The sequence below is a fragment of the Hakea prostrata genome, chromosome 2 (assembly GCF_041222555.1).
Source record: "Hakea prostrata isolate BN-2017 chromosome 2, UWA_Hpros_2, whole genome shotgun sequence".
Lineage (NCBI taxonomy): Eukaryota > Viridiplantae > Streptophyta > Magnoliopsida > Proteales > Proteaceae > Hakea > Hakea prostrata.
Genome location: NC_142601.1, coordinates 13,192,517 through 13,244,159, shown reverse-complemented (window position 1 = coordinate 13,244,159; position 51,643 = coordinate 13,192,517). Strand labels below are relative to the sequence as shown.

General features: G+C 36.4%; 3 protein-coding genes across 3 annotated transcripts; 1 reads left to right on the top strand and 2 right to left on the bottom strand.

Moving 5' to 3' along the window:
- The first annotated feature begins 7,028 nt into the window (after window positions 1–7,028).
- Window positions 7,029–26,086, top strand: SIGF (RNApolymerase sigma-subunit F). Its single transcript, XM_089144314.1, has 9 exons — window positions 7,029–7,442; window positions 17,777–17,928; window positions 18,283–18,410; window positions 18,551–18,766; window positions 19,319–19,592; window positions 19,705–19,935; window positions 23,913–24,053; window positions 24,312–24,509; window positions 25,374–26,086. Exons 1-9 carry the CDS (start codon window positions 7,352–7,354, stop codon window positions 25,659–25,661), a joined length of 1,719 nt encoding a protein of 572 aa, XP_089000440.1. The 5' UTR covers window positions 7,029–7,351; the 3' UTR covers window positions 25,662–26,086.
- Window positions 26,087–26,197: 111 nt separating this feature from the next.
- On the bottom strand, window positions 26,198–32,385 carry WCRKC2 (WCRKC thioredoxin 2). Its single transcript, XM_089144315.1, has 5 exons — window positions 31,973–32,385; window positions 31,354–31,428; window positions 30,449–30,515; window positions 26,935–26,952; window positions 26,198–26,776 (listed from the first exon to the last, which is right to left on the bottom strand). The coding sequence occupies exons 1-5, from the start codon at window positions 32,308–32,310 to the stop codon at window positions 26,672–26,674; spliced, it is 603 nt and encodes a 200-aa protein (XP_089000441.1). The 5' UTR covers window positions 32,311–32,385; the 3' UTR covers window positions 26,198–26,671.
- A 4,069-nt stretch (window positions 32,386–36,454) lies between these two features.
- Window positions 36,455–46,852, bottom strand: LOC149023838 (amino acid transporter AVT1C-like). Its single transcript, XM_089144312.1, has 14 exons — window positions 46,769–46,852; window positions 46,383–46,444; window positions 46,038–46,246; window positions 44,598–44,938; window positions 41,955–42,169; window positions 41,458–41,481; window positions 41,093–41,273; window positions 40,518–40,737; window positions 40,174–40,309; window positions 39,131–39,150; window positions 38,820–38,965; window positions 38,501–38,544; window positions 38,315–38,377; window positions 36,455–36,985 (listed from the first exon to the last, which is right to left on the bottom strand). The coding sequence occupies exons 3-14, from the start codon at window positions 46,217–46,219 to the stop codon at window positions 36,890–36,892; spliced, it is 1,668 nt and encodes a 555-aa protein (XP_089000438.1). The 5' UTR covers window positions 46,220–46,246; window positions 46,383–46,444; window positions 46,769–46,852; the 3' UTR covers window positions 36,455–36,889.
- Between the last annotated feature and the right edge of the window lie 4,791 nt (window positions 46,853–51,643).

The window sequence follows — 51,643 nt, the reverse complement described above, 5'->3', positions numbered from 1 at the left end:
TAAAAAAAGACATTTACCATGTTTGTCAATCTCCTCCACCATCTCATTGCCAAAGTTGAATTTCCTCTCATTTATCATCAAGAATAAATAATTAAAAAAAAATCAGTAACACCTCTATCCATATTTACCAAAGGATTTGCAGAATTTTCTTTAAATCTACTTACATAATACACAATATGCTACAACTACCATTCAAAATATTAGTTTATCAACACTTAGAGTTTTTAGTTTAAATCTTTCAATCGACCACAAGTCATTTTATAGTTACTTTCCTATCAATGTAACCACATTTGCATGCACATGACAAAAGGATGAGGTGAATAAGAAAAAGAAACATAAAAAGATATGTTAATTCAAATTATGTGATCTAATGCAATAATTTTATTTTTATCCTTTTTTTATAGGATAATTTTGGCATTTGTATAATAGTGATTAGTGAAACTACATATCGAATCCTATATTTTATAAAATTACTATTGACATCCTCACTTCAAACTCAGATGTTAGTGTGCAAAGATTATTTTACCCATCTTTTAATTAAAAAAAAAAATCATTCATTAAAATAAGATGTGTAAAATTACCACTTTGTCTTCATTGTTGAACTATGGATAAACTATTATCTCTGATGTTGACTTCAATTTGAGAGAAAGTCGTGAGAAGTGAAGACCCATTTTACCCACCACGTGTTTCTACTTTGAAAAACTCCAAAAAATACTTCTAATTGATTCTGAAAGCAAAACACTTTTTAAGGCATTTCATATAACTTTTTTTTTTTTTTTTTGAAAACACTGTTAGTAGGATTTTAGCAGAGTTCTTTTATTTAGAATGTCAAATTGAATCCATAAATATCCCTCTTTGAACTCTTTCACATAAACCTAGCTTATGCCCAATTTTTGCTTTGAGAGATTTGTTGTTGTAAACATTAAAAGTATATGCTAGCCAACTAGTAATGTTCTACTATTCACACAATTTATGTTCTCAATTTTGTAAACATCTTTCATATGATGAGTCGCATTGTAAGTTATGCATGTTTATGAAAAGAAAAATTATGTATGATTTTCTAATGTTATGTAAATATTTTCAGATTGTTAAAAGCTAGAGCAACAAGACTTCTACAGAAATGAAAAAACGAATCCCAATACCAAGGTTTGCTTTGAAGGTTTATTACTAAGTTAAATGTTGGAGGAAACAAAAATGGTAAGTTTTTGCCATGTTAACTATTCCTAATAAAATATTTGATTAATAATATTTTTATATTTGGGAGGTTTCTAACCAACATAATTATTACTATATAGTATATAGCTAAATCATTTTGAAGTTTTCTCATTTTTGGGTAAAATCAATTACATGTTTTTAAGTGGAAAAAAATTCACAATTATAGAAATGATCTCGTCCAAAAAGATTTTGGTTATATTATGTAGAAATCATTATCAACATGGTACCATTATAATTTAAGGCTGATTTCGTTTAATTTTCAGGTTGATTTTATGGATAGCCCCTATATTAGTTAAGCATAACTTTTAGTGAAGGACTGCAGTTTAACAAACACAAAACTCGAATTTTCCTAAGATTGTAAATTATCGAGGCAAATGTCAATTCATTATATTGTATACAACTACCTCACTTCCACTGTCTCTAAATGTAATCATCCTAGTTTGGAGGTTCTTTTTTCGACAATCATCGTAGTTTGAAAGTTTTATCCTAGTTCGGAGGTTCTTTGTTGCATCATCAATTCAATTTGAAAGAAGTAATTTTTTAATGAATAGTATGCAATAGACTCCATTTTTACTTCTAAAAAAACAAAGTATTTATTTGGAGAAGAATCACTATAAGTCAAGTCGATGCAAAGAGTTTTACAAAGTTAGTATTGTTATCGTATTTATTGGCAACCCTTGCACGAAGCTATTCTGATATAGAACACAACTTTTGATTATTCGGTTACCCTTTCATGTCGTTTAAAATTATTCAAATTGCCACGCACCTGAAGACTTAATATAACAAGCCTAGATGGAGGTTTTTTCACCTTCAGTTGGAATCGTGGAAGGTAACTCTGGAAACCATTGTCTGAAATGTGATTACTTTCACTTCATACTTCAAATTAATGCTTTTTCCTTTTCTTTTTGTGGTCGATTTAATCAAATTAATGCAATGAATGTTAATTGGTTTTTTCTATATAATAGTATTTTTTTATATTTATTTTGTTATATTTTGGGGATAAGATTATTTTGTTTAAGGTTAATTGAACGCTATTTTGTGATTATTAAAACAGGCAAGGAATCAAGATGGCTATCATACTGGCATTGATTTAGTTTTACGAGATCATAATAGATTTGTCATATTCTTGTCTCCCCCGTTTCTTTTGCATACATCCTCATGGTAGAGGAGAGACGCAATGGAAATTTGAGAAGGTGTGTTGGAAATAATGCTAAAGAGGTTTATAAAATTTGTAGTAGAGAATAATAACAAATAAGTGATTTCCCTTCACAAGAATTTTTGTCGATCTTCACCTTGTAGTGGTGGTAAAATTTGTAATTGAAGACATAATCTATCAATTTCTTAAATGATTGTATATACCATTTCGTTACATGGGTTGCTAACTCTAGCCTCGCCAAGAGGGCTTTGCTCATTACAAATAAGACGGTTGGCCTTGTACAAATCATGGCTTTATCCCAAATCAATGGTTCAACCTAGTCAATGACCTTCAATCGAGGAATTCGAGTCAACTGACGGGCTTGACCTATGTCATTAGGAGAGTGTGATGATGGAATAGGATGATTGGAGCATGTTCAAACATCAAACAAAATGAAATAGGATGATTTTTTTGTGTGTTTTTTTGAGACTTTGGATTTACTAAATAACGAATTATTATAATTGTTACCATTAAATAAGGGTAATAAGAGTAATATCATGAGAAATATTGTTAAATGAGTTTGATGTACAATGTGGGTGAGGTGCATATATTATAATTTTTTGAACACATTATTATTATTATTATTATTATATATATATATAATTCATTTTTTTTTGTCTGGGGTTTATTTGGGCCAGCTTGGGCACACCTCGATTACATCCTCAGAGGGAGCTTTGTCGTTCGCAAGGGACGAACCCATGACCTCTCATTTCATATTGACCTTATACACACTTGATACTAGTCTGCATAAGAAGTATTTCCACCACATCACAAATATAGCACATGGAATCCCATCAATTTGGAGGAGATGAGGTGGATCCTTGGGCAAATCATAACCCATTTGACAAGGGAGTTGGGATCCTCTAGCACTTAGAGTAAAATTTTGTACTCTCTTTACATCTCTCTACTATGTTAAGGAAAGGGCCCACCTTTGAATTTTGACTAGATTGAATGAGAGATGGGAATGACCAATCGGCACCTCAGTAATATGTAGTGAAAAAGTGTGAGCGAAGAATAGACTTCGCACAAGATTTTTCAAAATAAAATCCATGATGGCCCGATAGGATGGAAAAAATTCCTCTACTATACATAGTAGCGCAACACTACATGGTGACCCCGAAACAATGCCAAAATTGATGGTTAAGGTTTGGATAGTTAATTTTAAGTATGAAAACCCTAATGTTACATCTGTTTAACATGTACCTCGACAGAGGTGAAGACCCAATTAGTCATCAATTTCATCTTTCGATAAAGCCCCCTACTTCTATGAAAAATAAAATTGCTTTCTTCTTCTCTTAAAGGATGTCTGATGTTCCATGGTTCTGAAACCCTCTTATCTCCACCGAGGTTAGTAAAAGGTTTTTCTTTTTTCTTTGATTGGGATTGTTATTGAAGACTTTACACAGGACACTTGTAAGACTATTGTGATCATGAATTTGTCAGAGTTGAAACGCACATGTGATACTTTTTTTAAGGTATTTAAATGTCTCGAATTGTGCAACACGGGTTTCAAGTGTGTTTTCATCTCCAAGATCAGTCAATCCCTAACGTTTAAGGTTGCACTGCAAAAATATTACTTCACTATTAGACAAAAAGACAATAGGGAGAGAGGAGGAAGATTAATTGAACATAAAGGAGCTCATTTATGGGTTTACATAGAGCCTCAAAAGCTATGTGTGAAAAAGGATATGGGTTTATATAGAGCTCATTTATGGGTTTATAAAGTACCTCTTCAAGTCACTTTTCCATGGGAAGGTACCTCTCTAATGGCACTTCCATATTTTAACTAAACAATAGGCTTTTCGGACCAAGGCCTATGATCCATGTCCTCAAGTCCCAAGTCATATATAGAAATATTAATATTAATAATATTAATGTATAAACTCTATGGCTCAATCGAACTAGGTTTTGAGTTTGGTTTAAGTCGCATTGAGGTTCGCATCGCACTATGTTGATACAGTCATTGACCCCAAAGATAAATAACATACATTATTTCTATAAATAAACCAAATAAACATTTTCAAGACGGACTTCTCTTTGTATAGATATTTGTCTTTGTCGATGGTGTTATTCATTAGTTTCTTTTTTTGGGGTGAGAATGTATTTTTTAATTTAATCTGAAACTTTTTTCAGAGAAAGCCAAAACAAGAATCCCTCTAATTCATCACAAAATGAAGAATGCATATTTATGATTCTAAGGAACAGCCACAATACGGAAAAACCGATGCACAACGCGGATGATCTCTCTTCATTTTGCATAACATAAGACAATGGAAGAACATAACTAACATTGTTTGCCTTGCGTGTTGTATCTTCACTAATTTCTAATCAAGCAAACCCTATTACCATACATTTCTTAGAGTTCTTGATGAATGGATCCAGTTGCCCATATTATAGTCACGATCAAGGGCGGAGACCCAGGATTCAATATTGGGGGCCGAAAAATGAAAGCCAGATAACCTTCTTGTTGGGGAAACACTAATATTGTTTTATCACACATATTGTGTGGGTGTGGGCTATTATATGACCCATTGAAGATCTCACTTCTAAATTATTTTATTATATTAAGGAATATGTCCACATATATTTTATGGGGCCCACACATAATTAAAAAAAAGATAAATTATTGATAATGACATTTTTCCCCTACAAAATATAGGTAAATTAAAAAAAAAAATACAATATATATATACACATGACTTCAACCCTAAAAAGTTAGATGCAAGCTAAAATTTTCTTTAATAGGAAATGTACACTAATTTTTTCTTTTAGGTAAGAGATGCAAACCAATGGTAGTTAATTACTTTATTAACTATAGACATTTTATTCACAAATCACAATACAATATAATACAATACAAAAAAAAGGGGGGAAGGAAGAAGAAAAAAGAAGAAGAAAGAAAGAAAGAAAGAGAAAAAAAGATAAAGAACCATTGTGGAGTTTTTTTTTTTTTCCCTCTTAGGGGGATGAAAGGAAGGAGAGAAGAGAGAGGAGATAGGAGAGAATAAATAGGGATTGAGGATAAATAAGAGAATTAATATTATTTTTTTAAAATCCGGGGGGGGGGGCATGGCCTCTCCCGGCCCCTCTATAGGTCCGCCCCTGGTCATGATGGTGCTCTTGCTCCTCTTCCTCATACTACTATTGTTGTTGCTCTATCTTTGTTTTTGGAAAACATCATTTGCTGTGCACAGTAATGTACATATATACTAAGTGGATGATTGAGAAAACAAAGCAATTTCAAAGCTATTGAGGATTTATTTTTTTTAATTTAAAATTAAATTTTTAATCCCAACCTTCTATTCGGTATGAAAGGTGCACTACTATGCACAATAGTTAACTTTTTTTCCCTCTACTTGTGCAACGGGAGAGTCTACAAATTGATTGTCATTCGTTAAAGTATTGGGTTTCGGACGAGTATGGATCCATCATCAAAATCAATATTAAAGGGACTTAACCAAGGTTTGAAATGTCACTCACATTCCCGTGTTGGTGGCAGCCAACACCATTGACATAGGAAAATGTCACGATATTTTGAGCGACTTTTGGAGTGGTGTCAATAAAAAATTGACCCTCAGTTTTGGAGGAGAGATATTTAGGGTCATTTTGGCTTGAAATTTTGTTGTGTATCCTACTTTGAGACCAATAAACACATTGAGAGAGTTATTTTGACTTTAAATATCACTTAAACTACTTGATTGGCACATATTCGATTGTATGTGGGCAAAATTGAAATTTTAAAAAACTCATATAAATCAATATAAATATGCAAACAAAACACAAATATACAATTAGTGAAGAGAAATATTAAAGTCTACAATTCATTATATAATTACAATATACAATGCTACTATAGAGAAATACAATAATGTAGGCAAGTACATAGAGTCATTTTATTGAGTATGATCCATGCTTTACATTCTATTGTTGACGGACATGAGGATCCCGTTCCCTGGTGAGTAGGTGGGAAGACTGCCCCGTGGGGGTGTGGGGGCAACACCCTGAAGCTTGCAGAGGTCCTACATGCCTAGGTGGAGAGAGAGGTGTTGGAAAGCTTTGGAGAGGAGAGAGAAAATGGGCAAAATTCGTGTTAAAATTTGGTTGAGAAATCGATGACACCCCCTGTATATCGCCAACACTAGCAATATATCGCCGAAAAAACCCTATGTTGACCAAGGGTATCGGCCCCCCCCCCCCGCCCCTTGGCAATGAGACTTTTTTGTCAAGGCGCTTAAGGGGTGGGATATCTGCCGGTAGAGTGAACCCAACCTCCCCGTAGGTTGCAACCACCTACCCCCGGGTATCGTGAGGTTGCCCACACCGGACACGGCAATCCGACATTTGGTACACTCTTGAGACTTTTGACCCTTGTAATCTGGGGCTTTTGATCTAGCCCTACATTTTGCATCTTCCACGTGTCACCTTCTGCTGGCACACTGCTATGCCCAGATAGAATCAATCAGAATCAGGACACTCAGCCTATGAAAACTCCGAAACAAGGTATTTGTGGGGTTAGCTTGCGAACCGGCCACGTAAGATCGAAATGGTTCTACGATCCGGTTCACGGTTTATAAACGCCGCACCCAACTAGTTATCGTTCTTGTTGCCAATCCTTCCGCATTTTATCTTTATGGTCTTATCCACGGTGCGTCGTTTATGGGGTCTAGATCCTTGACACCAATGAAACCTTGCGTTGAGGAAGTCTGGGCGGTGGACTCATGGTTGAAACTTGAAACACTTGCACAACTTCACAAGGCCACCTAGAGAAGGGTGAACAAACAAATCTCATTTATGCTCTCAATCAGTAGAAATGGGTTTCAATTTGAAGTTTTAAGGCGTAAAAGAGCTTAATCTGCAGCACAGCAACAAACCTAGAGGCGTCTGCGAAATTAGTAACTGAACTAAACATCCAATTCTTAAGCTTCAATCGTTTTTCTGGCAATGGAGGCCTCAAGAAACTTTCTTTCCACATCTCCGTCGTTTCTTCTTCCAAGAGCACATATCAGGAGTTATTCTACTTCTTGTTCTTCAGGTATGTATCATATGATATCGAAGTTTTTTTTAACCTTCTGTTTATTTAGGTAGATATAAGAGAGGAAGCCAAGTATGTTAAGTGAAAGATAAAGATTAGAGTGAGGATTTGAAGCGGGACTGATGACTCATAAGCAGTACATGAGTGTAACAATTGAGCTCAGAGAAATTTATATTCACTGGAAATTCAGGAAAGCCAAAAAACATGAATGCATTCATGCATGTTCGGAAATCCAGGGATAATTCTGGAGGGTAATGAATGGACTGGTTCAAGTCTGAACGGGTTCGACTGTTCTTATAGATAAGAACTCTGACTTTTTGAGCAGGCACGACACAGTTCGTTTGATGAAAATCCCTGATAAGCCCACATTTGTGGTATTATTAAAGATAGAAACCACAGCTGAAAAGCTTCATGAAAGAGAATAAGGGAAATTAGGTGGCATCTGCTGTCCAGAGGAGTGATGGCAGTGTCTGATTGATATATATATGGAAATCAAGGTTTGAAAACTCATTCTTGAATAGTCATCTTGCATCTTGAGATCCCAGTGAGATAGTGCATTTTTTTTTAATGTTTCAAAATGCTGTTTTTGTGGGCAAATGGCATTGGTTGGTTTTGGAATTTTGATAAGGCTTGTTTTAAGCTTAATAAACATATTCAGTCTTCAAATTGGGAAAAAAGTCACCCAATTCAGTGATATGGATTTGCACCTTGGTTGGCAGTAAAGGCTAAAACCTGAATTAGTTAAGTAGTATTTCCTATTCTGCACATTGTTTGAATGATACAACAAAAATCCGTGTCCCAATTAAATGGTGTCACCTGCACAGGTACTTGCCTTCCTATCAATCTATTTGACGTCATGCTAGATACAAGGCCTAAGCCATGCATATCATTTCTCACCACTTCTCTTAAGGTTATCTTAGGTCTGCCCTTACTTCATTTAACTCCTTCAATCGGGATTAAATGTCTTCTCCATACAGGGGTTTTAAAGGTCCTCGTTGAACACATTATTTGAAAGATACGAGAAGAGTCATAATTGGCAAGTAGGTTGTGTAATAATGAGTAAGAGTCATAAATTAGAGCTTTAAGTCTCTCCTACAATCTAAGTGAATGATAACTATGTAAGTCAAAGTGCCAAGGGTACCATTCTATGCATACAGGGAACATAAGTCATACATGATACATGACAGGTAGAAGGGTGAATGGACTAGATCCCCTGGTTGAGTACGATTAGGACTTCTAAGTTCTAGTTTGTTTCTGTTTTCCTTTTCCTATTCTGTTGACTTCTATGTTCTACCTATATATAAAACAGAGAGGTTATTGGAGGTTTCACTAGTTAATAGTGAAGCTCCACGGCAAGTAAGGCTTTGTTCCTTCTTCTCTTTTCTTGTTTTCTTTTGTGTTCTAAATTATAATTTGACATGGTATCAGAGCTGGTTCAGTAAGTGTGTTGTAAGGACCTTTATTGCTGTTCTCCTCCCTCAGATTTCTTCTCCTTTACAAAAAGAAGCTGCTGCCACAATTTAGAGGATCCATCCACTCCTCGGGTGCAGCACTTTTTCTGCTGTTTTGGTGAATTTGTCAGTTTAGTTCATGATCTGAATTAGTGAACTAGGATTTTCTGCATTGGAGACAGCTTCTGGTCTCGTTAAGAGTTATACTTTTCTGTTGAATTAGAAAGGTTTGTTTAAGGGATTCAATATCATTTCGTGTGGGAATTCTTTTCTGGGAACCATTTTATGCATTTTTCGTGGGAGACAGAAGTTGTTTCTTTTCTGTTGTTAGGGCAGCCTGTAATTGCCTTTTTTTTGGTTCTGTTTTGGGACACATTCTGTTAAGTGGTATTTTGTTTTAGGGACTTATAGGTGCTGCTTGCCTATTTTTCTTCTTTTATGGTTCCATTTTGGGCTATGTCTTTGGGGGTATCTAGGGACTGCTTCTTCTACTTTCTGCTGCTTGGGTTCTAGTTATATTTTCTGCTGTTTGGGGAATAAAATAGCTGCTGTCCATTTTGTTTTTTGGGGAACAAGTTTTTGGGTTAGTGCTGTGCACCATTTTGTTGGGTTTGAAGAGTCCCTAGGCCCTATTCTGGTGATTTTTAAGAACCAGTAATTGTGTGACTACCTGCCGGCTGTTTCATGTTAATCCCTTTTGTGTGATTAATTGATTTTCTCAATGTACGAATCCTCATCTGATGATCCTATGACTGCTATCACTGAAGTGGTTTCCTCATCTTTGTATCGTTTGACTGAAAAGAAGTTAGAAGGAGCTCCTAAATTTTGTCAATGGAAAACTGTTGCGAAAGTTGTTCTCACTGGACGTAGATAGCAGTCCCACTTGACTAAGTCAGCCTCTAAGGGTGATAAAAATTGAAAATTACTGGCGCATGTGTTCTAAGAAAGATATTTAATGCTGTGGTAGACCACATGGTGGATCTTGTAACTCATTGGAATGCAGTGAAAGATTTACACAACAACAAGAAGCAGCCTTGACCCAACTAAATGGGGTCGGCAAGATGGATTCTTGCTTTCCATTTTGCTCTATTTGAAGCCATACTAGATATAAGGCCTAAGCTATGAATATCCTTTTTCACCACTTCTCTTAAGGTCATTTTAGGTTTGCCCCTAGCTCATCTAATTCCTTCAATCTAAATTAAATAATTTCTCCGCACAAGGGCATTTACAGGCCTTCGTTGAACATGATTGTGCCACCTCAAACGATTTTCTTGTAGATTATCACTTATCAGAGCTACTCCTAGACTAGCTCTAATATGATCATTCCTTATCTTATCCTTCTTAATTTTGCCATTCATCCATCTTAGCATCCTCATTTCCACTATATTGAGTTTATCTATATGATGTTTCTTAATAGCCCAACATTCTATAGGAATACTTAAATATGTTATATTCTATTAAAATTAATCTGTCCAGAATGTATGAGTTACTAGAGGAGTTCTATCGGGTTGATAGGAAGGATAGACCTCCAACCTAGTACTTTGTTGATTTAAAAAAAAAAAATGTATGAAGAATTGATCTCTTTTGATGTAAAAACAGTGCAACAACAATAGAAACTTCATGTAGTGATGGACCTTGGAAAGGAATTCAATTAAGTCCATTCACAAATTCTTCAAGGACATCGAGGTCCTACATTGGCAGACACTTTCTCAAGGATTCTTTGGGTAGCAAGGAGAATCCTCATGATACTTCATCAGAGGATATATCAGCCCTTGCCACATTTAACCCTACTCGTGGTTCTTCTAGAGGGCAAGGACAAAATCGTGGGGGTAATTCTGGTAAAAACGCTGGTTCATAAGCCTCTTCAATTATTCAGGCAAGCCAAAATTTGGCATCATCGTGGACGTCTTGGACACGTTCAATGTTTTTGCTAGAAACTTCATGGCAAACCTTCACAAATACAAACAATTAATATTACTTCATCGGAGATTGTCCCTCTCCCCAAATAGCTTAAGCCAAAGACCGTGAAGATGTCTGAAGCATACTACTTTTAGTCCACACAATTTTAGGTAGCTCAATCATAGTCATGCACTACGACCTCTATTTAAACAAGTAATGTCACTGCATGTCTCTCATCCACATCTTTCCTGGATCATTGATTCAGGAGCATTTGACCGTACAACAGGCGGTTTAAGTATGTTTTCTTCTTTTAATCCATCTTTATCCATTGTCACTCTTACGAGCACAAGTGTTGTCCCCTTACCCTTCCTTGCATTATCCTCTCTTCTATATTTACTTAATTTCCCTTTTAATTTGTTATCTATTCGCCAATTCCCCACCATTTTTCATTGTTTTGTAACCCTCTTTCCTTGATTTTGTTTATTTTAGGATTCTACGATGAAGAAGACAATTGTAGGGCTGGGAATTTGGGGGATTTTACCTATTTGAGCAATCCACCTCTATGGCTTGTTTAATCATCTCCAAGCCTCAACAAATTTGTTGCTGTTTGGTTCATCTGTCCTTGGATAATTTAGAATCGTTAGACCCTCATTTTCATTCACTTTCAAGTTTACCATGTGAGTCCTATTAGTTTGGGAAGCTCTATTGTGTGAGATATCCACCTCATCGTAGTTAAAGGTCTAACCAGTCCTTCCTGTTAGTCCACTCAGACGTTTGGGCCCATGTCTGGTTTTGTTCACTTATGTTTTCAATATTCTGCTTTGTAGATTTGTAGATGATTATTCAAGAGTTACCTGGCTTTATTTAATGAAAAAACTGTTCTGAGTTATTTGATATTTTTTATGGATTAGTGATGCGGAAACCCCAAGAGACGAAGGCAGTGCTTGGTATAGTTTTCGTTCTTTATTTTATTTTTCTCAAATAAGTAGTTTTGCTAGTGTTTGGTACAACTTATGCAACCTATTTTTATTTATGAAGGCTTGAAGAAATACAAAAATCAAAACGAGGTTGAAACCTGTTTTGAAAATTTTCTTTGAAAATCAGTTACATTTGTTTTTTGTGGTGGTTTTTAAAATGCATGTGCTTGTAACTTCTATAAGCGAGGTCAAAACAGTAAATTCCTGATCTTTTATAACTTTGTCTTTCAACCCTTCTAAGCGCAATTCAGATCTACCGTGCTTTTGCATCTTTTTTGCTCTTCAGTCACCTATAATTGGGTATCTGCTTACAATTAAGAACCACATCAGACCCCATCTTTACTTCATTAAAGAAAGAACACCACAGCTTTGTTCCCTGTTAGCGGTCCTTGTGGATAAAAAGGAGCAGATTTCTTGTGTTCTACTCTAAATCTGATCTGGAACTCAGGAACTTTTTTCCCACAAGGGCTTATGCTAGCAATCCTTTGTACACAATCTTATTTCGTTGACCTTCACCTGCGTTGCTCGTCACCAAATCTTATTCTTAAGCCATTGCAAGAAGCATCCCCAAAACTTATTCTTAAGCCACTGCAAGAAGCACCCGACTGTGGCTTTCTCTGCATTGAAAGAAGAGTTTGGACTTTGATCCTGTCAACCTCTATGATCTCATTACAAGAGATAATATTATGTTGCCCAAATAAATTCTGGTTTTGCCTTCCGCAAATTATGGTCCAACGACTAAAATTGGTTTTGGATTTGACAGGTTAAGCAATAAATACAAAGTGATCTGAGTTTTTGAAATTTCTGGAATTATTGGGTTTGATGGCGAAGATAAAAAGAGAGTTATTGTGAGATAATTAGTGAGGGTGAAAGTTCATATATTGTGAGAAGTTTTGGTTTATTGATCAATGTCCTCACCCTAGAGGGGTAGAGAAAGTCAATCTTTAATTCTCATGGATGGATCTCTTGCTATAATTGGTACTGTTGCTAGGATGAGTCTGTAAGCATATGGTTACTTGAGGGAAGCAAGAGTAGGGGGTTCTCATTTACTTTAACTACTTATTATATGTCAGGAGTAACTGAATATTTTGAAGACTATTTCTCAGTTATGAATAAGTTTGATCCTGTTATATTCTGTGCAAGAGTTCTCTCAGTTATTCCTTAGTTTGATAATGACACAATCTTGGTAGAAGTATTTAAGAACCCCAGAACCAGAGAAGAGTGTACAAACCATATATAAAATGCAGCAATTGCCCTGGCCTACACTTACAAATTGGCCTTTGACCTTCTTGCCAATGGATCTAATTGGTGGCAGTCTTTGTGGGGAAAGCTTGCAGCTGTCTTCAGAATGTTAGCGATAAATTCAATCCTTAGGGAAGTTCACTAGAGTATAATTTCTATCTATATTGAACCCTCCTGGATAAACTCCACTTGCCCTCTCACTCCTCCCAAAAGTAAGCAAGGTACGAAGCAAGTGTTGAATGAAGTTTAAATCTTGCAATATGGTGCTGCAAAGTGCTAGGATGATGAAATCGTTGTTATATATGTATGCCATTGCTCGCTTTGCAGCAGAACTCTGCACACAATTTGACCCACTATTCATGATAGGAGAGCATTTACATACTTTGTTTTTCCAATACAAGTTTTGGAACCTATAAAAGATCATTTTTATAGAAAGACATACCAAACATATTTTTTAGTGCAAATCTATTTCACCTATTAGTTACCAAACAATTTTTGTATTTGATCCAAAATAAAATTTTGCATTGATTTTTTAAAAATAGGTAAAAATTAAAAAATGAAAACCATGTCAAAGAGAGCCAAAGTCTTGTAGATTCTCAAAACTAATTGGATAAAAGAAAAAAAGAACACTGAGGATCCTTGACTTAGTGTTTGAGGTACAAAAGAGGAACCAAGATAACAATGAACAAAACTTGACCTGATGTTTTGGTAGCAAACACAAACCAAGTATATCAAGAAATGAATGTGACAGCCGACAAGACCTTATAAGTTTAATAGAGTCCAAAGAACTCAAAGGAAACTTCCAGCCTCACCAGGTCTGTAGTTTATTATCATTAAAAAACTGTCTTCTAAATGATGAAAGATGTATTTATAACTACAAGACGCCCTAGTCCTCTCCTAAGAGAATTTTGTTAGGCCCATTAAACACCTAGTAAACTTGTTTAAAATATGCTTTCCAAGCCCAAAGGACATTAAAACATAAAATTTTGCCCAAAATAACAAGCCTGGGCGCCATCCTAAATAAGTTTCATCAAATTAACTAGATGGGCTTGACTAATGCCCACGCCTTCTTCATCCTCAGCCGTTGATGCAAATATCTTCTTTGTCAATCCATGGAAGGCTTCTTGAAGTCTCCTAGTCCTAGCTCTTGTTATCGGCCCACTTGGCACCTGGAAATTCTTTACAGAGTCATCATTGTTGTTGGCCTGGATCACAGCAACTAGTTGCTGAAATAGGTACCCAATTTGGGGTTATGGTTAAGGTTCTTTCCGAGGATAATGTTTAAGAGTATTATCTGTTCCCTTTCAGACTTTTATGATTTCTAATGGATTCTCCACTAGTCCACTTGTGCCAACACTCCTCAACCGAATGTTGTGGCCAAGAGGAAGAATCACCATTTAATGGAGGTTACTTTCTCTTTATTGTTTGAAATGCAAGTATCCTAGACCTTTTGGGCTGATGCAGTGTTGACTGCTTGTTAACTTATCAACTGTGTGCCTTCATCTGTCTTGCAAGGCTGTATCCCCCATTCTATGCTACTTCCCTCTCATCCTCTTTCCGTGTTGCCTCCTTAAGTCTTCGGTTGTGTTTGTTTTATCTGTGATCATCATCTTGGTGTATCTAAATTATATCGTAGGTTCCTTAAATGTCTTTTTGTTGGATATTCTTGTACTCTGAAAGGATTCCATTACTCTTTTGAGTTATAGGAGTATTTTATCATCACGGACATGGCTTTCTTTGAGTGTACTCCCCTTTGCACTAACCCCCGAACATTTCTAACTTGGTGATGATTATCTTGTTTGTATCTCTTCTACTACTATGTCATAGGTTCCTTCTCCACCTCTGTTTCTGTACGTTCAATCTGTTGTCACCATCGTTCATCATAGGTGTCCAAAGGCAGTTACCATCCTTGCATCTTCGGCCTCCCTGCTGGCCTCTCCTTCTTCACTTGGTTTGATAATCACCTCTCCATCAGCATTTGATCTTGATGTTCTCATTGCCCCTTGGCAACCGTACTTGGAGTTGTTTTCAGCATCCGATCTGTAACTTCGTTTCTTACATTAACCTTTCTTCTCACTTTCATGCTTGTTTGTCTACGATTGAAGATCATCCTCCCCCATAAGTCTATTTCTGAGGCATTATCTAATCTTGGATGCCTTGCTGCTATGCATGATGAGTTATTTACCGTTGAAGAAAACCTACTTGGGATTGGGTCCCTTTGCTGGTAGGGAAGATGGCCATTGGTTATCGTTGGCTGACTGTCAAAGTAAATCTTCATGGATTTCTTGCTAGTTTGAAGGCTAGGTTTGTCGCAAAGGGGTATATACTCATCTACGTTACTGATTTTTTAGACACCTTCTCCTTGGTGGCTAAGCTCACATCTATTCACATTTTGGTTTCTTTGACTGGTACTTTTCATTAGCCATAATTTTAGCTTGATGTGAAGAATGCTTCCCTTCATAGTGATCTCTAGAAGGAAGTGTATATGGAGCGACCTGCTGGTTTTGTTATTTAAGGGAGAGTGGTTTTGGTTTGTGAACTTAAGAAGTCTTTATATAGACTGAAACAATCACTTAGGGCATAGTTTGGCTGCTTCACTTATGTGGTAACTAGCTTTGGGTTGATTAGGAGTGACAATGACCATTTGGTATTCTTTTGCCATTCTAGTGCTAGGAAACTATTTCTTGTAGTCTACGTTGATGATGTTGTCATTACTGGAGATGACTAAGTGGGTATTTATAAGTCGAAGACTCATCTACAACAATAGTTTCAGACTAAAGACTTGGGATGATTCAATTACTTTTTCAGGTATAGAAGTTGCACAGTCCAAGAAAGGTGTCTTCTTATCACAAGGTAAGTTGTTATTGTCTGAAATAGGGATTCTTGGATCTAAAGCCTCTTGAGACTTGTATGGATCCAAACTTGAAACTTTTGATAGATGATGGAGATATTCTTGATGATCCTAAGAAATATCATAGATTGGTTTGCAAACTAAATTCTTTGGTGGAGACTAGACCTGACATTACATTTTCTGTCAGTGTCATAAGCCAATTCATGTCTACACTGAGGACATCTCATTGGGATGCAATTATAAGGATCTTGAGGTATCTCAAGAGTGCTCCTGGACGTGGTTTATTCTGTACGGATCATTGGTTGCAAATGAATAGAAGGTTTCTTAGATGTCGATTGGGCAGCATCTCCGGTTGATAGAAGGTTTACCACAGGATATTGCACTTTTGTATGAGGAAACTATCATGGAAAATCAAAAAGCAAACTGTGGTTTCTTGATCAAGTGCAGAGTTAGAATATTAGGCAATGGCACCAATATGGATTAGTTTTGTTGATGATTCTCTCATGTCATTGTCATGTGATAACCAAGTGGCCATTCATGTAGCATCAAAAACAGTGTTTGATGAATGCATAGAGCATATTGAAGTTGACTGTCACTTTTTCCATGAAAAGCTACAACAAGGATTGATATCTCATCACCATGTCAGTACATGGGAGCAACTAGCAGATCTGCTCACCGAGGCATTGGGGAGTGCAAGGATTACATGCATTTTTAACAAGCTCATGGATAACATATGTGCTATAGCTTGAGGGATAGTGTTAGAAGGGTAAATTGGGCAAGAAATAGTCAACTGGGAATCAGAGCCTGACGCTAATTCTAGATAGGACTGGATCCCCTGTTGAGTACGATTAAGGACTTCCAAGTCCAAGTTTGTTTCTTCTTCTTCTTCTTCTTCTTTGTTTTGTTGTGGGATGAATAAAATATCATTACCAAAACCCAGGAGAAGGGGAGAGAGAAAGAATGTACAAAGAGGGAGAGAGAGGGGGGGGGGCTGGGGAGGGGAAGAACATGGTCTTTAGCTACTATACCGAGGAACCTATAAATAAAACAAGAGGTTATTGGAGGCTTTACAAGTTAACAGGGAAGCTCCACAGCAAATTGAGCTTGTTCCCTCTTCTTCTCTCTTCTTTTCTCTTGTGTTCTAAATTATAATTGACACTGTCTAACATAAGTTAGAGACACTTTGGTCTTCCATCCCAATTCTCTTAAATCTCATCCCATCCATAGTTCCACATGACAGTTACTACCAAAGACTACTAAGTGAGTGCTTAGTTGCTACCCTAGTCTTCCAAGTCTGAGCTCCTAAGACCAACAGTACAATATGTGAGTGCATGTTGACGACTGTGGTTGAAACTTGAAATATTTGAGGTTTTGCCAAGATTCTCAAAATTTTCAAATGTTGCATTGTTTTATTTCACATGCTATCTAATCTACCAGCTCAAGTTTCTCAAGTTATTTGAGATCTTATGGAAATTTTGAATTATGGTGAAAATGTGATGCAGTTTTGTCTGAAAGACTGGAATATTTAAGATATAGGTTGCTTCTTAGATCTTGTGATTCCTGTCATGATGGGAGGTAGTGGATTGGTTCCTGGTACTGCTCCTCGAGTTTCTTATTGTGAAGGCACACCTTAACCTTCCTATATTCAATCCGTACCATCTGCTTGTTTGGCTGCTATTATTTACTACTAGAATCATAAGTATGATGATTTTGTTGGAAGTTTTCCTCCTTCCTGACAAGTGCTGGATTTGATTTTTTTTTTGATCCATGGCCATCCTAGTTTTGATTGACAAGACTCTGGATAAACATTTTTTTCTCTCTTATCATTGGATTGTTTCTCTGTTATTTGATTTTATTGGATCAATTCCTATTTTCCTGAACATCATCTGTTTTTTTATTTCCCCCCCCCCTTAGTTCCAATTCTTTGTGACCAAGCTACTCCTGCAGTCACTACGATGCCAACTACGTTCATGTCTTGTTACTTACCTATGACAGTGCTATTACAAGAGCAGCGTGATGACTTTAGGTCTTCTCTCCTCATGGCTAGGGAGGAGAAGACATCCAAGGTGAGTATTTGTGCATATATTATTCTCTGCTCCTCTTCATTTATTTATTTTGATCAGCAGATCAAGTCATCTGAAATTTTTGGGATGACATTGATGGTCATGTTGGTATTTGGTAATGATCCTTGAATGGGCTGTGGAGGAAAGTTATGCTGTTATGCTTGAATGGGTTGTGGAGGAAAGTTATGTTTCATAGACTATTTTCTCTGCATTTTTTTTTTTTCGGGGGGGGGGGGGGGGGGGAGTTATCTGGAGGCAAGTATTTATATTTTTTCTTTGTCCTGTTTTCTGAAATTTAATTCAAACATCTTTCTCTCTGATTTTTATTTATGATTATATAATTGTTTACTTGTAAAGGTTACATTGGACAGGAGGCTGCAAGGTAATAGGTCATTGTTCCATGAAGAGGAGAAAAGCTCTGTATCCGACCATGGACTGCAAGCCTTTGAAAGTCAGTTGCTCTATGGTCCTGATTTATGGTATTTGTAAGATCATCTCTTTTTCCAACTTACATGAGTCAAATCTTAGTGGCTTTGCCAACAAAAGTTTCCAATTTAATGCCAGTTTTATTCTTTTCCCTTATCTTTCTTCTTACTACTTGTCTATGGGCCACCAACAAATGCAGATTGCCATCCTTGTATAAAGGGGGAAAGCCATTCTTATCCCTGCCTATGCAGTCAGTCACAAGATTCAGAACAAATGCAGGTGCGGTTGTGGATGTCAAGCCATGTGATGTACTTGCACTCGCAAAAGAAGCACTTCTTGCCTCGAAACAAGCAGCCTCTATGGCCCAAGATTGTCGATTATTAGGACCTGATCTCAACGATTGCCTTTTTACTGGGTTGGTTTCCTGTGAATAGCATTTCACCATTCCAGCTTTCACCTTTTAAGGCTCTTTTTGGTATCAATTCTCATTCTCTATTATATGCCTATTTGAAAGAAAAGAGCACAAGAATTCATTATTGGTCAAGAATGAAAATTTGTTTGGTGAATTTTGTCGAAAATAAATTATGGAATGAAAAATAAGTTTGGTGTTAAAATAAATTTTTTTTAGTAAATAATAGTGAGCAAGTGATCAAAGTGGGGAAAAAAATATGATTTTTATAAAAAAAATATGTATTGACTATTTTACCCTCATCTTAACCATAAAATTTTAAGTAAACTTGTGCATAAATGAAGAGAATGAAATTCTCACCATAATTCATAATAGACAAAAAGTTCATTATGTATTTTGGAAGTTTTTCTATTATTTTAAATAAAAATAAAACTGATAATAGATGCCAAACAACTTAAAATAATGAAAAAACCTCATAATTGAGGATGATAATTGATACCAAAAAGAGCCTAAGTGTGCTTTACTTTTCGTTTTTGACCAATATCTAAAACTCTGCAGTTCGGGGTCCATAAAGACGGCTGATATGATTCCAGTTGAGGAGGAAGTGATGGTGAAATCAACTCGGCTGTTGGAGAGACGATCAAAGAAGCGGAAGGTTCTGAAACCAAAATATTTTGACTCTGCTGTTCCTAATTTGACAAAAGCAGATAAACATAAAAAGATGCGTGAAGGTCTTGATTCAAATGATCCCCTTCAACTGTTTTTGTCGAGCCCTGAGAAGATACAACTTTTGACTGTAAAGGAAGAAGCTGAACTGTTTGTTCAAGTACAGGCATGCCCTCAGTTCCTATCTTAATTTGAAATGAGACATGGCTCCATTCCAAACTAGACATATTGTTATTCTTGCTTTTCTGTTCAATTAATATGTATATATTTTTTAACAGGAGTTGTTCAGATTAGAAGAAGTGAAGCAAAGGCTTCAATCTCAGTTTGAGCGTGAACCAACTTTGCTTGAATGGGCTGAAGCTGTTGGGATGAGTTGCCAGGTTTTGCAGTCACACATTGTTGCAGGTAACAGGAGCCGAGAAAAGATGATCTTTGCCAATCTGCGTATGGTGGTGCATGTAGCTAAAAAATACCAAGGACGCGGTTTGAGCCTTCAAGATTTGCTGCAGGTCAGTAGTGATGCTTGTACACTGTATGCAGAAACCAAATATTTGATAATTGCATTTTTCTATTTGGATCTTCATCCTAAGACCCTTTTCTTTATTTATTTATTTATTTTTTAAAATTTAATTTATAATCTAAAGAGTTACGTATTTGACAATGAAATTTCCAAACAGTCTCTTTATTTTTCCTTCTTTTTTTCTTGGGTGTTTCTATTGGCTTGTTTGGTGGTTGATTAGATGATGGAATGGATCACTGATTTTGTTAGATAATGTTATCACATGAAGGGGTTGTATGGTAACGCTTCCAGCACACTTATTCTGTGCCATTTGCCCATTTTGGCATAGAAATAGCCTAAATCTTGTATGGTAATCCAGCTTAAAAAATGTGTGCTGGTTCAACAAAAGTGTGCTTAACTGGCTTTTTGGCACACATTTTGGCTATGCCCAAGTGGCTACAATTTGAAGCTTCTTGTGCTGAGAAGCACTTCTCATCAAGAAGGCGGGACACACTTGTTGAAACGACGCAAGGTAAGGGCATCAGTGTCATTTCACTTTATTTCATTCTAAAGACCTAAAAAGTCATATTCTCAAGAAATTGCTCAAAACCTTGTAGATTCTCTTTCTGAAACTCGCACGAAGCTCTCTCCATTCTCTCTCAGTCTCACACAAAACTCTCTCTCAAATCTCTTGCTCGAGACTCTCTCCAATCTCGTTGAACTCTTGCTCAACATTCTCTCAGATCTCACACGCAAGTCGCTCAAAAGTTGAACGAATCTCTCTGCTTCTTCCACTTCTTTGTCTCCGTTCACCAGCTACTTTATTGAATTCATTGCAGCGATCTTGGGTATCACTCCATCAGCTCTTCTTCTCAATTGTTTGCGGAAATTAGTATCGAGGTATTTGTTTCCTCTGTTCCTAATCCTATTCTCATATGCAATTTTGCAAATTTTTTTTTTTTTTGGGTTTTGGATAACGGAACCTTGCTACATTATGTTGGGGTTTTGCATAGTGATTTTGTGTGTTTCTTGAGGAATCCAGGCACTGGTGGTGTTGAATATTGCGTTCTTTTGTAAGATTTTGTGTGGTTCTTTCTGATTCATGATATTGGTGTCACAAGAAAAGCCTCTTTATTGGTTTATGGGGCTGCAAAGGGAATATTATGTAAACCTAAAGCGATTAACCTGCACTCTCTTCCTATTCATTCTTTACCCATATTTCTTTCTCTATGTATCTGTAACTATATCATGTAGAAAATATAAATGGTAAACAGTTTAGACCATACGGGTTGGATCTCTCATTGTGCTTAGTTAAGATGCAACAAGTCACAATTCTACTTTATACATTCCATAGAAGATTCTATGCCCATTTTGCCAGAGAAAGATGCCCATTCGGTGCTCAATCACACAAGATTTCAGTACTCAATTTGCCCAAATGGGCACAGAAGCATAAAAAGCTGATTACAGAATCATTGCCACACAATCCCGAATTTTCTGCATGGTGGCTGAAAGGGCACTACCTTAGCCTGCATGAATTGACATAACCTGCTTTTGAAGCCCAAACCAAGGACTTACTAGTTTCTGGTTTGGCAAGGGCTGGTTGTTTATTTTGTCTTTATCTAGGATGCAATATTTATTTGGATTGGGTATATTACATGGGAATTTCTTGGATTTGTTCCTTTTCTTAAATAAGGTTTATTTGGTAGTTTCCTTTTTTGAGCTTCTTCCATTCAGATAGGATTCTATTTCTATGCAAGAGGCTTCCTCTCTTCCCTGTATTTGCATTGTAATAGGGCAGAAAGTAGTGAATTGAATAACTGAAATTGATAGCTTGTGCAAGAAATTGATTGTGCATGTGCGTCCCCTCTCCTTTCCCTGCAACTTTGGTTTTTCCTCAGTTCCCCTCTTAATTAGCACTTGAGCATTAGCCTCATAATTTAAAGAGTTGATCATAAGCAAACAACTGTAGATAGCACCTTACCAAGTGGAAAAATGAAAATCCTCATTCTTTTCTGATTTTTCTAGTTAATATTTGTAAACCTTAAAACTATTGTGAGTAAGAAATAGTGAATTAGTGGGCCCAACAGCTTAAATTGATACATAAACCAAACAGATTGTCGTCAAAGGTTCTGCATAATTATAGTGTCAATGTGTCATTATGTGAGTTAACAGTATTTTGGATACACTGTTAATTTTGTATTGTTCTGAAAGTGTAATTATAATTCTCTACCTTTACTTTAGCTGGTATAGAACTGTAAGACACGGTATGCAGTTTTTGCTGATATCCAGAGTCCCTAGCACCCATTTGTTTGATAGAATAACGTGGGGTGGGAAAAAGTAAAATTTTCCAATAAATACCAAAATATGGGTTTGTTTGTTTAGATGGGTTGGGGTGGAGGAGAGAGTCCTCCATGATTCAAGGGAGTTGTTTGTTTATGTGGCAAAGCAACTTTTCCCTTGTCTCTTTCAAAAGTCCTACACTTTTAGGTGGGGCTATGTAGGAAAGGGAGGGGAATGAAAACAAAACATCGTTTTATTTGTCATGGGACCCACATTTTCAACGTTTCCACAAAATGCTTCCCTTTCCTTTCCTTTCCTATTCCCACTACCAGTGGGTCCCACGTTTCTAACGTTCCCACTCCTTTTTCTCTTGCAAAGAAATGGTCTGTAAGGCATGGTCTTGGTTTTCTCCTTCAGGGCAGCATGTTGGAACTGCACTGTGATGGATTCCTAGCAAGTGATAGGGCCTCCTTGGTGAACTTGTAATGCTGAATGCATTCTAGTTCTGGCCAACTCGGGTGTGTGTCATGGTCTTTCCGTCCTCAATATGGAGCTGTTTTCTATTCAAAAGGGGATCCGTATTTGTATTGATAATAGTCTCTTGAAGTTAATCATTCAGATCTGATTCTCTTATGGCAGTGGATAAGATCACTGGTCCTTGGAATGCAGTGGTATTCTAAACTTATGTGTTGGGTTATGGGTTAAGGAGTTTATTCATGTCTGGATAGCATAGAATGAATCAACCTGCAGATTGTTTTATTGGTCTAGCCTCTACTTCACTGGATAACATGCTGCAGCCTGAAGACTTTGATGGATCTGGAGATTTTTTCATGGTATGATATGAACAAAAAAGTTCACCATTGAAGTTCAAAATTAGTAGAGATCTTCTTGGTTCTTGCCCCTACAGCTCTTAACAGGGTCTGCTTGCTTAGGTACCTCTCCCCTTTATTCTGGCCTAACTAGAAAAAGGTTCTTAGAGGTGGCATCTTCCCTGTACATTTTCTTTACCTGTCCAAGAAAAGAAAAAAGAAAATTACATTTTGCCCCTTCATTATAAATGGAACATTGCAGTGCTCTCTTCGGACACAAGTTATTTCCTAAATCTTGTTCCCATTAGAAAGATGGAGTTGGGGATGCTGTATGCCACTTCACATGATGGAATTGCTGTAGGACACCCTGTAGGAGTACTCATCTTCATGAAGATCTTATGCAGAAGTGGGCCTTGTATCTGGAAACTGGTAGGACATTGATAAAAACCCAGTGTTCTTAGTAGAGAAGCATGAAAGGCCTACGTAAGGATGATTATGATGGGGTTATTATTATTATTATTATTTTTTAAAATTCTGTTCTATCTGCTTCAAAATTAAATGGGACTTGAAGCTGTCTTTTGGTTAATCTATTTCTAGAGAGATTTTTTTTCCCTTCCCCCTGGTCCTTGTGCAGCCTGCCCAATTTGCTTGCACTTGAGTAATAAAAATACTTTCTTGGACATAAAATTCTTTTCTTTGTATCCTTCTTTGATTATTCGTGTATTTAATCCACTCAGAGTAAAGTTGGGGAGGTGGGGAATTTTTCATTTATCTTACCAAATTGAACATTAATAGGCGACCTTGTCTGTCCAACGTAATTTTGCGTCTTGCATTATCTCTACGTATAAAACAGAATTGGTGATTTTGTAACTCACTAGTAGTTTCCTGCTATTTGTAGGAGGGAAGCATGGGTCTCATGAAGAGTCTTGAGAAGTTTAAACCCCAGGCTGGTTGCAGATTCTCTACATATGCTTACTGGTGGATACGACAATCGATTACAAAAGCCATATTCCAGAATTCCAGGACAATCCGGATACCTGTAATGATTCTCACTGTTGTTATTGTTGCCTTCTTTTTTTTTCTTTTTTTGTTGGGGGTGGGGGGAGAAGGTGGCTTTTTCCTTGCTTATGATCTCTCTCAATGAATGCTGAAACTGTATTTTTCTTCACTCAAGACTGAATACAAACTGGATCAATTCCTACCAGATCCAACAAATTCCTCATCTGCATGTTCCATAACCAATCAGAACCCTAATCCCTTTATAAAGAATGACCATGTCCAAATATATGATTTGCAGGAGAATGTATATAACCTCCTGAACCAGGTAAAGAAAGCCAAGAATGTCTGCATACGTGAAGGCTATAACCCAACAAATGAGCAGCTTGCAAAGTGCGTTGGAATGACTGTGCAGAAGTTGGAAATACTGTTACTTTCTACAAGAAGGCCTCTCTCATTGCAGCAAAAGGTTTGGGCAGACCAAGATACTACTTTTCAGGTGATAATTCTCATACCCATTCCTGCTGCTGGCTAAGAATATATTTTGGAAGACAATTACCACATCTTTTTTTCTGTCATGTTTTTTTTTTTTGAATTTATAAAATCTCATTGTTAATTGATTGTTAAAAAGAAAAGACAATTCCAAGATATGAGATTAGAGTTTGTTGAATAAAGTTGATCTAGGGACATGGAATGAGGTTTCAGCGAGATCTCCGAGACATCTTAGTGTTTTTTGAAGGTCTGAGACAAGCAGGAAAGAGTTAAAGAAACAACATTAACTCAAGATCTCGGTATTATGTCGGTATCTTGGTATTTGACGTTAATTGTATGCTTTCTACTACTAGCGTGTGGGTAGGATCTATTTAATGCAGAACCTGAGAAGGCCTGCTGAGGTGGGCTGCACTGAGAGAGAATTAGGATAATAAGAAGAGCAATGGCAAAAGGAAAACTGAATTCACAACTCACACTGGAGCTTCTCTACTAATTCTTCATTAATCAAATTTCATAATAAATAGGCAATAGCCTTGTTTCGGAAAGGGAAAAAATTCCCTAAAATAAAAACTGGCTGACATAGGAAACTACCTTACTAAGCTAATGCTGAGAAAAGGAAACAACTAACAAGATCTTCTGATGTAATCTACCCAAGCAGAACTACTTAATGTGCCTGCATAGAATTAAATATATATTTTTAATCTGCCTGGAGGACTTCTTTGGGAAGACTCTAAATTTGAGCACTGTGGTTCATTCTTGATTGTGCCATTGATAGATGTTTACGATGAGGTTGAGATTCATAGATGAATGATTCCTTACAAGCATGAAATATGTGCAAAGAATCCTCATTGCCAATTATTTATGATTTCAGGAGGTCACTGCAGATCCTAAGGTTGAAACTCCAGATCTTTGTGTTGCGAAGCAGCTGATGCGGCAGCACGTGCGTAACCTCCTCAGCATTCTCCCTAAGAGGGAGAGGCGGGTAATCAAGATGCGATATGGAATTGACAATGAAACACAGAAATCACTGTCAGAAATTGGGGCCATCTTCAATTTGTCAAAGGAGAGGGTCCGACAACTGGAGAATCGAGCCCTGGACAAACTCAAGAAGTGCCTCTCAAGCCAAGGGCTAGGAGCTTATGCTGATTTGCTTGTTTAAGGGATAGAAGTATTCATAGGAATGCCATTCATTTCCAATTTTCTTTTGGGACGAGTTGAGAACTGTCAAATTAATGGAATGATTATTCCATTTTTGAGATTGGGAAGCGAATTGCATCTCCCTCAGGTCACTATTCTAAGGAGCTCTGTAATATATAAACAGTTGTACATATTAGTGACCACTCTAATCTGTAGTGCCACAGGTTTACCCTTTCACCGATACAAAATCTAGCTCTCGGACAAACCATTGGTTCCATCGCCACAAGAATGCTGCTCCGATTTGGAATTTGTTTGCTCTTATTCTGTTGGATCCATGATGAGCAAGAGTGCTTCTAGTATTTTTCCATTTTCTTTCCCTTTTTAGCAAATTGTCCCTGCTTTAGTGAAGAGGGTGTTGTCAGACTCAAACCCTTGACCACTAGATCAAATTAACTATTACACCGAGGTCTGTGTTCAATATCATCTTTGGTCAAAGTGGTATTAAACTGAAATAAAAATATTTATTTACAATTTCACTAAAGGCAGAATATTAGGTGGCCTTGGCTTACATTGTAGCTCATGGGCATGATACTTCTCACACCTTTATCTCTTCCTAAAAGAGGATAGGCAAGGTGAGAACCCATTGAAGGTAACCCAGACGGTTTAGCAAGGTAGAACCCAATGAAGAGATGTCTATCAGGAAGATGTTTCAGTACTTTTAAGCATCTGGCTCACATGGGTTGCAGCATGAGTGCTAGCAAGAGACTATTGCTGGTAGTGTATAAGGATTTAAGGACCATCACCACTGACTGGCTTTGCGAGTGGTGGTGTTGAAAAACACAATAACTAATCATGAAAAGCAAATAAGGTACGTACTCCTTCATGTAATAGTGCTTTGTTCTCTCTCGGAGTGAAAGAGATTAATGTCAAAACAGACATTCTTTTCTTGGGCAGAACTCAAAACAGATATATATATACACTCAAAATATGACTGACACACGAAATATGAAAGTAAACTCCTGAAACAACAGATTACACAGAACCACCAGCTTCGATCATTTCACGAATCTCCTTAACTACCAAGTATGCTTTGTGGCCTCCGATCACCTCATCTTGTTTCTTTGCATCTTTCCACAACTGTTGCAAGAGAGTTGTCAGTTTCATCACTATGCCAAGAATAAGTTCTTTTTTTCCCCTCTTTTATTAAAAAAAATTGGGTTAGGTTTTTTTTTCCTTTTTTTTTTTTTTTTGGGGGGGGGGGGGGGATCTATTGAGTAAATAAAAAGCAGTCTCACCTGTACGGTTGGCATCTTCTGCACCCCACAGTCAAGTTCATGAAAAATATGAAAATTATCAGTAAAGATTCAGAACTGAAAGGGGCATGTGATGCAGAACTTGTAAGAATATTTGTTTCGGCAAGATAGATAGGAAAGCATATGAAGGCCAAGAAAAAGGGTTTCAAAGTTCTACAGTAACCCATACACATAATCTTTTTGGTAACTTCAAAATTAAAAATGTTCACCCTGTTTTGTCATTTTGAATCAAAGGAAAAAGGGGACAAGAAAGGATAATGCATATTACTTTGACGAAGGAAAAGGATAATGGTGAGTCCACCCGTTAGGGACATTGATCTTTGCATCACAAAGGAGGAAACATTGTCAGCCATACATGCAGCACCACTAGCATTGCCATTTTGGCCCCATACCTTGGTGTGTGCGCAATTTGGACAACAGATTTAGGAACCATACAATTTCTGTGAAAGTCAGTGACAAACAGTTACCCCAACTGCATGTCATTTTTGTCCCCCAGTCCCTTTTTCCCTCCATCATGGGATTCACATGTGAGTCTGAAGGAATCCTAGCTTAAGTAGGATTTATTCCAAGTCTGAGTGGATGGGTAATGGGTCTGCTGAGATATTTTCCTAACGATCTGACAATTCTAAAGCAGACATAGTTCTCCTTTTTCTCTAGGTGTTCTTTTTTGGGTGGTGTCTACAAACGGCAGGGATGTAGTCAAAGCAAGCTGATGACATGCCTGGGCCTGTTGGCCAAAGCTATAGACTAGTTGAATACATCAGTATAGGCAGTACAGGCAGCCCAGACTATATAAGGGTGCAGACCTGTTATTGCCTCAAAACTTCTGTGGCCTAAAAGGCCGTAGTCCCTCTAAGAAGTGGGCTGTGAAGGATACTTCTACATAGCTAGTAAGCAGGCTGATGTCTCGTTTGTTAAGTATAAATGAAACTATTAGGTAAAGATCATAACCTATGTTCTAAGGTTTTGGAGATTATTTTGTAACCACATTACATAGGATGATGGGTCAGAAAAGTTTCACTTTATTTGCACCTGAGCTTTGGAGGAAGAGCAATCAAGGTATCATTATTTTCAGGAGGAAGTGTCCCATTGATGAAAAAGTCTGAGACCATCTAAAAGATACCTTGATGCACCAGGTTACAGCACTTTTGAGAGAAGCATGCTTGAAAATTGTTTCTTTGAATTCATCAACAGGAGTTTCAATGGGCACAGCATTTTCAGCAAGGCATGAAATGACTTAACCAAACCCCCCCCCCCCCCCCCCCCCCCAACCATAGATTTGATAGTTCTAATTTATTCGTAGTATAAACCTGTGTTATCAGAAAGTGCATCAACTGACACGTAAAACTCATGGAATTTCATATTGTTCACAACTAAAAGCTTCTTTTCACTATTAGATATTCAAACCAAAGGTGTCAAGGTAGCAGGGCAACCCAAGGAGGTGGAGGGCTGACAAGGCACCTGCGTAGGTGCCCTAAGCCCCACGTGTAATTTTTCATTTCCTCTTTTCTAAAGTAACTTAATATGTACAATGTATACTTTATATCAATCTATATTAAACCCACAATAAATCATCAGAAATCAACATTTAGCCACAACTAGTAATCAAAATTTAACATTTATTCCTTCATATCTAGTTATCAAAAATCAATATTAATATGCATCAAATCATCAAAACCATCATAGAACTAAAAATATAGCAGAATTGACAAAGCAAGCTATTGGAAATTCAAAACATTCAAAACATAAATTTAGTTTTATACTTTGTTGGAATTGGTCATTGTCTTGGAATACCTAGTCTCATGCTTAGTCTATACTGTTTACATAAGATGAAATCTATTAAAGTATTTAAACTGCTCTCGACCTTAGAGAAATGTCCTGGTTCTCTTAAGAATTTTAACAAGTCAAATGGTTTTACTTTTACAAGAGACTTCTTATTAAGTAGAGAAAAAAGCCAATTGCTTAAATCTGATTCATATTTGGAGATATGTTCCAGCCAAAGCTTATTTGGTGTGTGCAACTGCTATAAAAATCTCTCAAAATGTAAATATTTAATTTTTATTTCTTTAGATATCAAAACAAATGAATACTAGATTTATGGAATTTTCTAGATTATGCTAAGAAGCTTTACATTTTTGCGTTAGAAAGTTGAAAATTTCACTGATTGAAAGAATTTAGCATTGTTTCACTAAGGGTTGACATTTTATCATTTTGGGAACTCATTTTTAAACCATCTTCAAGGGATTCAATAAGGGGTAATTTCTTATTTAAGAATAATATTTTCGAAGTTTATAAAATGCCAAATCTGAGTTTATACCATTAAGGCAGCAATAGCCTAGAACCCAAAAATCCACCTGAAAACCTACAAAATGCCTTCACAAATATGATTCCATCCATCAAGCTTAACCATTTTTTAGAGCCTATACCTAGCTTCCAAAATCCATGCTGCTATTAGAACCTCGTTTTGCCTTAATAGGAACTGGTATCTTTTCTATATCACTTTAAGTCTTCTAGCATCTTAGTATGGCGATTACAGTAAGGTATTTCAGAGGACGTGGACACAGGACATAACCAACAAGCCAACCAGCATGCCTGGATAAGGTGACAAGTTTGTACATTAGCCTAATTCCTTTAACTACTTTTCAATTTTAGGCATTCTATTGTGGGAGGTCTTAATCCTACTCTCAATAATAATTCAGAACAGAGGAAAGAGAAGAGATGAGAAAGCTCAATCTGTAATGGAGCTTCAGAGAACTTGAGAAGCCTCCAGTCCCAATGGCTTTATTTATATTTGGGGATTACAGCAAAAAGATTAGAAAAAGGACTTGAAGTCCTAATCAAACTCGAACAACAACCTTCCAGCTCTTCTACTCTTTAACACTCCCCCTCAAGTTGGACCATATATATAAATCGTATCTAGCTTGTTACAGAAGTAGTTAACCTTTGCAGCTCCTAATGCCATATGGAATAGATTTGTTAGCTCTTCTCCTATATTGACATGGCTAGAAGATATCTATCCTTGTTACAGCCTCTCACAAACAAAATGACAATTTCCTTCAGTATGTTCTCTACGCTCATGGAACTTAGGGTTTGATGCCATGTCAATAGCTGACTTGGTTGTCAGTGTAAAGTAGTATACTTTGCCAAGGTTATACCTAAATTCTAAATGTTGTTGTCAGGAAAAAAAAGGTGTTGCAGTCTATGCAACATTACATACTTTGCAGGTAGCTCAAAGTGTGAGACAATCTTAGTTTCTTATTTATTCATACGATGAATGCTTAAATTTATGAATTTGACTATCACAATTCAGACTTATTTTGCAATTTTTCTTGGTAACTATATTAACATCTGTGCTTTGAACAACAAAGTAAATCATTTTGTGTTTAATTTATAATCCTCGATTAGTAAACTATCATTTTCAGAACATTATACTTTATTTCTCAGATAATATGAGCACATAAAACTGTAGAAGGTAGAACAGCATTAAAAGTCTTACAGTGACTCCTGCACGAGAAACAAGCCTGTGTGGGACCTTATTGACATCAATACAGTAGAACCTGATTCTGCATTAAAAAAAAAGAAAAAAGAAAAGAGAGGCATCTCAGTAACTTGGTCAATCCGTCAATGTTCATATTGATGGTATCAGAGTCTGTCCTACTGAAAGAATGACAAAGAATGCTCTGAGGGCATTAGAGATCTGGTAACATGTAACTAATGACATGTGTATTGGCTGGACTGGGCCATATGCAATATGCTGTTGATTTCTTAGGAAATTGTGTGTGAAAGGTAACAGAGTAGGACCATCTAGACAATGAGTCCTAGATTCTTTTCAAATTTCAAGAGAGAACCCGGACAAACAACCACAAAAGGGTGGAAAGGACAGATGGTTTTGGCTTATGACCATCCAATTGGGTGTTTCAAGCCTGAGGAAATCAGGCCAATGTTTCATTTGATAAAAGAATAAGTAGAACATATTTTCTAAACAGGAACCTAGTAAATAATTTTGGCTTTGGTCCAGCCCAACCTGTGAACAGGATGCAGTAAAAGTTGGACATGGTTTGCCCCAGACCTAGTAAATCAATGACGTATACAGCAATCATTTGGTCAGTTTGGCACTAGGACTCTGGTTTTGGTGTTTTCCAAAATGCAGATTAAGAGAGAGATTTTAGTATTTACCCTGAAGTGTGGATGTAATAGTGGAATTTTTCCTCGTAGTAAAAGTCTATCCTGTATGTCGATCAAATCACCCTAGAATACCAAAAGCATGATTTTTTATATTATAGACTCAAGGAATTGGATGGAGACCACCCTTTCTAACTTTTGATGCACCAACGTTTTTAATACATGAACCAACCAGGAAGTTTTAAGTACTTGGGGATTAGTAGAGGAAGTCACCCGAACCTCGGATGGTATTCTGCTGCCAATTTTTCCAATTTCGGTTTCAAGTATATGCACTTCCTGCACCAGTTTGCCATCCTACATGTTCAGACAAGTTTTACTTAGAAATTGTAATCATTCCTATAACACTTACAAACATGTGTGATATCATTATCAGAAATCAACCATCAGATCACAATTAGACAAAGAAAATTTAGAGATCAATTGAAAATCCCAGCTGTTGATCAACAACTAAACTCAATACCAAAATCGAATTTTTGGATTGAATCAAGTTGAATTTGGTGGTGCCATATAACATCTCCTGTTCTCCTACACAGTTCTCAGTTTTCATTAAAATGACCCAGCTCAAATTTGTGGATGAAGGAATCAACGTCTCAAGTCTATTAGGTAAGCGCGCCAAAGTTTTAAACATTCATAAATTTTAGGGCGGAACATCCCAAAATGCATTCTTCCTGATAACCCCTGAACCACAATTCCTGACTTCAACAAACCTCAACGGCTCAACCAAATCCCGACAACCAAATCAGAGAATTAAAAAAGAGTATATTGCATGAATGAAGAAATTGCACCTAAAGCGGGTGGGGGAAGGGAGAAGAAAAACATCGTTGCGTCAGAAACGAACCAGAGAATAATAACTGCATCGCAATGCTGCTGAGCCTCTGAAATGATCTGATCGAACTGTGCTTCGGTTACAATGGGTTGGAGTTGGATTGAAATGGGCAAATCGAGATCCTCAGTAAGATCATCTACGTTCGAAGCGCCAAGGGAAGTATCGCAAATCACATTAAATTTCTTCGGATGAATCGAAGAGTTCGCAATTGAAGGAGATTTTCTTAGTCTAACCATATAAGAAGATGACAAAGGGTTGAGAAATCCCGCAAGCGGCGGATTGAAGCGAAATGGTTCTCTTTGTTGCAAGAAGTGAATGCATGGGGATACTCGAATAGTAGTAGCTGACATCTCTTAAGAGTTTTTCGCAGTTTGAAGGCTTAAAACGAACGGTGTTTGACCTCTCACTCCGTTGGCGCTAGGCATTTCGGCATTTCCGTTCATATATATTTTTGTCTGAATTCCCCACTTTTTTTTTTTAATTTATCTTAGACCCAAACCGCGCCTTCTAAAACTTCACCATACTGTATCGCTTCAGCATTCGGTCCGGCAGCCTATAACTTATTATGTGTCTTTTTTTTTTTTGGTAAACACTTATTAAGAATCTTGCAACTAAAACACTTAACATTTTCCCTATCCCTAATTCCCTATTTCAATTTTTGGTTTCATCATTTACTTCTCTTCTTAAATTTACTTGTTTTGTCTCTATTAATTAGATTTATTTGCTTTATCTATATTAATTTCAAATTATATCGATTGGTTGATCACAATGTCATTTGTACCAAAATTGTACCGCACTAGATACCGTGTTTAAACCGTTAGCTATTGATTTAACCGTAATAAGAAAATCAACTCGTATCAATCGAATTTGTTGAATTGAAAATGGAATAAATATAATAAAATAAATATAAAAGATTCCTATAATTGAATTTTGATTGAATATATTTGTCAAATTTATCATTGAAAACCTTTTAGATATTTTTTATTATAATGATATTTTTCAAAATAAGCAGTAGATTTAACTATTTTCAGTGATAAATTTGACAAATGTATCCAATAAAAATTTAATTTTGGGGTCTTTGTGCTTTTTAAACATAAAGTGGGGGTGTCAATGCTTTAAGGCCTCCATTTTGGAGTGTTAGTGTAATTTGCTCTTTATTTTATTTGGTGGTATGTATAGAATCCACTTGCCATGCATCTCCCGGCAGCCACCATAACATCACCGCACTAGACACTATTACATTTGAATTTTTTGGTTTCTATCCTGGAAGCATCGATCCATTTTTTTTTTTTTTTGTTTCTATTTCTAGGTAGATTCATTTTCATCCATTTCATTAATGTAAATCTCTAAGTTAAATTTCTTAATGTTTTTCCCTTTTATCCCTTCTCACTTCCCCCTCCCATAGAAGAGTGATTGTAAGTGATCATTTCCTTTTCTCTAGGGCAATTTATTTTTATTATTTTTTTTTATAAGAAAATGTGGGACTATTATATATACCATCAAAGAGAGTCAAACTTTGATCTCTTCCGAAGAGGTGTTGGTCATTGTCGACTAAGCCAACTTTTTGGTAGATTGGACCCATCAAGAATCATCAAATTTAGTTGTTTATTTTTTGGTTTTGGTGGCTAAGGTTCATCCGGGCCAGCTTGCACGCACCTTGATTACATCCTCAGGGGGGAGACGCTGTCTGCAAGGATCGCACCCACGACCTCTCCACTAAAAAGTATGGATCTTTACCACTCTACCAATCCTGCTTTGACAATTTAGCATGTTGTATGTAATCGATCTAGAATAGCCCTTTATTAAGGAATATATAACCTCTTTAATTATCTATGTAACATAATTTTGATTTTAACAAGATGTTGGGTTCACCTTGAAATACTTAAGTGGGTGATTCATCTACTTGTGACACGTGACATGACAATGTGATAATTCTATCCACCGGAAAGAAGACATAAGGTAAAATTGAAAAACGGAAGTTAGGTTTTTTATTAAAATCTATATTAAGTTTTAAAATTAAGTCTTGTATTTTTTTTTTTAATTTTAATTGTTTTGTTAGTGTGTGGGACCCATGAGGCAAGGGTGGTAATGAGACACCCATGACTCCATGAGTAATGGAGGTCCTTCATAATTTTGGTTATGAGGCTCTTTATGATATTGATCATCGGTCTTAAATGTCTTGATCATGGTGATGAGGTGGGCTTACTTGTCGGAACTATTGACTTTCAATTTTCATATCAATTTCATGACCATTCATGGCTATTACCATGAGTGGGGTTAATATTATTGAATGGATTAAATCTAATTCATACAAAAGAGGTGAATATGAGAGTTAATTCTCCAAGTAGCAAGGAGGTTAGGTCGATGTGGTTTATTCTCATTAATAGAGAAGGGACAAACCCATTGATTCTCCATTAGTAGGAAATTGATTTTTTACCTTGTGAGGAGGTGAGTTATTGTGATTCAATGACCCAATTCATTGCCTTGAGAATCTCAAGGGGTGTAAGGTGTGGTTTGGGCCTATATAAACCCAACCATTCCTTGCATATGGTGTATAATATATCACTCCTCACACTTTGCATTATTTGTTACTTATTTTTAAAAGTTTTTTCTTTTGAGTTTGTCTAAGTGTTGTGCTTTAACTTTTGACTCCTTGAAGGGACTAGAAGAACTACCTCATCTTTTAGTTGGAGTTTGCTTTATCTTGGAGGTGGTGGTGTGAATAACCCTTGGTAGTAGGGTGCATCAATTACCTTGAAGACAGAACTCAAAGTATGACTCAACCTCATTCATCGGTGGTTCGTTCGATTGCAACATCAAGCTCTCCGGATTGGCTAAGGTTCTTCATCTTTCAATTAGGCTGCGTTTGTTTGCTTGGAATAAAGGTGGGGTGGGAAAATTTTTGAAAAAAGTGTAGATTTCTTACTTTTTCTTTAAATCCCAAAATTGTAGATTATTTGGTTGCTTGGGGTGAGAAAGTGAGAGACAAGCTTCCTTGAATCAGGAAAACTTGTCTGGTGAGGTGGCAGCCCAACTTTCCCACCCCAAGACTTTTTAAAACCTTACAAATTTGGTAATATTTTGTAAAATAATTTGAAAAAGTAAAAAGTGAGAAGTATCACTTCTCCACAAAGTCCTTTCATTTCCTTCTCCCTCACCCCACTACACAAGGGGCCCACATGTTTTTTTTTTCCACCTCACTTTTGCAAACAAACGCAGCCTTATATTACAATTTCATTTTCATCTGCACCCCTTGGTTGGCATTCATTTTAGTCTTTAGTTTCGTTCACTCCCGTTCATGATTAACCTTTTATTTTAAATACCCTCTCTTTTCCTCTCCTTTCTTTTTCTTCCCTTTGTCTTTGGTCCCTTTTCCTCCCCTTCTTCTCTCTCCCCCCCCCCCCCCTTTTTCTTTTCTTTCTCTTCCTTCTTGTGCTTTTTGTCTCTTTTTTTGTCTTTTTTTTTTTTTTTCTGTTTCTTCTTGTTTGGGTTTTCTTTGTTGGTTTCTTCTCTCTTTTTTTTTTGGTTTTTTTTTTGTTTTTTCCCTTCTTTCTCTTTCTTTCCTTGCTTCCTTTCGTTTGTCTTTTCTTTCTTTTCTTTTGTTTTTTCTTCCTCTCTTGTTTCTTTTGTTTGTTTTTTCTCCTTTTTCTGTTTTTCCTTTTCCTTCATCTTGTCTCCCTCCTCTTTTCTTGCTTCTTTCCTCTTCCTCCTTTTTCCTTTTTCGTCTTTTCTTTTTCTTTTGGTCCCTTCTTCCCCTTCTTTGTTTTTGTTGTGGTTCTTCTCCTCCCTGTTTCCCCCGTCTCGGGTTCCTCTTTTTTTTGCCTTTGCTGGCCTTCTTTGTTTTCCCTTGTTCTTTCTCCCTTGGGTCTCTTGGGTGTTTTTCGTGGTTTTCCCGTGAGACGTTTTGTTTGGTTTTTCTGTTGGGTGTGGGAGTTCCTTTCTTGGCTTGCTTGCCTCTGTTCGTTTGGTCTTTGGTATTGAGTAGAGGTCTGCTCCTACACCAACTCGGTGAGTTTTCTCCGCGGCAGCCTGCAGTTCTTGGCTGACAACGGAGAAGATGGAGAGCACGGTGAGCAAACACCAGAGGGTCTCACCTCATGGTTAAGAGATTCTTTTAGATTTTTACATTTATTCTTAAATAAACTTATTAAAAATAAAAAAAGAGAGAGGGTATTTTCGTCACAAAAATTATTAAATTAATAGTTTCTGTCAAGCTTGTCTTTATTTAATTATTTATTGAAACCACAGGGGAGCCATATGCAAAAGAAAACTTAAACTGGACTAAAAGTGACTTAGACCAAATCTTAAGGGGTCCAGATGAAAATTACCCTTTCATTTTTTGTATTTTGTAGAATTTGTAATACTATTTCGTACCGCAACAATGTTGACCAAAAAAAAAGTACCCCAACAATGGAGGGGCCCTTTTAGTTACAATTATTAGCTACTTCATTGATAGATTGGTCACTTCAAATATTTGGTGATAATTGCTAACCTTGACTAAAGTAAACCGTTAAACACAAAATTTTCATTATCATTCTTGATCTCCAAACAAACATGGACCTTAATTGTTAACCTTGACTAATTAAACCGTTAAACACAACATTTTCATTATCATTCTTGATCTCCAAACAAACATGGACCTCCAATCAAATAATTTTCAAAATGCTAAAATCTTCGTGTCGATAAATGATTCTAACCAATCTTATAATCTGTTTTTTTTTTAAACCTTCAACAAAAATTGAAACTAGAATGCTAAAATCTTCATGCCTCCAAATGATTGTAACTACTCTCTACAGTATTTTGTTTTTACTTTTAATGGAATTTTTCTTCTTAACATACAAAATATGCATCAAATTTGAGAAGAGAATATCATTATATTTAGTATACATGATTTGGGTGATTTCTTTTTGTTGGAGAATCTTTGGCACTTCAGCTCAAGCTCTCTATGATTTTCGAGATTGCTGAGATGGTACCAAAGGCACATGATGTAACACCCACTATAATAATCAAAATACATAAATACACCTACAAGGAGAAAAATGAAGAGTGGTCAGCAAAAAAGGGGGTAGTTAATTTGACAAAAGAAAATGAAAATTGAAAAGAAAGATCATGTTGATGTGATCAACATTAATATCAAGGCTAAGAGACACAATTGCATTATTAGTGTGCTTTATGTGGATGATATTTTATTAGAAATTAAATAAACACATACCTTTGACACAAAGGATATATTGTTGTAAATATGTTTAAAATTTTATATTTTTATATAAATATATATTTTAATCATTTCTTTTATCCTATGGTTTTTATAACGGAAGCTTTAGTTCCACATCGGGCTAAAATGAACTGATTATCTTGTTTATATATAGTAAGGACCAATATAATATTATTTTGGGTTAAGGATCTAACCTTGTGCGACGCAAACCAAGTCTAAACACTATTGTGACCCAGTCATGGATATATATATATATATATATTAATAAATATTAATATTAATAATTCTATATGACTTGAGACTAGGGACTTGGGACTTGGGACTTGGGTCTTGGGACTTGGGTCTTGGGACTTGGGTCATAGGCCTTGATCCAGAAGGCCTTAATCCGGAAAGCTCACTGCTGGGTTAAACATGAAGATGCCATTAGAGAGGCACTTTCTTTTATAGAGGTCATCTGGATAGTTACATTTTTATAAGGAGTTGAGCTGAATAAGTACTCTCACAAAGAGAAGTGACCTTATCCTTTCACCCACAACCTTTGGGGCTTTATATAAACCTATTTTTGAGTTTAATTTGTACACTGAATTTCCTCCTCCTCTTTCTCTCTAACTCTCCCTGTTGTTATTCTGTTAAACAGTGGAACATTATCTAATAACACCTTAAGTAACCTTTCTAGGGTGCAACCTTAAAGGTTTGGGCTAACTGATCTTGGGTGAAGATACATTTGGAACCCGTATTGCACAAATCGGGGTGTCTAAATATCTTAAAGAAAGTACCTTTGGTACATTTCAGCTTTGAAGAAGTATTATGATTACAACAACCATTCAAGTGTTTGTGGAGATTCCTCAACTAGTTTTTCAACATATATTTGAAGGCATTTATATTTTGGGCATAGATATTCAAGGAGAAATGTCAAACAAGAATGAAAAGAAATATCAACTGTAACATATATAATTCAAATTGACAAACTTACGAGACAACTTTGATTAATAATAGTAAGTTCTAGTAGAAATATTTTTATACTTGTAAATATAAATCAAGTGTTGCATTATTTATTTTCTTATGCAATTGTTTGTGGTAGTGTTAACATCAAACATTAAATACTAAATTAAACTTGGGAAGTAGATACAGGGACATACCTGCAGCCGGGTCACTTTACCCCTCAAAATGCTTAGAAAGCAAGCACAAGGAAGTATCAAAGTCTGCCAGTAAAATCATTTATTCATTATCAAATTATAAGCTAATTATATAGCATAGGTTGCAAAGGTTATCTAATTCACCAGCCACTAGAATTCAAATCAACTGGGAAGAAAAAGAAAACTTACCACAAGCATTGTAAACAATGATCCAATTAGTGCCATCACAAGACCTGAATATGATAAAGAAAGGTGTAATTGCCAATTGGAAAAGTATTCACTTGTTTCCCTAGCTAGAAAGCAAAAATGTTTCAAATGATTTGAGCTCCTACTTAAAAGGAACATCTTTTTCGAAGTTAAATAGGAACCTAAAAGGGCAGTGAAGATTTTCTATCCATAAGGGCATTTTACATTATCTCCTACTTCAATAAAAGCTGGTCCCAAAATAAAGTCATACGAATGAAAATTTTTGAATTTATATTATGAGGAGAAAATGGAAAAAGCTTACCGAAGAAAGGGATGGTGAGACCCACAAGCAAGGTAGAGACCACCAAAGATGTTCTGATGATGACTGAGTACAAGTAAAATTTTTGATGGTCTGATGGTATCAGTTCCTCCAAACACATTGCCACCGGGGTCATGGTTAATGCATATGTAAATCAAAGTTAAGGAAAAAAGAGCCATTCCCTTGTCTCCGTTTGAAACAAGACACTTTTTTTCCCAACTCCAGAAATCTGAGAATTTTGGAATTTTTTCAAAATGCCAACTTTCAAAACCAAAAGTATACACTGTCTGATAATTTTTCAGAGAAAAGGATATTTGGTGAATGGGTTAACCACCTGCAAGAATTCAAATACCTCAAAAAGTTAGTTCCACAGAATTCAGGCTTAATGGCTTTGTACAGCAAACTGTAAATGAAACATTTGGTTTAAATTTTCCTCAGTGCTTAGTAGTTTGTGTCCTTCACAAATCATGAACCTGAACAAATATAATCCCATGAAAGGCAAAAATGACAATTCCCTTCAACCTAACAGCAGAGACATTCAAAATATAGGAGAGGAGTCATGATTTCTTTTTCCCTTTTTGGGTAAAGGAGTCATGATTTCAGAAACTGATAACCAATTCCTGGTGACTTGTCTCCTAAAATGTGAAAACGTATCAAGATATTGTATGATCTCAGTAATGGATCATTTCTACCGGATCTTTTCCTTGTTGTTTACTTGTTTTCATCTTGCTTTGTAACAGCTGTAGTAGCTTTCCATGGATATCCTCCAAAGGAGATAGACCAAACCTTCCTAGATCACACTATTTTTTTCACTATTGTGGATGATTATACTTGGTGCACATGGATTATACTTTATGAAATACAAATCTGAAACTAAGGGTCTATTAATTGCTTTTTTTGCACTTGTTTTTGCCTAATATCATTTTTAGGTAAAAAAAAAAAGCCAATAAGAATCTAACTAGTCCATATGTTCTGGATAGAAGACCAAGGGTTTCCCCCCACTTCCTCCACAATATCATACTTCAGCACATTTGGTACCTTATCTACAACCTAATTGCTACATCAAGATTTTAATAAAAGCAAAAGAGATCAAGAGTTTTCTGTGTGTACACACTATACTCTCATTTGACTACAAATTTATTCAATATTTCTCTCCATTAAACAAGCAGGATATCCATCAAGGCAAACAAAATTGTGCTTATTCCATGATTGCAATCTTGTAAGCCGATGGTGTATTACTCGGGTGATTGATGGAGAATTCATACCAGGTCCAGCAATGTCATAAGATTAATGTATGGTTTTTCTTTTTTGCTTCATAAGAAGAAAGAGTGACTATACCAAGATTTTAGGGGCATACCGTAGTCCAGATAGCAATCTTTGATGCAACTAGATCATGGGGCATATTCAGAGTGAATTGGGAGGCTGTTGATTCCCCAAACATTTTGTATCCCATTAAAGCAACTCCAGCATACAACGCCGTACAAATACCAAAACTGCAAGAGTTTTAGAATAAACTGATCAGATGATTAAGGAGAGAAAGTTATACATCTTTGTCACAAGTATACCAAAGTTATTCATCTTTGGGCATTTCAAAGAACACACATTCCTGAATTCACGAAATAGGTAAAATTGAGTGAATAACTCTTTCCTAGATTCGAACTTCCAGTGTATTCATAAAATAGTTGGGAACAATATGCTTACGCTACTAGGAGAACAGATGGGAATTGGTTTGGTTTTGCCATTGAAGTATAAATATTTGGGAAGACCGCATGTCCTGAGTAGCAATAACCATAGAGGCCAATGGCGACAGGAAAGGTAGAGAGATTTAGCATGCTCCCTTGGTTTTGAAAGCCAACTTGATCCACCAGTCCCACCCAGAACAGGCAGAGGACGACCAAGATAGAGGCAATGACTCCCCCAGCTGGAATGAAAGAAAACACATCAGTAATTAGTACCTAAAGCCTCCACTCACAAGTTTGATTAAGTTACTAAAAAAAGTTAAAAGAAATTTGGCATCCAGGAACTTTATGTGCACATAGTTGGTATCCAGGAACTTTCTGGAACACAGTTGGATTTCATTGGTACCTCAATAGAAATTTATGTCTGATTAATTCAAATTTAAGATTCACCCCAATACCCATGGTTCCAATAGCCAAATGAATTCTTTTATATAGAAAGTAGGAAAAATTTTCAGAATCGACTTAAAGATGAAGCTAAAGCATCAATTCATTTTTATAATGAATGGTGATCGTTAAGTTTAGCTTAACTGTACTTACCAGAAAAGTAACTGAGAACACTGAGATCCCGAAGCCATACAGTTGGAAGCACAGCTACGGTGGCCATCAATGCAAAAAGATGGTGGGCATCTAGCACAAACCCACCTATGTTTAGATGTGCATTAGGAAACAAGGCTGATAAGTTGTCACTCTCCAAAATTATATACTCAACACAAGAAGCCTGCAATAAGAAAATGTTTATGAAATTTATATTGGTGATAGGAGAAAATGAAGGAATGCTGAAAATAGAAAATCAAAAAGAAGAAAAAATTAATTCTGAAAAGGAATGAAGCATTATCGATGACACTGTTATAACGATTTGATGCAATTAAACTGAGAGATAAAAATTAAGTTCCTGTACTTACATAGAGTTCCACATAGAGAATTATCTGAAGCCAAAACAACATAAGAGAAAGTGTCAGCCATCATCATAGTATCAACAATTTTAACAAAAACAATTCAGATAAATCTCCAACAACTATCTCTGCCCCCACTCAAAAGAAGAAACATTTTATGAAGAGTAATCAATTAAGAAATAATCCAACAAATTCAGTGAGACTAATGATTGAATTATGTATTTTAATTAAAAGCAGTATCAAAGATTTAAAACCTTAAAAGGGCATAAGCCAAATCCATGAGGCTCTTGCAAATGGAGGGTCATAATGTGTATGCAATTTCACTCAAGCTTATGAAGAGAAGTTTTTGGTTACCCAAAAAGGAAAAAAAAGAAAATAAAAAGGAAGGTAGAAGAGAAGCATTTTCTTCAAATATTACACCCCCTTATGGATAATATTTTATGAAATTACTAAATAGATCGTGTTTCGAGATCCCAAACCTATGAGCTCTGGGTGCTGTGACTTACAGAGAGTGCCAAACGACCCACGGTGCCAAAAGCAGCTTGACCAATGTCTGGGTAAGTCTCAAGCCCAGGTTCGCTATCTAAGCAACGGCGTAAGAGAATGCCGGTATACCAAGAAAGCACAGCAAAGAGGAATAGTATACCCAGGCTTGTCCAACCACCTTCCTTGGCCGCATAAGGAGTAGACAAGATTCCAACTCCACAGAGAACGTTCACGCCTGCGTTTACAACAAAAACAATGACATTACGACAACCGTATTCATAAATTTACCACTGAAACATAAAACACAGTAAATAAATAAAAATTACTGTTCTTAATGCTTGTGAAGTTCTCTATTACATCCTCAATCCCATCTTATGTAATCAATTAGTGAATTCTTTTTTCCTTGGTAAACCAACTCGTGAAATTTGAAAGGTTAGGTTTTTCGGGTAAAGATAAAGATTAAGCGAAGCCAAAAGTTTGAATCGGATCAAACACTCCATTTCAAGGGGAAAAAAACCCTTATGTAGAAAAGCTATCAATCCCAAAAAATAATATTAATGAATTTTCAATACTAGCCCAAAAAGAAATGTTATCTTACGAACGTGATTCACTCCCGCGGATTTAAAAGCCTAATCTCCGAGGTCTTGGGTTTGCACCCATTCGGCGGCATTAATTATATGAAAGCTCCCTCACTCCCGCAGCTACCTAACGTTTCCCCATTAATTATATGAAAGCTCCATTTTGAGGATGTATCATGGTGCGGGGTTGGGCTGCCCATCGTATTTTGAAAGGGTAAAAAAAATATAAAAAAAATAAAATTAAAAAATAGAAATAAATAAATAAAAAAAAGAATATTCCAGTAATTTTTTTTTGGGAGTAATATTTCACTACATAATTTTATAGAGAAGATTAGTAGGCCCTACTTAGCCTAATTTAATTGAATATGACACTAGTAACATGTCTTCACCTCCATTACGGACGTGGAGATCACGCCCGAAGAGGTTGGAAAGAAGAGACGAAATTGCAGAAAGTGAAAACACCGAAAGGTAAGGCAGGAAGTAGGACAAAACGATTTAAAAAATAGGATGACAAGGTCTGACCTTGGGAGCTGGGACAAATACTGCTGGCGGACGAGAAACAACAACACTCTCACGGCTGAATAGGAGAAGCATGCATGCACAGGACAACATATCACATGCATTCAGCTTAAATATGCAACGCTATTTAATTGTTTATGGCATTTAATCATAGTTGGTCGTTCCAGCGATAATCTTACAACTTTGAAAGTCGTTTCCACAGTCCACGCTACAACTACAAAGACGATGTAACATTAATTAATTACATGTCTTTACAAATTTCTGATTCTAAATATTTTTTATTTAGGGAAAAATCGGTTATATCATTATTTTTCTTAAACTAGTGTTTTTCTTAATACTAAAAATACAAAGGTCGATCGAACCCACTTACCACTCAATCCGTAATATCATTAATTTTGTTAGGTTGTTGTGACTGGATGTGACATAGATTTCATTAAATTTCAACCATATAAAAGAGCATATGCAAATTATATTAAGTTAAATAATTGCTTTTTCTTGATTCAAATTGAATCTTTTTTTTATATGGCTAAAATTTAATGAAATTCACGTAATATTCATCAATGCTGAGCACTATAGGCATCACCATATCAGACATACCAACCTTGCCAAATCCCAAGAAACAAAGAATGGGTTAGGCTCCGGCAAGAACAGCTGCCATAAATCGAAGAGGTAATGATCCTGTCCATCAGCCATTTACCATGAATGGTTGATTATCTTCTTGAAAACCATTTCATAAGGCCTATGTGTAATGATGCTATTTGCAATGTAAAAATTCGACTAAAATAAGCTGGACTTGCCATCAAAGCCTGGCAGCATTGTTTTTCTTAGTTTTTACCATCAAGGCCCAACTTATATTTTCTGTAGGTTTTATCTTTTGTAAAGGGAAGAAGCTTAAGATCAATATCATAATCAATCTATAACTATCAAAGAATTGGCTCAGTTGGCAATAATAATGTCTCTTAGTGGAAGAAAATGTTCAACTCTTCCTAGTGGTATATGTAGTAGTCCCTCCCCCTTTTTTTTCCCCTAGTAAATTAATATAAAACATCCAGTCTAAAAACAGGAATAATCAACTATTTGAAGGAATATTCATATGCTTTTATTCCCTATTGAATACGTGATTAGAAAGAGACATTTGGGGATTTTCTAGATAGGATTTTTAGGTGATAGTTTTTGTTGCTATTTTCAGTATTCTTGAAAGATCATCAATGTTATCTTCTTCGGTTTACATAGTGAATCATCTTCAGCTTTGCCAGTAAAATTCAAACATCTATATGTACTTATACTATTTTGAATTTTGATCCTGTGTTTGTTAGTGTTCCTTCTGACATCGCTAACCAAAAGCAGCCAATGCGTAAAGGGTAAACGAGCCAAGTTTTCCCTGAGGGATGGTGAAGGAGGAAATCCTTAACCAACAGTCATTGTTGTGGTAGGATAGTTAAAGAGAACAATGAAAGGAATTTCAGATCTCTATCAACATGGGGGCAATAGATATGATCTTAGATTAGTGAGTAAAGCCTTTTCTAGTGCAAATTAGGTGCCCAAAATTTAAAGTTGAAAACTTACCATTCAGCACAGCTTGTCCATAAGAGCATTGCCGAGATAGAGGTATCTCATGGGAGACCCTGGAAGGCTTCTGGTCAGGGGATATCTTTTTGGCCGGAGGCTTCTTTGAGGGAATGGGTGGAGGAAGCAAAGCATGAGAACTCCGGCGTTGCTGCTGTAGCTGTTCTTGCTGCTTCTCATCTGCAGGTAACAAGGGCTTTACTATTGAAGATAGTATTTCAGGAGTGTGTCTCCTTGTCAGGGTTGATGAAAGGAAAGAGCTGCCTAATCTTGACAATGTAGGAGTGCCCAGAAAGCCAATATTCGGAGAAGGTATGCTACTATACATATCAATAGATTGCCTGACAAATTTATGAAAAAAAATTACCAATAAATATCAAATTAAAGTATACATTTAAAGGAAACCAAGCAACCGATTAAAGAAAACTCATAGCTACTGATTCAGGGATATGCATGAAATAAATCCTGTAATTGAATATATAGTTTTAAATAGAATTGTGCAAAACAGTATCCTTATAGCCAAAACCTCATTTAATTGGAATAAGGTGCAAGTGGAATGTGCTGATATGCATAATAGAAAGACAATTTTAAAGATTACAATTCATCACAATTATGATGTTCTGGGTATGTCAAGTATTACTTTCCATCTATGTTCAGCCAGGATGAGAGAATGGTAAGTTGTTTTCACTTTTCACTTTAAAACTTTAATTTGATTACATAATTGAGCCACAGCAGAAGCTCCTAATGATCTGGTTCTATGTATTATGCGGCTAATTGGCTAAGAAAGTTTAATAAAGACAAAATGGATCATAAATCATAATGCCTTGTCCATGAAGATTGGCTAATGATCTGGAGATCTCAAATCTCAATTCAGGTTCAGAGATAACGTATCTGGATGAATTGGGAGACCAAATGTTGTAATTTTAAGATCTTTAACTCCACAGACGAGGCTTGTTGCCATGGTTCAAGGAAAAAGGATCGAAATGAGAATCCGAATCGGATTGCAATGGGATCACAATTTCTTGTTTTGTGGTATAGGCTGCCGATTCGCACTTGCTTTTTAGGGTATTGTCTTTTCACAGGTGTGAAATTGAATCAGAGGAGGGAACAGGGGAACCTCACGTGATGTGTGAAGCGACCTTATGAAGCATACATGAAAGTTCTTACTGGATGCTTTTCAGCTTCAAGCGTCTCGTGCTGTGGAAACGAAAACAATAAGGGTGCTTTTGGAAGGTAAAAAGACCAACGAGGTTGAATGATTGCAGATAATACCATTCCCAGCAAAACAAGCTCAAGGACAAAATTAAAATAATCAAAGCCCCAAAAAGCAATAATCTAGCGCATCTGAACAAGTCAAAAATCTGAGATTCATAGAAAAGAGACAGAAGCAGAGTAAATAAGACATGCAGAGAGAAAAGAAGCTATGGTATATATGTTTACCTGTAACTTTGTGGCCATTGAATGTTGTAAGAACTAGTCTGGTTCTGCTGGCGGCTTCCGACGGAAGAAGCTTCAGAACCGTCGGAATCATTGCCATCATCACACCCTTTTTCGAAATCCTTCTCAACGTCTTCTTCGTCGCTCTCGATGAAGAAACTCTGTTCCGAAATTGAGTTTCGCATTTTGCTTCCGATTGAAGGTAAAGAACACTAGAATGTAAACACTGAAGAGATCAGTCATGAAACTCTAACATAATGTTTTTAGAATCCAGAAGTGCATCTTTACAATATCAGAATTGAAATGCATTCTAATCGAAAAAAAAAGAAGAAAAAAAAACTACTTCACCTGTTTGGTGTCTACGGACCGGTTTTTCTGGAAAATTTCAACTGAAAAAGATTCAGAGACAGCTGAAAAAGGAAATAATACGAATAAGTCGGAACTTAAGATACTAAAAAGGAATCTGAAATCGCAGATTTCGGAGTAAAGAGAGAAATCAACAAGAACAAGAGAGGAAACGAAGATTTTGTAATACAAAAGAAGCGATCTCCACTAGAGACTAAGATCTTATCCGATAAACTCTAACTTCTGCAATCTATAAATTTCTAAAACGCGAAAACCGATCACGAGTTAATCTGATTTTGAACTCCTGCAACGTGAACAGGCAAGCGAACCAATACGTAGACGAGCTTCTGAAAAGTGAAAAACAAGGAAATTTGTGATTCGCGAAGTACCTCTGTGCTTGACAGTGTCGCTGTCTCTCTCTCCACTGTCCACCTGGGCGGGTCACGCTGGCTGAAGAGGGCTGGTGATTGTAATTACAAGTAAGTAAGGTCGATTGGGAAACCCACCCCTTATATAGAAACCAGAAATAGAGCGTTTCTTGATCCTTCCAAAAAAAAAAAAAAAAAACCGTTAGTTAGTGACGTGGCACGTTCGTCAAGGACAGCATGTAAAATTAATTTTCTATTCCTCCAGAGATAAAAGTGCCATCCACATACATGTGCTTGCATTGTGTTTTTTTTTTTTTTTTTGGGTACTGGTGCTTTTTTTTTTATACTGGAAATGAAATGTGGCCGGATGGGTGCGGCGAACCCAAGACCTCCCTATGGATTTTGGGTTTTTAACCGCTCAACTAACCCCCCATTGCATGTGCCTGCATTGTTAGCCGAATCCCTACACCGTCTCATAGTGTGAGAGTAGGGGTGGAGTGAGGATCCAATGTGGGGCACAATAATTGACCTTATTCTTAAAAATTTGCTACACAAAGTGAGGCTAGTTGTCAATATTTCACACCGCAAAACAAGGCCAAATAAATATAAAATATAAAATATAGAACAAATTACACTGGCATCTCAAAATGGAGGCCTTAAAGCATTGACACCCCACTTCATGTTTAGATTTCATTGGATATATTTATTCAATTTATCACTGAAAACCTTTCAAGACAACTATTTATTATAGGGATGCTTTTGAAAATAAACAGTAATTTAACTGTTTTCAGTGATAAATTTGACAAATATATCCAGTAAAAATCTAATTTTGAGATCTCTGTACTTTTTAAACATAAAGTAGGGGTGTCAGTGCTTTAAGGCCTCCGTTTTGGGGTGCCAATGCAATTTGTTCTAAAATATAAAAATTAAAGACTCAAAATAGATTCTTATAAAAAAATTCAAAAAAAATTGGCTGGGGCTATAGCCCCTTGGTCCCTGGGGTAATTCCATCCATGTCAAGAGTTTGAATTTTCTTGGGGGCAAAGGCGGAGCCTACCTTATGTTAAATTATATATAAAAGAACTACCTTAAGGATGTAGTCAAAGTGTGTATAAACTAGTTCAGATGAATCCCAAATCCCAAAAAATGTTTGTGAGGCCCTTGATTTCATGGAATTATTTTTTTGGAATTGGAAATGGATAATAATAAATAAAATAGTATATAGATAAATTATATGCCAAATGAAGCTCTTTCTTAAAGTATCCCCATAGACATACTTATGGAGAGTTTCGGGATAATATCTAGGGTTTAACAACTCATCCGATAGGATGGGCACTATAAACTTTCCAAAAGATGTATGCCATCTGTTAGTTTCTTGAATGTGGTGAGAAAAGATACAAATGTTAAAACCTATAAAGAGATCCCTAATTTCCTCACTCAACACCAAAGCATACCAAGGAGAAGAGGTAATTAGCCAATGGTGTAAGTTCATCACCTTAAGTTTGGAAGGTCATTGAACATGCCCATCTAGAGACAAAGAAAGGGATTTCGAACTCTAACTTCTTATGTGGAAGCATTGGTCTTTTGCCAACTGAACCACCACTCGAGATTTAAAATCCCAATTTTTACCTCCAATTATCTGTTCCAACCAATTACAAGTAAAGGGTGAAACCCATTTTGGGCAAGAATAAAAATAGTTATTTCATACGATCAGAAGAGACCTGGAATAGTGTGGAATTGGAGAGTATCCAACATAATTAGAAAAATCATCTTCGGAGATACATTAGTAAAATTGGAGAGCCAGCATTAGGCCTAGATTTATTTATTAGCTTATAAGATATATATTATTGGGGAGATACTTTGTATATTATTGGGGAAATACTTTGTATTGGATGGACAAAAAGGGAAAAAAACTGTATATCACCGAAAAAGAAGAAAGAATGAAAGAAGAAAAAAAAAAGTGAGATGATGCTAGATCATACCATATTTGCATAAAAACGATGGCGGGTTGCTTCGTCTACCTTTTAGAAGAAATAAAAAACTATAAATATAATTCCTTAATCCTAGTAATATTGGTTGGCATCTTACCCAAAAATAGTAGTATTGGTTGGCAAAAACTTAATGAGATTAACCCCGAAAGATTTTCATTACAACATTAAAAGATGATTCAGTTGGTAAATTATAATAATAACGGCTCAAATTTTTGAAAAACAAAAAAGTGTAGGAGTTTAGAGTTCAAACTCCTTGGGGCTAGAGGCAAAGCCGCACTTTATATTGTATGATAAATAAACTCGTATGTTACAAAAAAAAAAAAAAGTTTTCCTTTCTTTCTTCAACTTGAAGGGGGCATTAATAGTGATTTAAATTCATGAACACAGCTCAAAATTTGACCTGCTTTGACATATTTTAGTGCGAATGGTTAATAATTCTAGATCCATTGTAGAAGTTGAAGATTACTTATGTCACATGAGTCTCTTGAAAATTTTGAGTGTGAAGTTAGGTGATTGTTACTTTAGCTAGGGTTTTGGATGAGAGCTTGTAACACAGTGTTGGGTAGCTTTGGAGAGATTTCTAGAGCAATCTCCTATTACATAGCGAAACTTTCTTCACTTTTGTCTATGAATGTAAAATATCGTACTATTGTGTGAACCATCTAAAATTTATGTGTCCATTGGTTCTCTTCGGCAAGGTTTAAAGTATCCCACGATATCATACGATACTAGTCGATGTGTATCTATATTTGATCCCAAATGATACAATACATCTCGATACATCTCTCTATTAAATTACACTAAAATATATTAACCAGAACAATTCAATACCCGATACAGGACAATATGTCTCTTAAAATCATCTGACCGATACTGTACTCGATACCAATACTTTAAACCTTGCTCTTCGGTACAATTTGAATTTATGTTTGTTTCACATATAAAGGAATTTATACTAATGGCTAAAATAGCCACATTATCAACTTTTACAAATGAGACTAATTGGGTGGTAGAACACTTTAAAGGTGATTCGTTGATGAATCTTGTTAATTGTGTCAGCTTCAATGCCAAGATCTATGCTAGGCAAGAGAGGAATGAAAGGTGTTTTCGAAACCAGATGAGATCCCATTTGCAAGTGTCTCAACGTATCATCAAGTTGGTGTGAGACCGCTTCAGAAATGAGGATATGTGAATTGAAGACAGCCCTCTAAACCATGACATTTTCTCTAGGTTGCAATGATCTTACACCATTGGTTATGTTAATGGTGAATTCAGATGGTTATGTGTTGTGGGTGATCCGAAAGGAATCACCAAACTAGAATGGTTCGATTAAACTAACCCGACGGTTTGACGGTTCAGATAGATGTTGCTCGCCAGCTGGGACAAGAGGCTTCTCGGCTGACGAAGGGCGGTACTGGAATGTCTCGTTGGCAAGCCAGACGCCCAGTGTCTTTTCAGCAAGGCCAGCGACCTTTGAGGGATCCTTGATATCTCTTCGTTTGCGTTGTCTCATAGCATTAATTTCAGCAATAAATGTCTCGAGGGCCATGCAGTGATAAGAGACAGCATGGATGCCCAACATTCATTTTGCGACTGCTACAAGGACAACGACACCACTTTTTGTCTCCTCAACCAAAGAACAATGTCACATCCAGCCGATGCTTGAGTTGACTCCTTGATTACAAAATGTGTTCACAGCAGCCCTGAGGTCCGCAACCGTCAGAGGATGACGTCACCAGCTCATAGAAGCCATCTCCACCATTGAGCTATATCATGAAGGGTCAATCGGCCATTGTAGGCGGGAAAAAGGTCACAGGTTCGTTATAAATAGAGGCAACACTCCCAGGTATAACTAGAGCTTCTCCAGCCATTACTCTCCCTCATAACTCCATGAGAAACATTCCTCCGCAAATCCTTAGTATTTATTCCGCTAGCATTGATTCCCAGTTTCTTCCTTGAGACTGACTTAATCATTGGAGGTGGCTTCCCGTCCTCAGAGACAGTCCACTCTCACCCTTGTTTTGTCATCAAGAAGCTAAGGAGGACCGGAAATCAAGAAGAATCGGGGTTGGTCGAGAAGCCTGATCTTCCCCACCAACACTATGTAAACATTGTAAAGGATAACAATGGAGGTTATGGTGCTATGTCAAGGTTGAGAGAGGCTGCTAGAGTTTAGGTCCAGATGATCAAAAGGGAAGTTCATCTTCATTGTTATGTTTTGGGGTTGACTTAAGATATCAGGGATCTCTCTGTATCTTCTATCATCATGTTCGAGAAACCAACAAATCTGCATATCTTTTGGCTAGTCTAGTGAGGTGGAGTTAGACATTTTTTCTTTTTTTTTGAACAAATAATAACTTATATTAAACTCTCTAGGCTAATGTTAGAGGAAAGGAGATTATTAGTGTTTACAAAACGAGGCGGGGACTGCCACCAGACACGATTAAGCTGAAATTTCTTTGAGCCACGGGCTATGAAATCAACAAGAGAGTTATAAGATCTATTGACAAAGTAAAAACTTACATAAACTAAACTAGTAAAGAGCCTAAGAATTTCCTGGACTAAGACATGACTTGGCCAGTCTAGAGACTGGACCTGGCCATTTAAGGCCTTTACGGCTATGAGGCAATTTGAGAAGGTTACAACCTGATTAATACGCAAATTATAAATAACTAATATAGCGTCTCCAATTGCTTCTAATTCTGTTGCACGTGCTAAAATATCAAACCCAAAAGTAGCATTTGTAAGAACAAAATGTCCTGTAGGACTCCAAACAATGTTGCTCCTCCCTGAATGCCTTGAAGATTTGTCCCACGAAGCATATGAGAAAACCTTGAAACAGGTTTGAGGTGGTGAAAAATTTTGTATCTAAAGCACTACTGTTGCTTGCTGAGATGTGTAGTTA

Coding starts and splice junctions, on each gene's coding strand:
- WCRKC2 (XM_089144315.1), bottom strand. CDS start 32,310: ATGTCAGCTACTACTATTCGAGTATCCCCATGCATTCACTTCTTGCAA. Junction 31,429..31,972: donor GATGCAGTTATTATTCTCTG/GTTCGTTTCTGA, acceptor CTGAACATGTAG/GATGGCAAACTGGTGCAGGA. Junction 30,516..31,353: donor GCAGCAGAATACCATCCGAG/GTTCGGGTGACT, acceptor TTTTTAATGCAG/AATCAGGTTCTACTGTATTG.
- LOC149023838 (XM_089144312.1), bottom strand. CDS start 46,219: ATGCGAAACTCAATTTCGGAACAGAGTTTCTTCATCGAGAGCGACGAA. Junction 44,939..46,037: donor CAATGGCCACAAAGTTACAG/GTAAACATATAT, acceptor TAAATTTGTCAG/GCAATCTATTGATATGTATA. Junction 41,274..41,457: donor TTCTCTATGTGGAACTCTAT/GTAAGTACAGGA, acceptor TTCTTATTGCAG/GCTTCTTGTGTTGAGTATAT.
- SIGF (XM_089144314.1), top strand. CDS start 7,352: ATGGAGGCCTCAAGAAACTTTCTTTCCACATCTCCGTCGTTTCTTCTT. Junction 7,443..17,776: donor TTCTACTTCTTGTTCTTCAG/GTATGTATCATA, acceptor CCCCCCCCTTAG/TTCCAATTCTTTGTGACCAA. Junction 18,767..19,318: donor AACGATTGCCTTTTTACTGG/GTTGGTTTCCTG, acceptor AAAACTCTGCAG/TTCGGGGTCCATAAAGACGG.